General features: G+C 46.6%; 1 protein-coding gene across 1 annotated transcript; it reads right to left on the bottom strand.

Annotated features, from left to right (window-relative positions):
• Positions 1-51,083: 51,083 nt before the first annotated feature.
• On the bottom strand, positions 51,084-56,231 carry Bhlhe40 (basic helix-loop-helix family member e40). Its single transcript, XM_036182423.1, has 5 exons — positions 55,611-56,231; positions 55,371-55,440; positions 54,999-55,106; positions 53,918-54,041; positions 51,084-52,074 (listed from the first exon to the last, which is right to left on the bottom strand). The coding sequence occupies exons 1-5, from the start codon at positions 56,198-56,200 to the stop codon at positions 51,221-51,223; spliced, it is 1,746 nt and encodes a 581-aa protein (XP_036038316.1). The 5' UTR covers positions 56,201-56,231; the 3' UTR covers positions 51,084-51,220.
• Between the last annotated feature and the right edge of the window lie 15,573 nt (positions 56,232-71,804).

Genomic DNA, 71,804 nt, shown 5'->3' with positions numbered 1-71,804 from the left:
GGCTGCCTGTGGTACCTACTAGCATACTAAAGCACATCCTGGCCTCCAGGCTCCCTCAGTATCACAAATACCTGTTGTGTATTTCAAAGCCCATGCTGGCATCTTGTCTCTTCTCACTTCCTCCCCTACCCTAAACTTCTCCAGCTCACGGGCTTCCTTTCCCCAGCTATTCACTCTCCTTATAACCCTGCTACTTCAGATCTTTTCTTTCTTTTGCCCTGTTTCTCTTTGTCCACCTCTCTCTGTTCCCCCAGCCCCTGCTCCTGCTTCTTTCATGGACAGGTCCAGTCTGCTGGCCATGTTCAGCCCACTACTTCTTGCTTCTGCTCTAGACTCTTCCAGATGCCTCTGGCTGTTCTCACTCTCATATCTTAAAAAAGAGAAAGAAAGGCCCGGCGGTGGGGGCACACACCTGTAATCCCAGCACTTGGGAGGCAGAGCCAGGCGGATCTCTGTGAGTTCAAGGCCAGCCTGGGCTACCAAGTGAGTTCCAGGAAAGGCGCAAAGCTACCCAGAGAAACCCTGTCTCAAAAAAACACAAAGAGAGAGAGAGAGAGAGAGAGAGAGAGAGAGAGAGAGAGAGAGAGAGAGAAAGGAAAGGAAGGAAGGAAGGAAGGAAGGAAGGAAGGAAGGAAGGAAGGAAGGAAGGAACCCTTTCTCCTTAACCATACCATGGAGTAGTCATATTGCCAGTTTATGCACTGGCCAACACAGTATCACTACAAGGCAAGATCCTGTCTCAAAAAACAAAACCAAACAAGCAAACAAACAAAAAATATTATGCAGGTTTGTTGGCACATGCCTTTAATCCCAGCACTTAGGTGGTAGAGAACACTCTCTGTGATTTTTGAGACCAGACTGGTTCACATAATGAGTTTCAGGTCAAAGCAGTCTCCACAGTGAAATTCTATCTTAAAATGAATAAATAAATAAATTTCAAACACTGAATAAATTACCACAGTTCATGTATAATCTTGGTTTCAGGCTCCTCTCAAAAGAGAGAGAGAGAGAGAGAGAGAGAGAGAGATGCTCTGAGACAGAGATGATGACTCCATCTGTAATGTGCTTACCATGTGAACATGAAGACCTGAGTTCAAGCCCCGGAACTCAAGTTCAAAAGCCAGGTGCAGAGGAGTGCTGGGGATGGAGAGAAAGAAGGGCTTCTGGGCAACTGCTGGCCAGCCAGCTTAGCATAATGGGTGAGCCCAACATTTCATGAGAGACTAGGTCAAATAAACAAGGCAGATGGTACCTGAAGAATGATACCCAATGTTACTCTCTGGTACACACACACACACACACACACACACACACACACCCCACACCACAACTGGAAGATTTGACAACAGAAAGTCCTCAATCAAACATGGCAGCCATGGGGGAAAGTTGATAGCTGTCCCTGTGGCAGAGTAAGATGGTATCTCCTCAGCCGAACCTACCAGCCTCTCTGGTTGGTTCCAGCCTCCTTGATACCTGGAAACATCTGGGTTTGTGGCCCCTTCCCTGGAACCACCTGGTCTTTCTTCCATTCTGTAAGCAGAAAGGCCCAGGGTAGATATTCATTTTTCCGCTGATGTAAATTTTATTACCACCCCAATTTAGACAGCAGAAGCAGTTACAGTTTGGTTTTTAATACATTTTCCACCTCACTGAAAAGAAAAAAAAAAAAAGCTTACATGGCATATTGAAAAATCCCCCACCAACCAACCCCTAGGATGTTTTGTTTTGTTTTTAGGGTGCTGGAGAGCGAACCCAGGACCTTACGCATTCGAGGCAGGTGTTCAGGATCTGAGCTACATGCCCAGCCTCTGCACAGACTGTGTTGTCTTTTTTTAGATCACTTTTTTTTTTTTTTTTTTTTTTTGCCTTGGACATCTGAAATTCCCACCATTCAACTGCCCAGCATGTGCTTTGAGATTTAGGGGTAAATTCTAGTTGCTTCTAGAACTGTAACTGAATAAATTTAATGTCAGTAACTTTGAGCATATGGCCCCCACCTCCTCTTATGTCTTGGTACCATTTTTCCTTCCCGAGTGTCTCTGCTACACTCCCTACCTAATTGCGGAAGCCTTCTCATTGCTGGCCTGGAACAGAAACAAGCATTAATTTTAGCATCTAGACCAAAGTCTAGATGCTCAGTTCTCAAAATGTGGGTTCCAGACCAGTAGCTGTTTGGAAACTTGTAAGAGACGCAGCCCCAACCCCACCCCAGGCCCACAAAACCCAAATCCGCTTTTTCACAAGATAACAAACAAATTCAAAATAAAATAAGTAATGCTGTTAGTGTAAAGAATTGTGAATAAAAGAGGGCAGTCTGACTGATGGGGAGGAAGCAACCTGATGCTGCAGATGTTCTAAAAGTTTTGGGACTTAGGATCCGTTTCCAGTCTAAAAGCTTGAGTACCGGAATAAATGCCCATTGAGTGGGTTACATCTTATCAGTATTAGCCATAGTAGAAATGAAAACTGTTAAAGTTTTTAAAATATCTATAACTTGGGGCTGGAGAGATGGCTCATTGGTTACAAGCACTTACAGCTCTTGCAGAGGACCTAGGTTGGGTTCCCAGCACACACAGGGTGGTTCACAAGTTTAGTACCATCCAGGATATCTGACACCCTCTTCTGGCCTCCACAGGCACCTACATTCACATGGTGTGTGGAAACTACACACACACACACACACACACACACACACACACAGAGAGAGAGAGAGAGAGAGAGAGAGAGCCATATACTCATAAAGAAAAATAAGTAAACAAAGTTTTTCAAATAATAAAAAAAATCTCTAATTCATTTAGTAGTAATCATCTAGGTGTTGCAGTATCCATGGCTATAATTCCAGGAGGCTGGACATCGAGATGGCTTTGCAGGTAAAGAGCCTTGTGACTTGAGATCAATTCCTGAGACCTACCTGGTGAAGGAGAGACAGGACTCTGGCAGATTGTCCTCTTGACCTACACACACACACACACACACACACACACACACTTTTTTTTAATTATTCCAGGAGGCTGAGACTACACACACACACACACACACACACACACACACACACACACACACACACACACACACACACTATTTTTTTTTTTTTTTAATTATTCCAGGAGGCTGAGACAAGAAAACACTAAGTGGGAGGTCAGCCTGAAACTACAAAGAGAGATCCTGTCTTAAAACAGCAAAAACAAGTTGTGTGGTGAAACTATAAATGCAAATTCCAGCCCTGACTTATTCCTACGGTGGCTGAGAGACTATGGTCACATCTTTGCCCTCTCTGAGCCTCAGTTTCCTGATCTGTTTTTTATGTAGCATTCCAGCCCCCGCCCACTCTCCTAGCCCTAAGGACCCAAAGAATTGTAGAGCGATTCTCCTCTTTCCCAGAAGAGGGCGATGGAGACCGACCATGGCCGGACCACTTCTAAACCAGAAGGGAGGTTCACAGACTCCGGATCCAGACACAAGTTTCCCTCGTGATTTGGGGCGGCTTCCTTGGCACCGACTGACACTGGTATCCCAGGCCACCTGGGCGGTCCCCAGTGAGAGAATGAGCTCGGGCGCCTTCCATATTGACCCAATCACGGCCAGACTGGGATGTTTAAATTCCTTCTAGCCCAATCTGGGAAGATTCTCAGTGATTTGGTTTGAGGAAAGACACATTGTCCCCACCTGCACTGGATCCTTGGGTGAGAAACCACCCAGAAGCTATTTGCTCCAAAGAGAAAACTGGGCGCGGTGGCCGGAAAGGAACAAGACATAGTGCTGCGCCAGGTCCTTGGGGATTGCCTGCCTACTGGCGGGGCTGCGCTTGCATCAGCGCTTGCCTGGGCTGGGGCAGGGGCCTGGCCACCAGCAACGTCAGCCTCTTTCCCAGAAGAATTCCACTTCCTGCGGCCAGGGCCCCAGCAGTGTGGGGGTGGGGGAGGTTGGTTTCTTAGGATGACACCACTCGTTTGCCGCATCTCCTCATTCACACACTTGGTTGTCATGGAGACGAAGAGCATCCTGACAGCCCTGGAGAGGCCAACTCGCCCACAAGAAATGACCCGGGCACTGACGACTCAGGAAACCACTGAGTGTATGGGGTGCTGGGTCAAGGAAACAGCAGCCACGGGTCCCCGGGGTGGGATGGGAGGGCTGAGGGACCAATTTCTGTATTGCGATTTCAAAACCGGAAGAGCCTTAGCACTTTACAGTCCAGAGAAAAGCTTAAAAGCCTGTGGCTCGCAAAAGTTTCCTCCTCTTCTTCCTCCTCTCCTTCCTCCCCTCCACCCGCCTCCTCCTCCTGTTTCTGCCCTTCATCATCCTCCCTTCCCACCCTCTCCACGGATTCTTTTCTTAGGACACTTCAGATTCCCCGACCTCATCAGCTCTCCTTGAAGCAGTGTTTGTCTTCATTCGCTTAGGTAAACATTCGCGGAGCGCTCAGGGCGTGCCAAGCAAAGAGCTGAGAAGCCGCTTGCAAAGTTACTCGGGTAAGACGTTGATCTTCATCTCCACTCAAGCGCGGCTGTCCCTTTCTCCAGAGACCTATCCAGTTCGTGGGCGATCTGCTCGGAAGTCAAAACAGACCTTCGTCCTAAACTCATCTGTCAGCACAGCAGTTAACGCGCCAAGCACTGTTTTTCCTCTCATGCTCCATTGTGACTGCACTAAGACTAGGCATCGAATCTCTAATTATGGGCTAATAATTTGAGATTAGGACAAAAATAACCCTTAATAAAAACATTTTAAGACAAAAAATATGTAACAGCTTATAAACACAGCTAACATTGGCTGAATGGCTACCACATGCTAGGCACAGTTCTGAGGCCCCTTCAGAGATGTCCACGTTAAGGACTGTGAGCTTATGAAGTCACTATTACTCCTCCATTTGCAGATGGGGAAACTGAGGCACAAGGAGGTGAAATAATTTGTTCATGTCCAATAGATAGGGATGAAGGCTTAATACATAATAGAATAACATCTTGGTCTATAGTGGTTATTTAGTACACTTGGTTTGGCTTTGTGGGGAAAGAGAGTATATTATCTACATCACCACAGGACAATTCCTTTCAATTGAGCCATTTCCACCAAAAAGTGTACTATGGTTTCTTAATTTGATATTTAATTTTTTATTGATTTTCTGTGTGTGTGTGTGTGTGTGTGTGTGTGTGTGTGTGTGTGCATAGATGTTCATGTGCTGTGGTGCACTTGTAGAGGTCTGAGGATAGCTTGCAGGAACCAATTCTCTCCTTCCACCGTGAATTCTAGGGACCAAATCCAAGTTATCTGCTGAGCCACTTCACTGCCCTGCAAAGTGCTTTCTTTAGACAGTTCTATTCATTTGTTTCTCTACCAGTAGAGAGCTAAAGTAGGTAGTACCAACAACGTCAGAACATCCTTGTCAGAGTCTTCAGAATTTAGGAAGTGCTTTCCTGCCTGGAACCTAACTTCCTTGCTGCACCCTTGAAAAGTAGTCAAAACTGCTCCTCCTGGTCCCGATTTACATGTGAACTCCGAGAAATGTATACAAAGGAGACTTTCTGTCTACTGCTGACAACGATGTCTTTACTAAAAGACTCAACACTGCTGTGATGGCACACATCTGTAAGCCCAGCGCTCTGAAGGTAGAGGTAACCTGGGCTACCCTAGCAAGTGGGTCTCCAAAAAGAAATAAACACTCAAATGAAACTACCAACAATAGCCAAGTGGAAATAGCCCAAATGTCCACCAACAGATGCATAGATAAGTAAAATGAAATATGTTCGTTCATGTAATGGAATATTAGTCAGCCTGGAAAAGGATTACGTGCAGAGCTGTGTTCCCACATAAGTGAATCTTGAAGACAGAGTTCCAAGTGAAGTAAAGCAGACCGAAAATTGTAGAGTGGTGGTGTGCAACTTCATTTACATGAGACGCCTGGAACATGCATACATATAGACCAGTGGTTCTCAACCTTCCCAATGCTGCGACCCTTTAATACAGTTCCTCATGTTCTGGTGACTCCCAACCATGAAGTTATCTTCATTGCTACTTCATAACTGTCATTTTGCTACTGTTCTGATTCGTAGTGTAAATATTGTGGGAGATAGAGGTTTGCCAAAGGAGTCTCGACCCACAGGTCAGAAACCACTGATAGAGACAAAGATTTGGAGTGGAGGTTCCTAGTGGGTGGGGAAGTCTCTGTCTGATGTAGTTGGAGTCCTGTGTGTGGAGGTGAGCAAGCACTAGAAACAGCCAGTGATGAGGGTGGCACGGTGCTGCGAGTGTACTGCCATGATACCAACATGCACACTTCACACTAAAACGTGAGTCTGGGGATGTAACTCAGTCTGTAGAGTGCTCACCTGGTATTCATGAAGCTCTGGGTTGAATCCCCACTGCCAGAAACTGAGCATGGTGTGTGCATCTGTAACCCCAGCTCAGGAGGTGGAGGCAGACGTTCAGTTCATCCTTGGATACATAGGGTGTTCCAGGCCAGTTTGAATTACGTGCGACCCCATTAGTGGGGGGGGGGGGGACAAAAAAAAAACCTCGGGCTGGAGAGATGGCTTAGCGGCTGAAAGTACCAGCTGCTCTTCCAGAGGACCTAGGTTCAAATCCCTGCACCCACATGGCAGCTCAAAACTGTCTGTAACTCCAGTTCCAGGGGTTCCCACACCCTCATACAGACATAGATTCAGGCAAATACCAATGCACATAAAGTAAAAACTAATAAATTATTTTAAAAACTCAAAGAGTAAATATTACATATATGCATAATATGTAAATTGAAAAAAATAAGAGAAAATGAGCCACATTCGTAATCTTCATATTTTAAAAATATTTTTTAAACTGAGAGTCAAAACCCTAGCCTGCCACTTGCTAGGAAAACAGTCTATCATTGAGCTACAAGCCAGCCCAGCAGTCTCCATTTTTACTCAGTTCTTTCTTATACAACATGGTTTCTTGCTCCCTTCACCAAGGGCCTATCTGCCAAGGTTGTCTGGATCCCTGCCTGCACCTGAAAGGTAACATCATGCCCTTAAAAATAGCACAATCATGTGTTTTCACCAAACACAGGAGGCTGGCATTCCCCTCAGGTATTCCAAATGAGCAAGATTTGGCTGGTAGGAGAGAGAACTGGGAGGTGAGTCACTGGTGGGCAGGTGAGGTCATCATGGGGTGACCGTCTGCATGGTGCAACTCTCCCAGCCTGTCCTTTTAGGGGTTGCCAGGTCTCCAGCCGGCTAAGCGGGTAGTCTGGCTTCTCAGCCATGAAGTGAGGTGTGGTGGGGCACATTCCTCTTGATGACTCAGTGACCTGACTCCCCCAACAGATGGGATCTCTAACTGAAGACAACACCAAGGTCAAGGCCTGAGATGCCACAACATGTCTGCCGTTAATGAAGAACAGGAAGATGCTCATCCTTTGAGAAGGGAGGAGAGGACTTCTTTGCTCGTTGTTGGAATGCTAAGTATTTAAGAAACGAAGGAATGATTCGTCTTATCTTGATGGTCCTGGCAGAGCTCAGGAGACTGGCTCCTGGAAAGGGGGGCAAATACTTATTCAATGATCATGATTTTGAAGACATGCAGGCACAAATACAACTCCAAACTATGAAGAGAAACATATATTGTTTCTTACATTTTATAGTATTATCTAGTGTTCTCCAAAAGACGTCAGAACTGGAGCAATCCTTATTTTCATTTTTATGAGACTGACTCCGATTTTATGGGCACAACCATGGAACTGACCCCAAAGTAGCCCCATTTATGCAGTTAGCCAGGTCATTCATAAATAGCAATGTATGCATGCACAGTGTAGTAGTTGTAGGCGTCACAAACCTAGAATCCTAGCACACGGGAGGCTGAGGCAGGAAGATTTAGAGTTTGAGTCTAGCCTAAGCTATGTAGGGAAACCTCCTCTTCCAAAGAAGGAAGAGTTCATTTGGTAATCAGAAGGTGATGGAATCAAAAGTTCAAGGTCATCCTTGGCTATATAAGTTTGGGACTAGCCAGGGTTACTTGAGACCCAGTTTAAAAAACAAACAACAAAAAAAGCAGTAATGTAGAAAAAAGACCATTCTTAGCCATCCATGTTACTACATGAATCTAGCAATTGCTAGGGCCCCTCCGTTGATCTGAATATACAAGATGAGAGAGAGAAAGAGAAAGTATTTGTTTTATTTGTTTTTGTCTTTTTCTTCTTTGGTATTTACATTTGTTGAGTCAGTCTGATGTGGTTTAAGGTACGCAATGAGCCTGGGTGCCAGATACGCCTTGACTTAATCAGTGAGCCTGGACCAGCTAGCAGGGGAAATCCAGCAGATGGCTTTGGGCACAGCTGTATCTAACCGATGAGATAATGGTGTTGGAACCTGTTGGTCTTTATCTGTCTTGCCCTCCTTTCAGGGATCCTAAAATGGCAAAGACTCTTCCCACTAGCTCTAGGCTTACATTCAACCAGCTCAATAACTTCATGACAAAGAAATCTTCCCTCTCTACAAAACTATCAAGGATCAACCCTTAGCCTGAGTCATATGCTCACCCCTAGGCCTGGGGATGGCATTAAAACTGTCTGAACCTCACACGTTGAGAGGTTCCCAAAATAAAAGGGAATGGTTGCTAGGCAGACAAAAACAATAGGTGTCCCTCCCCGAGCATAAATGTATGCCTGTGGGAGAGGCGGTCTGTAGTATATGGCCACTTTTCCTGCTTTGTCACTGGTTGGTGACTCAAGCTGGTGTGGTGGAATGTAGACTCTGGACTTCTGACTGACTTCAGTCAGAAGTCTAGCCTCAGGCAACTCAGCTAAAAGCAACTGTGCCCACACAGACATGGGATAGAATTCTAGGCCTATGCTAACCCACCTTATCGAGATCTGCAAAGTGGTTTTGGCCTTTTCAGGTGCTGGCATTTCAAACCTGAGCCTAGTGCATGCTGGGGTGGGAGTGGAGGGTCGTCTACCACTGTGCCACAGACCAGTCCTGCCAAGCATTTATTAGGACTTACAAATGAGAAAACTGAAGAGCAGGTGGAATTAGTGACCTACACAAAGTCGGGAAACTAGTTAGGACCACTCCAGCCCAGGGCACTGTCACCCCAATGGGCTCACTGGACCTCACTCTTCTTACTGGCCCAATGGGCATGAGGTGAAGGGGGAGCTGGGGGACAAGGGGAAGCTACAGTGAATAAGTGGTGAGGACTCAGGGGAGGGCTTCTGCCTAGCGTTCAAGAGTTCGATGCTCAGAACTGTGAAACATAAAGCCCACCGACAAACAGATAGTAAAATAGCCTACAGAGGGACTGGGGAGATGTCAGCAGGTGAAGTCAGGTGTCGTTAAGCCTGAGTTCAATTCCCAGCACCCACCTGGTGGAAAAAGAGTTCCGACCGGGTCCTGCAAGTTGACCTCTGACTTCCATGCACATACCATGGCATGTATACACACACACACATACACCCAGGAAAATGTGCTCAAACACATACAAGACAAGTGTTCTACCTCTGAGCCACATCCAGCCCAACAGCTTTCATCATTTTTAAAGGTCACCTTTATAAAGACGGCTGCCACCCCCAGTAGAACCTCTAGCTCTGGTCTCTAATGGAGTACACTGCCTTGACCAAGACCACCAGGAAGGGGAGACAGGCTGGTAGCACTCCCCACCCCAATACCTGATGTCCTTGTGAGCTCTGAGCTCCCTTCCACCCGCCCTGGCTCCCTTGGGGTCTAAACCCCCCCATTGGGGGGGGGGCTTTCACACCTGTTATAGTTGGGATCCAGGCTTCCCTGACCCCTGCTTTACCCTCCCTCCACCTCCCACTTGCCCAGGGAGCCAGAAAAGGAGAGGAAGTGAGAAGCAGGCGGTGCCTGGGCTTTGGCGATAAACACCTTTCATCTGGGCTGTGTTGTAAGTAGAAATGAAGACGATTTGAGAGAGGAGTGTGGGGCTTTATCCAGTTTCTCTCTGAGGGTGGAGGGTGGCTCTCCAGGGCAGACCTAAAAGTGCTCTTGCTGAGAGGGTTGGACTTGGACAGCAGTAAGTCTCTAGCTCCTCAATAACGATTTTTCTAGAGTGCTCTGGCCTTGGGAACAGGAAGCTCATCTAAGTGACAAAGCTGTGGCTGCTCCTTGTGTGCTGCGGAGCCTGACTCTAGGCCCTCAGGCTGCTCCGTATGGGCGTATATACACTACTCCTGAGGCAGCAACATTCAGGACTGCAAGCTGCCTCATCTTCCCTTCCCAACCTAGGACCTCAGTGCTGAGGAAGTGTTATGGGATGTGGACCTGAGGTAAGCTGTGCAGCCTAGTCTGGCCTTGCATTAATGAGCTCGCTACCTCGATCTCCTCAGTGCTGGAATTCTGAGCATGCCCTATCACACATGCTCAAGTAAAATAGTTTTGATTGGTTAGAAGCTGGAGAAATGACTGTTTAGAAGCATGGAGTGCACTTTCAGTGGATTTGAGTTCCATTCCCGGAGCCCTGATCAGGCGGCTCACAACCTCCTGTAACTTCTACTTCAGCAGCATCTAATGTTCTGTCCTACAGGGACACCAGAGCTAACGTGACATATCCCTACCACCCACCGCCACACATAGATACACACCCAAACACATAATTTTAAATGATAAATGTTTTTAATTGATTTCACCTAGGCTAGGGATGCAGCTCAGTGCTAGCGTGTTTGTTTCTCATGTGAAGAACCTTTGTTTGATCCCCAGCACAGAAAAACTAATAAATCACTTGTTCTTTTTTTCTGTTTGTATTGATGTCAAAACCTGGGGCCTCTCACATGTTAAACATGGGTCCTTCTGGCCTTTAGCATTTATTTTTACTTTTTAAATGTAAAATAGTGGAACTTATCCTTGTGGTTTGCATTATGATTTTAGTGAACAGCTCTGATGTAGAGCAGGAGTTCTCAACCAGGTGATGGCAACTTTTGATCCTAGGGGTATTTGACAATGTTTAGAGACTTTGTGGGGAGGGGTTGGTTTTTCAAGACAGGGTTTCTCTATGTAACCCGGCTGTGCCTGGAACTCACTCTGTAGACTAGGCTGGCCTTGAACTCACAGAGATCCCCCTGCCTCTGCCTCTGGAGTGCTGGGATTAAAGGCGTGCACCACCAGTGCATGGCAATTTAGAGATATTTTTACGGTGGTTGTCCGTAACTAATGGTGATTCTCCTGGCATCTAGTGGGTGGCAACAAGGAATGCTGAACTTCCTATCAGAACAGCCCTTTGAACCAAGAAATTCTCCATCAACATTGCCAATGCTGAGAAATCCTGATCAAGAACAAAGGACACCACCACCACCACCACCCCCGCCCGCCCGGCGCGCGCCCTTTGAAGCAATTTTATTTTATCACCTTGTCGCTCCTCTTTGTCGCTCTAGTAGAACAGGGTGTGAGATCAGAGAGGGCCGGTGGCAGCTAGAACAGGGCTTGCCACCAGGCAGGCAGGCAGAATGAGTGTCTGTCTTTCCAGCCACTAGACCCAGCCAAATGATTTGAATTCACCCATGCAAATTAACATCGGCCCACCAGCCAAGCGTCTCGTCTCAGAACATTGTGAGGCCGCTCCGCCCAGCGAGCTGGGACAGCGAGACACACACACACACACACACACACACACACACACACACACACACACACACACACACACACACACACACACACACGTAGAGGGTGACTGATGGTCCTGGCCACTGCACATTAATCAGTAGTCAGTTTATCAACGGACCGGCAGGCATCTGGGGAACCCAGAGCATTATTGTCACCGAAGGCTTACTAGGGGGAGCAGGGATCTGCGCACCACACCTCGGGCCCTGCCAGCTCTTTCTTCTGGGCCTGGGATGGCCTGCGGGGCTTGCAGCCACTCGCTTTGCTTTACTACGACATTATCCTGCTCCCTGTGGGGGCTGCACAGCTGGGACCAGGCCCTGTGTGGTCCTGCGTGCTGTCCCAGCTGTTGTCGCTGTGAATGAGAAGCCTGGACTGAAACTTCCGAGCATCGTGCCCTTTGCAAGAGGCCTGTGGGTGAAAGGGGTGAAGCAAAAAGAAAAACGCAGGTCCACCCAGGCTGTGCAAAGGACCGCAAGGAGCGGATTGATTTCTCCTGTGCAGAGCTTCTGTAGTCTCCAGCTGAAGTTCTTGGAAGCCGCTGTTCAGCATTCCCTTCCCTCTGGCTCCCCCTGGTTGGGGCCCTCTTTGTGTGAGTGCAAAGACCTAGGTTTGTGTGAGCAAGGGTGGGTGTGGGGAAACCCTTCTTAGCCTCAGTTTCCTCTTCCATGGAAGGGGTGTGTGCGTGTGATCAAATAAACCTTTAAGGCTGCAAAAAGCTTTCCTCCCCTGGCGCTGGTGGCGCACGCCTTTAATCCCAGCACTCGGTAGATAGAGCCAGATGGATCTCTGTGAGTTCGAGGCCAGCCTGGTCTAAAGCCTGGTCTAAAAAACTACACAGAGAAACCCTGCCTTGAAAAACCAAAAAAAAAAAGCTTCCCTCTGGGTTTAAAAATAAAGCTCCCTATTATGGCCCTGGGTCTTGTGTCACTACACACACACACACACACACACACACACAGGAGTTTCAGCCCAAGAGGCCCCCACTCAGCCCGGTGCTGTACCCTGCTCTCTGTTGCCTGCCCTTTGAATGCACTACACCTTTCTCTCACAGTTTTGCAAAGCAATCGTAAGCAGCAGGAGTAGTATATGGTGTGTATGGTCAGTGACCATGGGGAAGTTACTTGAGCTGGTTGCTTACTCTCCCAACACATCAGTCTCTCCTTCCGGAAGACTAGAATAACCAAGGCCCTTGACTCACAGGGCCATTGTTCAGAGTAAATGAATCAGGGCCTGCTGAGCTTCCCCAAACCCAGAGAACACCAAGGGACAAAATTCCTTGGCCCCACTATCATTTTCACAACCTGTTGTCAGTCATGTCTTAGACATCAGCTCGGTGGTTACCCTCTTCCAGGAAGCCTTCCCACATTCCTTCCTGTGTCTGGCAGAGACAGCTGCCCATCCTGTGGCACCTGACTTACCCTGGGCTCCCCTCTGTCACCGCCCTTGTGGCCTGTGTAGTAACTGCCATTTTATTTGTCTAAGGTCTTCTCAATAGATTATCAATGGCCAAGTGTGGTGGTGCATGCCTTTAAGTTCAAGTCCAGCCTGGTCTACATAGTAAGTTCCAGAATGGCCAAGGCTATGTACAGTGACCCTATCTCAAAAAACAAAAACAACAGCAACAATGTCACTTCCTCCCTCCAGTCTAGAGGTGGGAAACAAACATCTCCTGCCCCAAGTCATGCTTCACCTAACTAGAAGAATATAGAATATATATATGCTGGGAACCGGAATTGGCATCCTCTGAACCACTAAGCCATCTTTCTTTCCAGTCCAGAATATAGGATTTTAATTCAGAAATTAAACTTTGAAAAGTAGATGATGCTAAAAAAGAAAAGCCTATATAAAATTTAAAATTGTATTTGTTTATGCTGCTGAGCTCCAAGGCTTTGTGCATACTAGGGAAGTCACTGAGATTTACCCCCAACTCAATCCACAGGTTTTTTGTATGTGTGTGTTTGTTTGTTTTTTAAGATTTATTTATTTAGTATACAGAAGAGGGCGCCAGATCTCATTATAGATGGTTGTGAGCCACCATGTGGTTGCTGGGAATTGAACTCAAGAACTCTGAAAGGTCAGTGCTCTTAACCTCTGAGACATCTCTCCAGCCCCAATCCACAGTTTTTTTAAGGATAATTTTTCAGAATCTAAAAAGTATACTTTCTTTTTTAAAAAGATGAATTGTAGCTTGGTTGGTAGAGTACTTGTCTAGCAAGTACAAACTCATGGGTCTGGTCCTCAGCACTGCATAAACCAGACGGGGCAGTCAGTGCCTGCCTGAATCACAATGCTGGGTAGGTAGAGGGGAGATGATTAAAAGGATATCCTCAGCTAACAAGGTGAATTCGAAGCTGACCTGGGCTGCATGAGAATCCCCTGAATGTTCCTGGTTTTACATCCAAATCTGGACTTCTGGCTAGTGTTTGAAAACAACCACTGTCTCCCCTGAACCTTCAGCTGTGTCCTGGGGAGAGAGAGCTGGCTCTCCATTTCCAGTGAGTCTCACTTGGCCAGCTGCATCGCTCAGTTGGACCCCGAAGAGGTGATTTTCACATCATGCCAGCCAGAGCACCTTTGAGCGTGAAAGGGGGCCACCACAAGGAAACCTGAAAGCCCAGGGAAGTCATTCTCCATTGCAGAGGAGGGGCCTTGGTTATCTTTGAGAGTTACATCACATACTTACTGTCACATAAGTGTTCCATAAGTGGCAATCGCTGCTAGCTCTTTCTTTTGTGTGTGTGTGTGTGTGTGTGTGTGTGTGTGTGTGTGTGTGTGGTGTGTGTGTGTGACATATGCATAGGGATAGGACCTTACCACTGAGCAACATTCCCAGCCCTTGGTTTTTGGAGACACAGTGGCACAATGTAGTTCAGGGGGCTCCCCTCTGGGTGCTGAGATTACAGGCATATGCCACCACATGTAGCACAATTAGCATTACTCTTTTCTGTCTTCTATTTTCTTCCTTTCTTTCTCTTTGAGGCCAATTAGGTTCACCTCCAACTCACCATGTAACTAGGGATGACCTTAAACTTCTGACCCTCCTGCCTCCCATAACTCTGCTGTTAGATTTTCTCACAGTCCCCCGCCCCTCTGTCTTTCCCTTTCTTTTCTCATTCCTTGCCCACCACCTATCATGAATTCTTCCCAATCACCACTCAACACTTCTGGGGGAGCAGAACGTTTTCAGCAACCCCTTCTGGGACTTGGCTTCCAAAACCTCCAACAAAACAGGCCCTGAGATTTCTCTGCCCTTTTCGCTGAAAACATCTGTGTGGACAGAGGCACAAAGGCTTCCAGCTGTGAGATTCGAATCCTGTGGGTGAGCACAGCCCCCTTCCACGCTCCCGCCTGTGCCTCTGTGCTCTCTGTGAACAATTAGCTGGACAGTGTCCCGCTGGCTTTCAGCAGGTAGGCCTGCCACAAAAGAAGCTGTCTACACACACAAGCCTCCCTGCACAAGGGACAGGAGGGCCAGACTGAATGGCACAGTCTTTGGTGTTTGCAAGTGAAGGGTTTATGTTTCACAAAAGTAATCCCTGCAATGCATCCTGTCTAAGCTCATGAAATAAGGAACTGGGAGGGGAGAAGACTCTTCAGATATTATTTTTAAGACAAGGAAAAGGGTAACTTTTGTCAAACCAGTAAATAGCAAAGAAAACGAAGGAACGGAAAGGAGCGGTCCTTCACACCAGCAGAGTGAAGGAGGGTCAAGCAACTGGCAATCCTTTTCGAATTTCTTTCCTTTTGGTTGTGTTTTATTTTGAGATAGGGGCTCATCTAGCTGAGGCCTACCTCAAACTCAGTATGTAGCCAAGAATAACCTTGAACCTCTGATTCTCCTAGCTCCTGACTCCTCTTTTGGAAGACTCACACTGTGGGGAGAAACTGGAGGCAGGGGTGCAGGATAAAAAATATCAAGGGAGAAAGTGGCAGAGATTTAAAAATGATTTTTTTTTTTTTTTACATTCATTGTGTGTATGGGGGAGGGGGGCAACACACCATGATATGCATGTGGAGGTCAGAGAGCATCCTGTCCTTCCACTATATGGATCCTGGGGATCAAACTCAGGTCCTTAGGCTTGATAGCAAGTGCCTTTACCCCTGAGCCATCTCTCCAGCTCTGGTGTGTATGTGTGTGTGTAAGTGTGTGTGTGTAAAACCAGGGATGACTTTGAACTCCTGACCTTCCAGCCTCCAACTCCTCTCTCTCTCTCTCTCTCTCTCTCTCTCTCTCTCTCTCTCTCTCTCCATGACTTATCACAAATTCTTACCAATCACCCAATCACCATTAAACACTTCTGGGGTTGAGATATGTGTATACATATAGAATATATTATATGAAAATCTGCAGCAGCTGGAGGCAGTTCCTGGGCAGCTCTTCCAGTGAGTACCCACGAATTCATGGGAGGTAGGAGGGAGGGAGGAGTTGGTGAAGGAGAACCACAGAGCTGTGGATGCCCAGTCTCTAATTCCAGACTGCACTCCACCCCCACCCCCCCTTTCACCTTGGTTTCCAAAAGGGTGTTCCTGGCCATGGATGGAAAGTGTCAGACAAAGGCTCTCGGCTATTGATGGTGACTCATGTCCCCACCCAGCCTCCGCCAGCTATGAGGTGTGTGCTGTGGGGTGCAATCGAGACAGCAATGACTTGGAAAGCAACTCAGATTCACACCAATCCACCTGTGACCACAGGTGTAGTTCCAATAGCCCTGTTGTTTCAGTGGTTTTGTCTATCTGGCAAATTCATGGTGAGCTGTCCACTGTATGGTGGTCAGGCTTCAGTGTCAACCACCCAAGGGAGAGGACCAGCTTGCCATGAAGATCTGCCTCCATGTCTGTGGCCACCTCCGCCATCATCCCTTAGTTATAAGCCCTGAGAGGACAGGAGCCGGACCATAGAGCCCACTGCACACACAGCACTTGATATCTGGTCCTATTTGACAATAGGCACTCAATAACCAAGTAAGTGGATTAGTAAGCATTCCCAGGTCCCTGCTGCTTGAAGAAAAACTAGCCCACTCGAGCATATGGCTCTGGCGGGCCTTGCTCTTCTCTCCGATTCCCTCTGCCCTGCTGAAAACTGTTAGATTACATTCCTGAAGCTAGCCCGCAAGGTCTATTTCCTTATTTGGCTACTCCTCCTCCTAAGGCTGAACCCCAAGGTCCAGCCATCAAAGTATTGAAGTCCAACAATCAAAAGCCCCCTTTGTCTCACCTAATTAACATTCCTAATTAAAATTAAACATCTCTTCCTAACACAAGGTTTCCCCTTGTGCCTTTATAGACCACCATTTTCATATGTGCCATGTCTGTCTCCTCTCTATCCAGAGGCAGTCCTTTCTTTGTTCGCCCCCCTCCAGGACAAATATTCCTGCCACCTCTCCCTTGTCCCCCTTTCCCCCTCTCCCTGTTCCCTTCTCCCTCACCCTCTATCTCCAGTCTTTGTCCCTTACCCTGCCCTCTGTCCCTTTGGAGGAAATCAATCTCCTTTGTGCAGAGAACTTGGTCTTGGGGTGTCTTGAGCTGACTCTGAGGTTCCCTGCATTGCCATCACTGCTTGAGTTTCACAGCCTTCCTCATCAGTACAATGGGCCATTATAAGTCTAGATAGCTGTCGCTTCAGAGATGGTAAGGTAGGATGTTTTAGGATGCTGATGTAGTTGAGAAGAGCTGGTGTTTGGGGGGTGGGATGTCTGTGTGTGTGCATGCACAAGTGCACATATATCACATTGTCTATGTGAAGGTCAGAGCACAACCGCAGATGTCAGTGTAAGGATGGAGAATTTTACTTTGTGTGAGGCAGGGACTCTTGTTATCTGCTGCTGGCCCACCAGTTTCTGGGGGTTCCTCTATCTCCTTCCATATTTGCTGCAGGAACACTGGGGTTACAGATGAACACTACCTGCATCTAACTTCACATGGGCTCTAGAGATCTGACTCGGGTCCTCCGGCTTGTGTGGCAAGTGTTTTACCACTGAGCCATCCTCCTACCCTATGCCGTGAGTGAGGTTTGACTGATCTTTACTATCCTCCACTGGGAAGTGGAGGTGACTGTCTGCAGCACACTGAAGAAGAAACCTAAGCATGTGGAGAATCTGCCCAAGAGCAGAACCAGATCTCCTGCCACTGTCTGTCCCTCAGACCACCACAGCTGCAAGAAGGAGGTGCAGTGACCACCTCCGCCCTGCTAGAAGAAGAGAAACGCATGCCACCAGCGCAAGAAAGGGCAGAAGGAACTAGCTGAGGTGAGGACAGGCCAGGGCTCCTGTCCTGTGGAATGGACCCTCTAGGACAAGGTCAAGTCCAGGGCAGTGTGAGGGTGGAGGCTGTGGAGGATAGTGCTACCAGAGTGGGCAAGGGGTATAAAGCAGGTCCTAAGAATGCGGAAGGAAGTACGTTTATCTGCATTAACAAGAACAGAAAGGGAAGTTGTTTGCATCTGGCCAACACCTTAGCTGCACCCTCCGTCTATAAGAAGGTGGGGGAACTGTCTCTGCAACCTTCGCTTTCAAAAGCCTTCTCAGAGAAAGCACATGCTTCTGGTTCTTAGAAGCTGCCCTCCATACCTGCATAAACATCTTGCAGCTGTCAGGATCAGACTCTTACTGGTCTGTCTGGCGTTCTAAGGATGGCTGCCTGTACTTTCAGCCCACCCATTTTACAGATACGGAAGCTGGGACTGGGTTCTGATGTCTGTGTACCTAGCTCTATCGTTAGCTGGCTTCCAAGGCCAGACCTTTGTTTTCCATCTGTAGATTTCAGCCTTATCTATTACTCTCAATCCTTTCCTTTCTCTCCTTCCTTATGGACCCAAGGGTGTGCGGTCTGTAGGCCAAAGTCACCCTATCAGATGGAACATATTATTAGTCAATAAGCCATTACAAGGAGTCGTGTGGGTGGCTAGATGGCAGCATCCATACCTAGCGTGTGTATGGCTCTGGGTTTCATCCCTAGCAGCACCAAATTACAAAACAGAACAAAACAAAGCTGGCCTTGAAGTTAGCCTCTGGAAGCATGTGACCAGGGATTACAAACACCCACCCCAGACAAGCAGAAGTGTGGCTTCCCACACAAGGCTGACTCCCTTCCGGAGCAATGATACTACAGGCTGGGGGAAGCGGCTTGCTTTCTTTGGCATTCCAGCTCAGGATGTGTAGGTCTTAGCCCAGGTGGGATGGATGCTCCCCAAGCAGTAACGGAGTCCACCGGGGCTGAGCACCTGAGGTGGGTCAGGATCCCACCAACAGCAGTCATCTCCTTCCACATAAGAACTGCCACACAAAGCAGTGGTTCTCAACCTGTGGGTCCTGTCCCCTTTTGTGGAGTCTCATATCAGATTTTTACACTATGATTCATAGCAGTAACAAAAATTATGAGAGTTATGAGGTAGCAGCTAAGTAATTTATGGCTGGGGGGGGTTGTCACCAAAACATGAGGAAATGTATTAAAGAGTCACAGTGTTAGGGAGGTTGAGAACCACTGTCATAAAGGCACACACACTTTTTCAAGCTGATTTTTGGACGTTGGTTGGATCTTGGGGGAATGGAAAAGGGGAGTCTTCTGAGGTAGACAGGTGTTGTGGGATGCTGTCTGTCATCCGTTTGCTCTGGAGACATGTATCCCTCTTGGCTGTGGCTGGAAATCTTCTGCCTGACAAGATGCTGGTGACATAGAAAAAAGTTGATATATTTGGGCTCCAGCTCTGTGGTGGTCCTGTACATGGGAGTTAGAACAGGGAACTGGGAAGAGAAAAACTTATGGTACATGAGAATTTATTACTTTGGAATTAGGGACAAGGCAAAGATCATGGCCCTGTCTGTAAGCACATGAGAAACACAGGCAGTAACTTTGAAGTGAGACAATGAGCTCTTATCTTAGTTGGAAATCCTTTTTTTTTTTTTTATTAAGTAACTCTGAAAGTGCAATTAAATCTGGTGAGGTAAATCAGGCTGTCCTCCGTACCTGACAATAGAAAGGAGAAGTGACATCCTAAAACTCCCAGGATTGAGTCAGTGGCTCTGGTGTCCAGAAGGAAAGAAACAGATTGCTTCCCTGCTGCGTTCTGGGTTCCCTGCCATGTCTGTAGCCAAGCCTAGGTCTGTTGGAGGTCTTAGCTTGGTGTACCCATTCATCTCAGCACCTGGAGGCAGTCAGCTGACTGGTTGTCTTTCTAGGCGGCATTTTAAACAAGGCTGTTGATGGCCTGGCTAGCCCGTGGCCTTTTTCTCACTTAAAACAGGGACCCAACAGCTTTTGGGAGTCAGCAAGTACCAGCACTTGGCAATTTTGTTTTCAGGCTTTTATCTCTTCCCTGGCACACCTTAAATGCCACAGATGACTCTTTTGCCTATGGAGTCAGGAGCCTTGCTCTCCAGATGCTTAAGTTTTAGTCAGGGAGGTCTGGGGAATAAGAGACAGATTTTACTCCATGTCCTGGATTTTTTTTTCCCTGATGATTGGTGGCTTAAGGACAGTTTTTGGAAGATCTGCCAGTAGGCAGACTATAAACTGATCCTTTTGGAAGACTTTTCTGAGGCTATAAGCTGAATTTTTGGCTTAGGAGCCATCCTGACTATTATAAACTTATTTGTTTGGATCTCAGCCGCTTTCAGACCTGTCTGTGCTTCTTAAGGCAGTTGAAAATGAGTGGGTGGAGTTAAGGTGAGTTAGGGCGAGAGTCTTAGAAGCTGCCCAAGCCCGCCCACTTGAACTTGCCTTCTGCTGACAGAAGTCAGACAGAAAAGGTTGCACATGGCAGGCCCAGAAATGGGGAGGGAGAAGGATTTAAAGCTTTAGCAGAAAGCTTGGAGATAAAGTAACTCTTATTTGCCCATTTGCTGGCAGAAGTTCCCGTGACTCTGTTATGCGGCCAGGTTTACCTGTGCCTGTCCCTATCTGCCAATGTAGGTGGTAAATGTGTGCCTGCATTTATCCGCCAATGTAGGTGGTAAATGTATATGCCCCTTTGTCCCATGGCTGTAGCCAAGATAAAAATAAAAAATTAAAATAACAAACTGGGATCAGACTCCAATCTTGGGCATCCCTGAGAGTGGAGAGAGATCTGAGAATCAGCTCAAGTCACCATTCCTCTTCGTCAAGGGAACGTGAGGGGTGCAGCTGCGCTGCAGTTGGTCCACCCGCTAGACCCGAGACATTTATCTCCTCGTCAGCAGCGAAAATGTGCCTGTCATTGCCAGTACAGCCTGAGGATAACCCCTTGCCAGTACAGCCCAAGGACAACCCCTGGGGTGTCGGTCGCAAAGAATATAGCTCAGACTACAGCCGCGAGAATAGCAGACTCACTGTGAAGAATCATGGCAGTAGCAGGGTAGGTGTATAGGGGTCCAGTGGAGGTGAGGGAGGCACGAGCACTTGGGGTCTCACGGTCTCACTGGATGGAGGGGTCATATGCCACAAGAGGCAGCAGTCAGCAGGTCCTCAGTTGGTGTTTCCAAGTCTGAACGGCACCAAATGTTGGTTAAATCAGTGCTACTCGTGGCTGGCCACCACCCATGGCAGCCATGCCAACAAAGGAGGGTGCTGGAGGAAAGTCACAAGTCACGAGCCATAGTTACCTTTTAGAGCTTTATTGAGAGAGACAGGGAGGGGAGGGGAGATATATATATATATATATATATATATATATATATATATATATATATATATATATATATATATATATAGAGAGAGAGAGAGAGAGAGAGAGAGAAAGGACCAGAGAAACAGAGAGACCACACCGCGGAGGGAAGAGAGCAGAAAGAGAAAAGGGAGACATACAGAGGGCCTGCCTGCTTTTTAGGCTGGGCCACTGTCCCAGGCTGATGACATAATTAAGGACAGAATCTTTACACTAAGTGAGTGCATCCTCTGTAGTTTTCTTAAACAACACTTTTTAAAAAATGTGTATGGGTGTTTTGCACACAGGAATATGTACATGACATGTGTGCCTATGCTGGATGCCAACAGAGGCCAGAAGAGGGCATCTGACTCTCTGGAACTGTAGTTACAGATGGTCGTGAGCTGTAATCTAGCCCATGACCTCTGAAGAACAGCCAACGCTCTTTACCTCTGAGCCTTCTCTCCAGCCCCTGTAATTTTCTTTTAAAATTAAGATTAGCTGGGCGATGATGGCACATGCCTTTAATCCCAGCACTCAGGAGGCAGAGGCAGGCTAGTAGCCTGGTCTACAAAGTGAGTTCCAGGAAAGGCACAAAGCTACACAGAGAAACCCTGTCTCAAAAAAAAAAAAAAAAGAAAAAAAGAAAGAAAGAAAAGAAAAGAAAAAGAAAAAGAAAAAAAAATAAGACTATTTACTTTTCTATAAAGGATCCAGATTATTTCTGTCTCAGAGAATATTCACAGATAACATGGCGTGTTACCTACAATTTGATTTCAACAAGTCCGATTTGTTCATTTGAATTATAGTTTTTCGGTTTTGTTTTATGTATCTGGGTGTTTTTACCTGCATGTATGTCTGTGCACTGTGTGACTGCAGTGGCCATGGCAATCAGAAGAGGACACTGGATCCCCTGGGACTGGAGGTAGAGATGGTTTTTAGCTGTCATGTGGGTGCTAGGACTTGAACCCCAGACCTCTGGAAGAATAGCAGTGCTCTTAACCACTGAGCCACCCCTGTTTGTTTGCTTTTTTTTTTTTTTTTTTGGTTTTTTGAGACAGGGTTTCTCCGTGTAGTTTTGCACCTTTCCTGCAACTCACTTGATAGACCAGGCTGGCCCCAAACTCACAGAGATCCACCTGCCTCTGCCTCCCAAGTGCTGGTATTAAAGGCGTGCGCCACCACCGCCCGGCTGTTTGCTTTTTAGTAAAGAGGATCATAAAGAGAAAGCAAAATCATCCACAAATGCATAACCTTGCAAGCTAGCTTTGGGGTCTGAATTTCAGTATGCCATTCTTTCTTGTCATGAATATTTGAAAGTGGTGATGGTAATTTTTTAGAAAGTTCTGTTCGAGACATGGTCCTGTGTGTCCCAGGCTATCCTTGAACATTAGGAAGGATGAACTTGAACATTGTATCCCAGGCTATCTTTGAACATTAGGGAGGATGATCCTCCACATCAGCCCCCTGAGCGCTAGGATTATTACCATAGTCCCCAATGTCCAGTTTACCAGGACCTCAAGCTGCGCAAGCACCCTACCCTGGGCAAGCTTCATCCCCAATACCTTCCCCCATGTTTTAAATTTAAAATTTAGGTAATTACTGTTATCTCCCAGAGAGATTCAGTCAGGACTCTCCCAGATATCAAAGGCCAATGACTGTTGTTAAGTCCTTGATATAAAATAATAGTTTTTGTTGTTGCTATTATGGGTTTTTGTTTGTTTGTTTGTTTGGTTGGTTTTGTTTTTCGAGACAGGGTTTCTCTGTGTAGCCCTGGCTGTCCTGGAACTAGCTTTGTAGACCAGGCTAGCCTCAAACTCACAGAGATCTGCCTGCCTCTGCCTCCTGAGTGCTGGGATTAAAGGAGTGCGCCACTACCTCTGTGCATAGTATTTTCTTAGATCCTATATGTGGTCCTTTGAATGTAATTGGCCCCCATAATCTCATAGGGAGTGGCACTACTAGAAGGTGTGGCCTTGTTGAAGTAGGTGTGGCCTCATTGGAGGAAGTGTGTCACTGTGGGGGTGGGCTTTGAGGTCTCTTGTGTTGGGCCCTGATGCCCTGTTCCTTGAGTAGCTGTTGCCTTGCTAGCTGACCTTAACCAGATGTCCTCCCTTCCTCCTGAACAGCTTACCTGAGGTTCCTTGTTTGTGTATCCTGCATATTTGGTGTAAACAGCTTGGATGCAAGAATAAAAAACATCGGTATCGAACTTCTGCCCTCCGGGGTTCTCCCACTCTACTGTAAGCCTGCATTTAAGACCTCTTCCTTCTTTCAATAAATGGTATTCTTCTGAGACGAATGACTGCCTGTCTTATCTCTGTTTTTAATCCCCATCCCTTTGATCAATCAGTCATGGTGAACCGGTGGTAGCAGGGGCCCTACACTCTTGCTCAAGATACTGCTCAATGTCATAGTCCTTCTGCTACCTTCTTATCAAGATGTAGCCAGCACTGTGTCTGCCTGCACACTGCCATGCTCCTGCATGATGACAATGAACTGAACCTCTGAAATTGTAAGGGAGTCACCTAATGAAATGTTTTCCTTCATAAGAGTTGCTGTCATCCTGGTATCTCTTCATAGCAATAGACACCCTAACAAAGATACTATACACATACTCCTGTAAACTTTCAATAGTCTATAACATAATACCTCACCAAGGTGAACACTAGAACATTATGTTTAGGGGATAATGACACTTTCAGCACAGGCTCTTTTGGGTATGGGGTTAGGGAGCAAGCCCAAGACCTCATGCACACTGGGCAAGTATTCTGCATTTCAAAACAAGGAATTTTTGATCCATGTTGAATCTGTAGATGCTGGATCCACAGATAGGGAAGGTCAACTGTAATTTCAGATGTTGGAAAGGCACCATTGTGGGGATAGCAGTGTCTCAGATCAACTAGAAGCTGAAAGCACTTTAGGGCTGCCTACTGAAGGCTTTCATTATCGCCTCCTCCTTCTGCCCACAAGGAGGAGGCAAGCCCTGGATCCCAGACAACAGCTGCTGGTGGAGTGGTGACTGTGTATTAGTGCTCTCAAAGCTGCACTGTGGTTTCACGATAGAACCTGGAGCCATTTATGGTTAACATTCACCCAGTCTGCAGATTTGGAGAATCTCTTATAAATGTTCCCATCAAAGGCTCCCCACATCCTAGGACACCCAGTCCATTGGGGGAAGCCAAGATCTCCAGCTCCCACTTGATGACCAAGTTTCCATCTGGGAGGGACCCTGCATGCCCTTCTTCTTTGATTACTTTTCTATTGCTGTGTTAAAACAGTATGACCACAAATAATTTGGAGGTGGGCATTTTGTCAAACAACTCTCAGGTCACACTCTATCACAGAGGGAAGTCAGAGCAGGGAGCTGGAGGCAGGAACTGAAGCAGAAGCTGTGGAGGAATGCTGCTTACTGGCTTGCTCAGTTTGCTTCATTTCTTTTTGTTGTTGTTTTTGGTTTTAGGGTTTCTTTTGTTTTGTTTTGTTGTATGGGTATGAATGTTTTGCCTGCATTTATGGATTTATGTATACCATAGGTGTGCCTGGTGCCGGAGGAAGTCAGAAGATGGCTTCAGATCCCCTAACATGGGAGTTACAGATGGTTGTGAGTCACGAAGTGGGTCCTGGGAATTGAACTCAGGTCTTCTGCAAAAGCAACAAGTATTCCTAACCACTGAACCATCTCTCCAGCCCTATATTTATTTATTTTTATTTTATGTGTATGAGTTCTTTACCTGCAAGTATATATGTGTACCACATACATGCCTGGTGTCTGTGAGGGTGGAACGGGGTCAGATCCACTGGAAGTGGAGTTAGAGATGGTTGTGAGCCACCATGTGGATACTGGGAATTGAACCCAGCTCCCCTGCAAGAACAACAAGAGCTCTTAAAAGCTGAGCCATCTCCCCAGTTCACTCAGCCAGCTTTCTTAGACAACTCAGGACCACGTGCCCCGTGAGGATACAGCCTCCAAGGGCTGAGCCCTCCCACATCAATCATTAATGAAGAAAATGTCCTGCAGACTTGCCTACAGGCCATCTGATTGAAGGTCCTCTTCCCAGATAGCTCTAGCTTGTGCCAAGTTGACAAAACAACAACAACATTCAGACACTGCTCCAGCTCAGGCCCAGCACCTTAAAGAACTGGACCAAGCTGGGCGGTGGTGGCGCACGCCTTTAATCCCAGCACTCAGGAGGCAGAGCCAGGAGGATCTCTGTGAGTTTGGGGCCAGCCTGGGCTACCAAGTGAGTTCCAGGAAAGGCGCAAAGCTACAGAGAAACCCTGTCTCAAAAAACCAAAACTAAAAAAAAAAAAAAAAAAGAAGAACTGGACCTGACTTTCCAGACTCCTCTGCCTTTAGGAGAGCATGGTCTTTGTTGTGCTGAGTTATAGCCATTTGTTTAATTAATAATTATTGCTGGTTTTGATGGTACACACTTTTAATCCTAGCTCGGAGGAAGCAGAGCAGGTAAATTTCCATGAGTTCAAGGCCAGCTACATCTACATAATGAAACCATCCATGTCTCCAAACAAAATAATAATTTATTGAGCATCAACTATATGCTCTGGGGCAACATACAGAAGACAGATAAATAAAGCCAAATCTGGTGGTACATGCTGGAAATTTCCAGCACTTGGGAAGGGAAATTGAGGCACTTTGGGAAGGATTCAAAGGCTTCAAGGAGAACTGGACATGAGCAATGTTAGTTGGACAGACAGACAGACAAAGGGCCTACCCACAGTTGGAAGCCATCTCTGCAGACACCATGCACACCAGACTTAGTGAGGAAGGGAGCCAAGCAGTGTAGACGGCATGTGTGAGAAGTGTGGAGGGAAGGAGATGGAGGAGATGGGAGAGGGGTGCAGGAAACATCAGGAGGGAGCTTGATGGCCAAGTTCAAGATGATAGCACGAACCTGAAGGTGGTGTCTCTGTGTGTGTACGCCCATTTTTTTTAAATAAACTTATTTTTTATTTATATTACACCCTGGCTACAGTTTTCCTTCACCTCCCAGTCCCTCCTCCCACCCCACTCCCTCTGTTCCCACCCCCCAATCTATTCCTCCTTCGTTTCTGTTCAGGAAAGGGCAGGTCTCCCATGAGTATCAACAAAACATGGCCTATCAAGTTGCAGTAAGACTAAGCACTTCCCTATATATGGGGCTGGGCAAGGTGACCCAGTATGAGGAGTAGGGTCCCAAAAGCCAATAAAAGGGTCAGAGACAGGCCCTGTTCCCACTGTTAGGAGTCCTGCAAGAGGACCCAGCTACAACTGTAACATGCATGCAGAGTGCCTAGGTCACTCCCATGTAGGCTCCCTTGTTATCGGTTCAGTCTCTGTGAGCCCCTATGAGCCCGGGTTAGCTGAATCTTTGGGTTTTCTTGTGGTTCCTGATTCCCTGAGCTCCACCTAATGTTTGGCTGTGGGTTTCCATTAGATGCTAGATGAAGTCTCTCTGATGACAATTGGGCTAGGCACAATCTGGTCACAGGAGACAGCCAGTCCAGGCTACATATCTACTATGACTACAAGCCTTATCTGGGGTTACCCTTCCATCTGCATATGCATAAAACAAACATACATGTAGAAAGTATGCTCCTGGATGAGAGCAGGGCAGCATGGGCACTTCAGTGTCTGAGCTAGCCCCCGTGGCAAATTTTTCAGGATTAAAAAGTGGCCCTTTGGGAAAATTCATGGGTTTGAATTTAAGGTTTCATGTACATTAGGCAAGCATTCTACCAACTGACATCAACACCTCCCCACACACACTTTGACTTTTTTAACATTTATTTTATTTTATTTATTTATTTTTAAATATTTATTTATTTATTTATTTATTATGTATATAGTGTTCTGCCTGCATGTTTTGCCTACAGGCCAGAAGAGGGCACCAGATCTTATTACAGATGGTGATGGTTGTGAGCCACCATGTGGTTGCTGGGAATTGAACTCAGGACCTCTGGAAGAGCAGCCAGTGCACTTAACTGCTGAGCCATCTCTCCAGCCTTATTTTATTTTTTAAATGGTCTATTTATTTTTATATTTTGTATATGAGTGTTTGCCTACTTGTATGTATGTGTACCAGATGTGTAGCTGGTACCCTCAGAAGCCAGAAGAGAGCTGTGTGTGTGTGTGTGTGTGTGTGTGTGTGTGTGTGTGTGTGTGCAGGCATGCGCACTGGCTTGCACACATATGCAAAGGTCAGAGGACAACTTTCAGAACTTGGTTCTCTTCTTCCACTATGCTGGTCCAATGAATTGAACCCAAATCATTAGACTTGGTAGCAAGTGCTTTTACTTGCTGGGCCATCTCCCCAACCTCACCTTGACTTTTTAATTCTCAAAACTTCTTATCCTTTGTCCTTGAACAGACACTCATGGTCTTCCAGTTAGCTAGGTAAAATAGTACTTTCCAACCTTGGCCAGGCAGATAGGGTCGTGTACACAGCTATCAACTCAGGGGCTGTGGCCTAGACTAACTTGCATACCTATCAGAGACAATTCAACTTCTGCACTTCTCATCAGAGTTGAAAAGGGTCACTTGGGGCTCAGTTTACAGAGGTGGCCACTGAGGCTCAGAACGGACCTAGAAATTGCTTCCAGGGCAAGGTAAAGCAGCAGCAAGACTAGAAACCAGGTCCCCTGGCAGGTTCAGGAGTAGATGCTATCAAGAGTGGAACTGAGAAGGGGCAGGGTAAGGAAACAGCTCTCTAGGGTTAGTCTCTTACTGCGATGGTTATCGGTGGCTGGACGCCAAGAGGGTTAGGTCAGGACACTGGAGTCTCTGCTTTAGGGGAAGAGAAAATGTGGCCAACAGTCTTTGCTCCAGGCATGGGTGCGCTGTGGAACTAGAATCTGCCTACACCTCTGTTTGCTGTAGATTTTTCTTTTCCTGTGTAGCCCAAGATGGCCCCATGGTGCTCCTGCTTCGGCCTCCTGAATGCTGGGATTACAGGTGTGTGTCACCACGTCTTGGTTTCATCTTGGCTGAGAGCCAGCCATCACCAGCAAGTTATAGGGCCAGTGGTACAATGAAAGAGAGAAGACCCAGTTGGGCTTCCCAGGGGCCTCCACCCTGCACCTTCTAAGGGCCTCACTCCAGTTCTCTGTCATCGCCGGCTGGGGGTTTTCCTGGCTCTGGGTGTGCATCACAGAGCCTCTGCTCTGACACTGCCCCAAGTCCTAGAGGCACTGCCCCAGCTGGAAAATCCCTCAGAGCCCAAGCCGCCTGTGACCATGGAGGCAGGAAACGGTGACACTGGAGGCCTGCAGGGTGTGGGGTTTATTCTTGGTTTGTGGTTTGGGAAGGGCGGGGCTGGTGGGGGTGGGGCGGGATGAGAGGACAGAAATCCACAAAGGGGGAACCTTACTGAGAACTTCTCTCATACCTTTGCTTCCAGCATCCCCACCCTTTCATCTCCTTCCCTGGAAGTAGTAGGGGAATGGGGTTACATCTCAGAAACACAGTGCAGAACCACTCTGTCAAGGACCCCAATCTCTCATACGATCTTAAGGAATAGTTGCCCTGAACTAATAAGCCTTTCCAGATGCAAGGGTTATTTGCAGATAAGAGCTTATTTTGAGGTGCCAGGCTTTGGCCATTCTAGGCAAATGCTCTACCACTGAGCTACACTTCTAGCTTTTATATATATTTTAAAAATATATTTTATATACATATTAATATATTGCTAATGTATATAATATATATGAAGAATACACACACACGTATTAAGACAGGGTAGCACAGGCTGGCCTTAAACTCTTGACATAACTGAAAATAACCTTGAACTTCCGATTCTCCTTGCCTGCACCTCCTAAGTGTTGGAGTTACAAGTGTGTCATGCTGAACATACAGTAAGTCCTCAATAACAGCCCCTTTATTTCCATCCTGCTTCAGCAGATATGAACCCCATTTCAAAGAAGGGGGAACTGAGGCTTAAAAAGTAGACACCATTTTTCCATCATCATGCATTTATGCTCTTTTCTACTCATTAGCAAATATTTATTGTGTCCTTGCCATGTGGCTACTTGTTTAAGACAAGCAGGCCGGTCTTCAATGTTGTCCATGCTTTGTGAGGTTTATGTATGCACTGTAGCAAAGACAGACAGTGAACTGACACTCAGGTCAATAAGGAAATCACAGATGGGACAGGAAATACACAGAGAAGAGATACAGTATGTGTGAGCACGGTGACTTTCTGGAAATGAGATAGGAAAGGCATTTTTAGGAGGGGACATTGGAGCTAGGACTTGAGGGTACAAAGGAGCTGTTGCAAAGGCGGATGTCAGCAGGAAGCAAAAGCGAAGACCCTGGGAGAGAAGTGGGTGCCAGATAGCCAAAGAGGCCTGTGAGAAGGAGGTAAGTCAGGAAGAGCACGAGAGGCAGGTGGGGCAGGAAAAAGGCATTGCAGAAGACAGGAGACACATAGTGATCTGGTCACCATGGCTATTGGGTGTCTGCCTCTCGTTAGCAGGTCTAGGCTTAGGGTAGTGTGACTCCCTGCATTCCTGTCTGTGGTGACCCCCTTGACATACATTGCATCATAGGGCAAGTTGGGCTACTCTTGCCTCCAGCCAGGAGCTTGTCTGGGCGTGTGGATTCTTCACACAGCAACAGGGGCGAACCTCAGGTGATCACACCATCTGCCCTCAAGGAACAGTGTCAAACCCCAGGCTCTTCCCTGCCAGCCACCCCAGCGGCCTCTGGGATTTTGACCTTTCTCCACCCACTGCACTTCAGCCACAGAGGCAAGGTCAGCTTGACCTGACTTCAAATTCTACCACTGTCACTCCTAAGCAGTGGGTCAGGGGACAGGCCAGTTAATCACCTTTCTGGTCCTCACTTCCTTCCCCTGTGAAATAGAACCAGGTAGATCTCTTCCTCCAGGGCTACTGATAATGATGGATGGAGCAGCAATAGCCAATCGTGCTGGAGGGGACTTTGAGCCAAACGCAGGCTCATCCCTTTACAAACTTTAACTCACTTTCGCGTATAGGCTACTTGTTAGAAGTTCATGGACACGTGACCTGGGCATGCACAGCAAGCTGGCCCCCATCTAGAAAATCCCACACTTGTGTTTTGTCCTTCCCTGTCTCTGTCTGTCTTTTTTGTTATTGTTGAGTCAGGGTCTGTCAGTGGCCTAGAACTCACCTATTAGGTTGGGCTGGCTGGACCCACAGCTCCCCACCTCCATCCAAGGATTCTCCAGTCTGTCGCTCCTCATCTCTAGACTTTCAATATGGATTCTGAGGATCAACCTCAGGTCCTCATGTTTTCCAGGTAAGTACTTTACCAAAACGAGCCGTCTCCCTTCTGCCACCTCACCCCCAGCCTGCTTTTTGTTAACTTTGTTCATTTTTATTTATCATTTTTGCATTGCTTCTGTGGGTTTTTTGTTTGTTTGTATGTCTTCCTTTTCCTGTTTTTGAGATGCAGTCTCACTCTGTAGCACAGGTTACCCTGACATTTACCATATAGCCCAGGCTGGCCTCAAAGTTTGCAGTAATCTTTCTTTCTTTCTTTTTTCTTTTTGTTTTTGTTTTTTGTTTTGTTTTTTTTTTGTTTTTCAAGACAGGGTTTCTCTGTGAAGTTTTGTGCCTGTCCTGGATCTCACTCTGTAGACCAGGCTGGCCTGGAACTCACAGAGATCCACCTTCCTCTGCCTCCTGAGTGCTGGGATTAAAGGCGTGTGCCACCACTGCCCAGCGTAGTAATCTTTCTTTAGTCTCCTTAGTACTAGGATGACATTACACGTATGAGCTAGCACTTCCTGCTAGAATACACTCTAAGGGCCGTGGACTCACTAATTCATTTGGTTATAGAAATCTGCTGAAGAGAAGGGTCTAGAGTCTCAGAGAGGTCAAGTACGTTGCCTAGGGTCATAGAACTGCCTGGGAGAAGGGCTGAGATTAGGAGCCTAGTAGGCTAGCGCAGGGTCAAGATCCAAGCTGTACAAGCACTGCCTTTCACAAAAAGCTATTTCCAGCTAGATGTGTTGGCACACACCTATAATCCCTGCATCTGAGAAAAGACAGAAGGATCAGGAGTTCAGGATCCTCTGTGGCATCGTGACCAGGCTTTGCTATAGCAAGCCTAGGCTGCACTGTATCAGACTGCCTCCCAACATGGTAGCTTTCTTGTGGTTTTGTGTCAGTGACCATGGTTTTCAAGCTTGTCCTTTTTTGTCTTGTGTCCTTGAGCCTGCCTGTGCGCTGGAGGTGTGACCCAGGCCACCATCTGGGAATAAATGAACTAGAGCTAGTGCATTGAACATAGACAACAGCATTATTATGTATGTATACCTCACAGGCACCCCAAATCTGCCAAGACTTCCCAGGGTCTGCAGTACCAGCCTAGTCTGTGTGGCCTCCAGCTGGAGATGAAATCTCTGAGGGCTCAGGATGTAGAAAACAGGGGGAGCTTGTGTCTTCCAGTAAGCAGGCCAGGGTTTGAAGGAAGGGGTGTCGGGGAGGAGTTCACAGTGATGATTATCAATGAGTGGAAACTTCCCTCTTCCTGCATGCTGCGATGTGCAGCTCGATGGAGGTCTCCCTCCCCAGAGTCTGCCACTGCAGAGGGTCTTACCTCCCCAGCTCTGCCTGGCCTCCAGAAGAGACTCCTGCCCAAATCGGTACTTTCCTGCATGCTCCTGATGCCTGAAGGCACCTGCCATTTGTAATGCAACCTATGATGTGTTAGACCCCCTTCCTAGGATTTGGGGTTACATCTTAGAACAAAATGGTCAAAAGAAAGGCTGTCTTCAGAGAGCTTGTATTCAAGTCTAACAAACCTGCCCTGAGAACGGTTACTATCTTTAACTGTGGCGCCGAGGACCCAGAGTGAAGCTTCCTCTTCTTTAGGGTACCAAAGATGATTAGGGGCCAGTGAGATGGCTTAGTGGGCTAAGATGCTTACAGCCAAGAATTTGACCTGAATTCGACCCCTGAGACCCACAAGGTAGAAGGGAAAAACTGAGGCCTGCAGGTTGTCTATACACACACACACAAATATATATGGTATGTGCCTGTAATTCCAGCGCATGGCAGATGTGTATATACATTTAAATATACATATAATTTAAAAAATGTTAAAGAAACTAGCCAGTCAAATTAGGGTTCCTCCAAGAAATGGGCTTTTTTTTTTTTTTTAATCTCTCTCCTCCCTCCCTCCCTCCTTTCTCCACTTTCTTTCTCAGTGCTGGGGATGGAACCCAGGACCGTATACAAGTTAGGCAAGCACGGTTTTACTGAGGCTCCTTCCTCCCTTTATTAAAGTAAAGAGAGGATAATCATTTCCATCCTCTTCACTGTGATTGAGTGGCCAGCGTGGGCCCTTCACATTGCTGGGCACTGGCTATTTTTGCATGATTATAGATAGAATTTAGTTCTGTCCAGGACACACTTGGGTAATTGTAAATTGTTTGGAGAAGCAATGTGTGATGACTTACGCCTGCAAAGCCCACCATTCCAGAGGCTGAGGCAAAAGGTTTGCCGTGAGTCCAAGGCCAGCCTGGGCTATCTAGTGAGTTCTAGACCAACCTATACTTCAGTCTCAAATCAAAAAAACAAAAAAGGAAAAATATTCCAATAAGATTTCCCTTCTACTGAGTTTTGGTTTCTGAAAGATACAACATTTGAAATATTTACCAGTTATTTATATTTTTATGTGAATGACTTTATTAGGAGATACTGGTCACAAGAAATGAGGAACAGGAAGACACTAAGTATAGAATTTAGAGATAAGCTGAAAAAGCGGAGGGGTGGTGGTGGTCAAAAAACCATTATTTCATCTGAATTCATCGTGTTTTGGAAAATGTTCCAGATGAGGAAGGTGAAGTGTAAGGGCATCTGGCTACACAGCCAAGGACTTGTCGAGACTAACCTCTCCCCTGAATCTCTTTCCAACACACCTAGGGGCAGGGCTCACGATTGGCCGTGGCCGCCCTGGGAGGGCAAAGAGCTTCTGTGACCCCAGACACTATTCCTGGCTTCCCTGTTCCTAACACCTTGACCTTGTCCCTCCTGCTTGGGGCTTGTCTGAGGACAGCGTCAGCTTCCTGGGGTGTGAGTCAGTACAGCTGTTCTGTGGCCTCAGCCGAAAGTACAGGTCAGGAAGACATTCGAGAACAATCCACAGAGAATAAATACATCATGAAGCAAGAGCTGTGTGGCTGGGTCTCCACCTGAGCCCCGGAAAGTTTTAAATGAATATTTGTTCAACAGGAACAACGACAAATCAAGCACATGAATGCAGGGTGCTGAGCATCAGCAGACATTCAGGAGCGCCTGCCTCAGATGCTTCGTCTATAAACAGCAGACATAATCCCCAACTCTAATGCTGCTTTGATCTCACTGACATCATCATGGAAGTTCCATGAGGGCAGGGCTTTCTGTCCGCTCAGTTCATCCCCAGCATCCAAGCAAAACTTTGCCTTTAGGCGCGTACTGAAGGGTGGGTGGATGCTCAGATAAAGGGCAAATACCTAGGTTTCATTGGCTGTGTCCCTACGCAAGACTGAACAGAGTACTCAATTTGAAATTAGGCAGGAGTGATGGTATGTGCCTGTAATTCCAGCGCATGGCAGAAAGATTGGGAGTTCAAAGTCATCTTCTACATACTGAGTTTGAGTTTGAGGACAGCACAGGCTACATAAGAAGACCCTGTGTCAAAAACCAAATGAGGATGTAGCTCAGCTGCTAGAGTGCTTGTCTAGCATGACTGGAGCCTCGGTTTTGATCCCTGGTACTGCATAAACCTGGTGTAGTTGTGCACACCTGTAATCCCAATGCTTTGGAGATAGAAATGGGGGCAGGTCAGATCACCTCCATATGTCTTTGAAGCTGACTGCTCTTTGGTCTGTTTTGTGTTTGGTCTGATTTCAAAGCAAGCAGGTGACCTGTCCCTGCAGTATGTTGAAGTGGTGCTCTCAAGATCTTTATGCCCATAGTGGGTGGCACTCAGCGAAGGCAGTCTACAGATGAAGGGCTTGCCCTTCAGGGCCCACCATCCCCAGTGGGACAACACAAGTCCTTAGGGTTGGTATTTCTTATTTATTGTGTGCTAGAGAGGCTCTAAAACTCTGCTTCTGTCTTAGAAATTTGTTTATGATAGCTGAACGAGGTGACAAATGTCTGTAATCCTTCTACTTTAGAGGCTGAGGCATGAGGATCACAATGCTTTCAAGGCCAGTGTGGGTTATGACAAGAGATCAAGGATCATGGTTAGCCTGGGGTATACAGCAAAAACTTTTCCCATAGTGGGTTGGAGTAGAGAAAAGAGAAACCTGACCATCCTCACAAAAAAGAAAAAAGGACTCATGTGCAATTATGTTATTGTTAGGAATAAACCCAGAACCCATGGGAGGTAAGTACTCTACCAATGAGCTACACCTTTTTTTTTTTTTATTATTATTCAAAACTCTTACCTAGACAACAATTATGCCATTCTGCTTTCCCAGAGAAGTTTCTGAAGCCTAGGTTTCTCAAGTTCTGTGGCTCTACTTCCACATACATGTCTATGTATGCATCATGCTAACATGTTTGAACTCTTTCATCCCTTAGAAGCTAGATAGTGTAGCCCAGGGGTTAGAAGTACACACAGTTGCCAGATAGTTGAAGGTTGCTGCTCATTGACTGTGTGAACTCAAGGAAATCAATTCCTCCTCTGGACCCTAACCCTGTCTTTTCAAAAAATTGGAAGAGTGTCAGCCACATAAATAAGGTCAGTTAACTGTTGGGTAAGTATTCTACCACTGAACTAGAGCCCCAATCCCTAGCTCTCTTTTCACTTTTTATTTAAAGACACACACACACACACACACACACACACACACACACAGAGAGAGAGAGAGAGAGAGAGAGAGAGAGAGAGAGAGAGAGAGAGAGAGAGAGTCTCAATTGCCCAACAAGGCCTGGAATTGTCAATCCTCCTGCCCCAGTCTCCCAAGTAGCTGTGATTAGGGGCAGAAGTCCCATTCTTGGCTGGGAGCCAGCGATTGATTTTATTTTGTTTTGGAGACAGGCTCTGGCTGTGTAACATTGACTGATCTTACACAATGCCTGGATGTATCTCAGTTTGTAACACGCTTTCACAGCGTGCACAAAACCCTGGATTGGATCCATAGCATCAAATCAATTGGGCTGGCACAGTGGTTTAAGCCTGTAAACCCTGAGGCAGGAGAATCAGAAGTTCAAGGTCATGTCTCTGCTATGTTGCAAGTTCAGGACCATCCAGGGCTACATGAGAACTTGTCTAGAAATCAACATAAAACAGGGGATAGAAGAGGGTTGTACAGTAAGGTATTCAATAAATAGCAGAGTGATTTTATTTTTAACCATCTCTTGAGCACAAAACGTATTCCTAATCCTGTATGTAAGGATTACTAGGCTCCCGGGGATTGAAGATGGCAACAGCCTTACTGCTCTCGCTTCTGGTCCCAACCAGCCTTTGGCAGTTCCCCTTTTTCATCTGAATGGAAATGCTTGCCAAAATCTTATGAAAGAAGAATTATCCCTTCCTGGATCAGGGCTTGAACTCTCCAGGGTTCCTTCTGTCCTGTGTGTATGTCATGTTTTGTTCTTGGGCCTCAGTTTCTCTTCCTCTAAGGTGAGTGAGGGGGAGGTTGACTCCTGACTCAAATAGTTTGCAGAGTGAAACAAGAAAGGCCGGGTGTCGTGGAGATTCAGTACTTCAGCTACTACCAATGATGAGTCCCTCAACTCTAGGGAGAGATTCCAAAGGGGACAGGGACAGGCTTGTGCCAGGACAATACACACCAAAGCCAATTGCAGGGTCTCAGTCACCTCATTAACAATGGCTGAAGCTGACAAAGTCAACTCCTGGGCATCAGAACACCTGGACAGAAACTGCTCCCCACCTACCCTAAGCAATACAGAGACACCCCAAGACTAGAATCTTGAGTGGCTCGGGGAAGTGTAGCAGAACATAGATGTCGTTCCACCACATCCACTCCACTCCCACCCCAATCCCACCCCCAGATCCAGTCACCCAGGGAAAGATCCTTATTGGCCTGATCTGATCTTGTGTCTACTGTCTTATCCAATCAAGGAGAGCTGAGGAATACAAACATGGTCACTCGGGCTCAGCCCAGGAGGTATTGGGATTCCTGTGAGGGGCTCCGCCCTGTGAGGTAAGATGCTGCTTCAGCCCTGAGGCCTGACTTGCTATTTATCTTATATACGGTTAGAAAGAGTGTCACCACCCAATGAGATGGCAAGCACAAGAACAAAGTTGTTGCTCTGCATGGCCTCTTCTCTTCCTCACATCCTGTGCATTGCACACAAGCTAGCAACACCACTAGTGTCGTGGTCATAGAATGTCCTGGATGAAGAAGGAAAAACACTGAAGCCCAGAGACGATGGACCAGTGAGCACACAGCTCAGACTGAAGATTCCAGTCCCCACCCTCAAAGGGAAGCCCCTGAGAGCTCAGTCACTTCCTTCCCACCCCCAGCTTATCTCGAACAATCTATGCATCTTGAAGGTTTTTATTTTGAATGTTGTTTCTATAGTGGCAGGAGGTGCCCACACTGATTCAGTTCTGTCTCATTCATGTAAAGGAATTTTGACTGCATTCTAGGCGGGTAGCTTTGCTTTCAAACCTGCTTCATGAGGCCTCCCAGCTCTTGCCAGGACACTTGCCTCTGCCCCTCAGCCCCTTGGCCCCTCAGCCTACTAGCTGGGCTTGTCTGCCAAGGACTACAGTCCAGCATCTTTGAATACCAGGGATGATTGCTCTGGTGTTCTGTGTCTTAGGAGACCGAGATCAAGGTCTGTGTCTGGCTGCTTCCTCCTGAGGGTGCCCCTTCCTCCTGAGGGTGCTCCTTTGTCCTGAGACTCATTGTCGTTGAGGCTGGCCTGGGCTATGTAGTGAGACCCTGTCTCAAGAATTCAAACCAACCAACCAACCAACCAACCAACCAGCTAACTAACTAAACAAACAAACAACAACAACAAACCCACCAATCAGTATTAAAGTCTAGCCTTTAATACTGACTTCATGATAACGTGATTACTTCCGAAGGACCATATTCACTGAACTGTCTTGGTAGCCCATGTCTATATCTTAGCCCTCCAGAGGTGAGGTAGGAGAATTATGAGTTTAAGACTATCTTAGGTTACGTATCAAGAACTTGTCTCTAAAAACCAAGGGCTGTAGAAATAGCTCAGTGGCAGAGTGCTTGCCCAGCCTATGAGGGCCCTGGGTTTCATCTCCAACACTGAAAAGATAGGAGGGGAAACTGAGACCTAGTTGAGTTGATAAAGTACTTGCCTAGAATATACAAAGTACCGGGTTCAATCCATACAAAGTCTAAACCATATCTGACGACACACAGTGGTAGCAAAAGACTTCGAAACAGGTCACATTCTAAGCACCAGGAATCCACCATTTTTGACAGCATTTTGGTGGGAGTGAGGGTGGGCGGTTGGAGCCATAGCAAACTTTTCTCACACTCTTTGCCACCTACCTCAACCAGACAACTGCTTACCTACCCATCCCTGCGCAGGTAAACCTTTTCCCAAATGCTGCAGCCCGTCCTCAGCCCCGTGGCCTGCTTCCCTGTGCTCTGTCTTCACTTTATCCTAGATCGTTGGCTTCTCTTTGTGCAGTTTTCCTGTTCACATATGTCCTCCCTGTACTGTCAGCTTCATGAGGACAGGAGCATGTGTCACTGTGCACTACTAAGCCCCCTGGTGGGTGAAGATTACCTTCACTACTCATCAAGACTAAGCCAGGCCTTGGAGGGCGCCAGACAGCCCCCCCCCCCCTGCCTTTCCTCTAGACAAAAACAGTTTCTACCCTAGACTACCAAAGGCCAACTGCCACTCTCAAACACCGTGCCAGCAGCCTGCCTATCCTGCTGAATCAGGAAAGCCCACCTTGGGTATGTGGAGTGGCCTCAGGAGTCCTGGGAAGCCAGAGGTACCAGACGGGAAGGCAAGCTGACCTGATTTGAAACTCTACCCTGGGCAGTTGCAGGGGATGATGGGGCACAGCTGAGGGAAGATGTTCAGGGGAGATAAATGAGGATTGCTTTAACACCCAGGGGGCCAGAGGGAGCATCGTTTTTCAGGAAAGTAAGCTGACTGGTCAGACACCGCTGGCTGCCACCTCTTCTTCAGGTGATCCGCTGCACCATGGTGGCCTGTGGAGGGAGACAAGGGTGCACTTGATTGTGCTACCTCTGCCCCTAGCTTGTGACCATTTGGTCACAGTTGGAGTACCAATTGAAACTTACCCCTTGTAACTTTTCATTCTTTTTATGGATGGGAGAAGCAGTATACTTCAGACGGCCGTTTCCAGTGACTTGTCTATGGCTAAGCTGTACCATCTGACCTGTCGTCCCCCATGCTGGCCAGCTCCCCCTGGGAATACCTCGTGCTGAATCCCAAAGGGAAAAATTAAGCCCTTCTGGAAGCCAGTCCAGGACAGGGCCATGCTGGAAAAAGTGACTTAGGAACCAGGCACCACAGTTTTTTCCTCCGTGAAGGGCTGACTCACTGTAGCAGGCCCCAGCTGGCTGGGACTCTGGGCCAGTGGCTTGGAACATGCCTGCACAGTGAGCGCCTTGTCTACAAGACTGGTCCTTGCAAAGCCATGGGTCAGGGGAGCCAAGGCCACCGCCCTGGAAAACACTCTAGTACACAGCCAGCCTTGGAAGCCCCAGGGGAAGCCAGTACTAGACTCTCCGCCCCACCCTCATCTTCTTTTCCCTCCCATGGAGGCCTTAGTATAACCCTGGCTAGTCAGGTCTAGAGAATCCCCAGGACCCCCAAGAAGTCCTAATGAACTGAGGTATGTGTTAGTATAATATCCTTGGAGGAAATTCTAAATGAACATTCCTCTAAACTTAACATAGGCAAGCTCCATGAGGCCTGATTTAAAGATTTATTTATTTATGATGTATACAGAAGAGGGTGCCAGATCTTATTACAGATGGTTGTGAGCCACCATGTGGTTGCTGGGAATTGAACTCAGGACCTCTGGAATAGCAGCCAGTGCTCTTAACCTCTGAGCCATCTCTCCAGCCCGAGGTATTGATTTAAAAAAAAAAAGAAAGAAAGAAATTTTGTGCGTTTGTTTGTTTATTTATTTATTAAATAATATGTTGACATATGTGCATGCATATTACAGTGTGCATAGAGGTCAGAGGACAACTTGCAAGAGTTGGATTTCTCCTTCCACCATGTGGGCTCTAGCGATCGAACTCAGGTCATCAGGCTTGGCAGCAAGTGCTTTTTTTTTTTTTGAGCTGAGGGCCTTGTGCTTGCTAGGCAAGTGCTCTACCACTGAGCTAAATCCCCAACCCCAAAGGGCAAGTGCTTTTACCCACTGAACCATCTCATTGGCCTATGATTTTTCTTACAAGATAATCTCAATGCCTCTCTTTTAGAGAGAAATTGTTCTCAGGATGGGGGACATAGGAAGCTGGAGCGTCTTTCCTACTGCCCAGTGGGTCTATCAGTCCTGTGCATGAAGTAGGGACTCTGTTTTTGACTTCCTTCCCTCCTAACATCTTTGTCCGTTTTGGCGTCCCGCATTCTTCTGGTATCCAGTGTTCTGTCAGCAAGGACATTGGAGTCATGCCTTGGGTGAAGCCCTGCCTGTGCCATCTGCTTGGTGAGTCACTTGATCTCACGGATTCTGGATTTCTATAAGTGTAAAATGGAGTTCCAAAAAGTGCATCTGCCTTGTGTGGCAGTGGCAGTGTGGGGCTGTAGAGACCTCTGGCAGGTTCTCCCCATATCTCTCTCCACCCTCCTCCAGCGTTTCTCAGGAAAGACTGCTTGCTTTATCAGTCATTTGCACTTTAGTGTAAGTCCCTGTGAATGCACTAATGCCTGCTATAGACTAATTCACACTAGATGCAGCGTGTCCACTCAAGGAATCCTTTTTGATGTCACAGCAGTCTTTAGAAGATCACTAAGACCCCCCTTTGGTGATTGAAGAAACAGACTCAAAGAGGTGACAAGGTTTCTCAAGGTCACACAGGAGAATGTGAGATGTCTCTTACTCTTTGGGGCTGCAGAATGTGTGAACATTTGGCTCATCTCTTCAGTAAGTATGAAGGCCCTGTTAACAGCACAGGCCTTCCCAGCCCCTTTGTGTGGAGTTCTTCCCAAAGTGCAAAGCTTCCTACCACACCTTCTGCTTCTTTGCAACACACTAGGAGCAGACTTTTCAGGTTAACTTGAAATTGGTTCATTTTATTGTAACATATATTACAGAAATTATATTGCATGAATAAACAAACAAACAAAGAAATAAATAAGTGGAGGGCTAGGGAGATGGCTCAGTGGGCAGAGTGCTTTCCATTGCAAACATGAAGACCGGAATCTGAATTTCCAGGACCCGTGTGAAGCTGGATGAGATACTGAACATCTGTAATCCTGCCGCTTCTAATGTAAGATGGGAGAGAGAGACATGAGAATTCCTAGAAGCATGAGGGTCAATTAGTCATACGCACCAGCAAGCTACAGAGACCCTGTCTCAAATGAAGCAGAAGGCAAGAATAATAACTGAGGCTGTCCTCTGATCTCCACATACTAGTACATGTATACCTGTACTAACACATATGAATGTGCACACAGAGACAGATGACAGATAGACAGATAGATGGTAGGTAGGTATGTAGATGATTGATAGATAGATAGATAGATAGATAGATAGATAGATAGATAGATGATACAAGGGGGTACAAAAGAAATATTTTTACAGTGTTTCATGGTCTCACATAGGATCTTACTAAGTAGACTCAGGCTTCCCTCAGACTCAGATTCCTCCTGCCTCAGCCTCCTAAGTGCTGGAATGTTGGTGCTGTGTGTAGGTGTGTGTGACCAGATGCTCATCCTTCCTTCCAAGAAATCTCACTAGGGAGTTTACCCCATAAATATTGTTATACACCTACAAAGTGGCGTCTGTATGCAGTTACTCATTGCAGCTCCTTTGGTAATGGCAAAACATCAAAAACAACCCTTTGCCAAGCATCATGATGGTACATGCATCCCAGTACTCAGGAAAAGTAGGCAGGAGGATCACAAGTTCAGAGCCTGATGATAGTGAGACCCTATACCCCCACAAAAAACAGAAAAGTCAGGCATGGTGATACATACCTGTAACCCTAGTTAGTACTTGAGAGGTAGAGATGGGAGGGTTAGACAAGGGCTACATGAGATTCTGTCTCAAAAACAGCAGCAGCAGCAGCAGCAGCAACAACAACAACAACAACACACACACACACACACACACACAAACAGGAGGAAGGGGAGGGAGAGAGAGAACCTACAAATACCTAACAGGAACTAATCAAATGATAGTACATCTGTGTAATGAATTGCAATCACCATACAGTTGTAAGGGAGAGTTGAACATTTGTGTATTTATGTGGATCAGTTCCCACGTGGACATTAAGTTAAATTAGAAGTGAGGAATAGCGTGAACAGCATGCTATTTTTGTTTGGAAAGAAAAGGAGACTAATAATCGTCTGCATTTATATTTGTACGATTTCATATAATTAAACTCTAAAGAACTTAAAACATTCCTACCCATCTACTTGTGGGTGAGTTTGCTGGGGTAGAAGACAGGACTGTAGAAACAGGTGGACTCTTTTTTCATGTTTTTAAAATTTGAAACCAGGGGGCTGGAGAGATGAATCTGAACTTAAGAGAACTGACTGCTCTTGCACAAAACTCAGGTTCGGTTCCCAGCACCCACACGGTGGGTCACAACTTTCTGTAACTCCAGTTCTAGGAAATATGACGCCCTCTTCTGGGATCGACAGGCACTGCATGCAAGTGGCACACATACATACAGACAGGCAAACACTCCTCCCATAAAATTAAAAACTTTTCAAACCATTCATACTCTATTCAGCAAATGAATACAATAAATTGCTTTCCAGGACTGTTAAATTTTGAAGGTATAATTGTATGTAGGGGTTTGTCTCTCACCTTGTCCCACACTTGATTTTATGTAGCTCTGGGTGGTCAAATCCAGGTCCCTGTATGTGCTAAGTAAGCAAGCATTCTACCAACTTAACAACACCTCATACCCCAGGAGAGATTTCTATTAATTTTCTAGAGATTTATTTGTTTTTGTTTTATGTGACAGTTTGCCTACATGTACATATGTGCACCTTGTGTGTGCCTGGTACCCAGGGAGGCCAGAAGAGGGTATCCCCTGGAGCAGAAGTTACAGGCAGTTTGTTTGTTTGTTTGGGTTTTTTGTTTTGTTTTGGTTTTTTTTTTTTTTTTTTTTTTTTTTTTTGGTTTTTTGAGACAGGGTTTCTCTGTGTAGTTTTGGAGCCTTTCCTGGAACTCACTCTGTAGCCCAGGCTGGCCTCGAACTCACAGAGATCCACCTGGCTCTGCCTCCTGAGTGCTGGGGATTAAAGGTGTGTGTCACCACCGCCCGGCAGGGGTTCACCTCTCTTATTGTTGTGCCACTACTTTCCTTTTTTTTAATTACTAAATTTATTTTTTATGTATATATGGGAGATCAGAGGACAACTAGAACGGGTGGTTTCTCCCTTCCTATTATTTTGATCCAGGAATCAAACTCAGGTCATCGGGCTTGGTAGCAAGAACTCTTACCTTCCCACTTCACTGCTTTTAGTGACTTAGCATTATTCCACTGCATGCCTACACCACAGTTCACTTACACCTTCGTCTGCATGTAGACACTGGGTTGTTCACGCCGACCCTTGCAGACATGCTGCTGTGAGCATTTGTATCTATATATTATTTGGACCCCTGCCTTCATTTCTTCGGGACCACAAGAAGAACTGTGTATATTAAGATAATTCTGTACCTTTTTGAGCAAGCCATTTTCCCCATCACCCATGCCACTTTACATTCTCTGTTGCGACCTCCCATCATCTCTCCATCTCCTCGACAACACTTGTTATTTTCTGAGTTTTAAAAAAATGATTGTTGTCATAGCTCTCCTCGTGGGTGTGAAGTGATGCACTGTGGTGGTTTTGAGTTGCAGTTCCCGGATGACTAATGAGGTTGAGCAGCCTTTCATGAGCTCTGGCCACTTGGGTGTCTCCTTTAGAGGAATTCTACTCATGTCCTTTGCACCTTTTCAACGGGGTGGCTTCCATTTTGTTATTTCTGTCCACTGACTAGAAAAGAAACAAAATATGAGGTATACTTAAAAACCTCTTCCTCTCTCTCTCTCTCTCTCTCTCTCTCTCTCTCTCTCTCTCTCTCGACAGGTCTCATGTAGCCCAGGGTGGGCTCAAACTCGCTGTGTATCAGAGGGTGATCTCAAACCTCTAAGCCTCCGGCCTCTACCTCTGGTGGAGGGATCATAGGGAACCGCCACCATTCCTGGGCTTGGTGTGTATGGATAGACCCCAGGGTCTATGCACACCGGGTAATTCTCTCCCAATTAAGCTACAGCTCAGCCTGCTTGTTCCTTGGCTCGTTTTTCTTTCTTCCTCCCTCTCTCCCTCTCCCCCTCTTTCTCTTTTCTTTTATCTTTCTCATTGACGAGTTCTCCTAAGACAGCGGTTCTCAACCTTCCTAACGCTGCGACCCTTTAATACAGTTCCTCATGTTGTGGTGACCCCCAACAATGCTGCGACCCTTTAATACAGTTCCTCATGTTGTGGTGACCCCCCAACAATAAAATTATTTTCATTGCTGCTTCATAACTGTAAATTTACTACTGTTATGAATTGTAATGTAAATATCTGTGTCTTTTGATGGTCTTAGGTGACCCCTGTGAAAGGGTCATTCGACCCTCAGGTTGAGAAACACTGTCCTAAAATCCTTGCATAATTGCCAGCCCCACCCTCACCCCTTCAAGATTGATTTCCTTTTTTTAAATTTCCTTTTTATTTTTCTTTATTTTTTTATTTTTATTTTTTTTGAAATAGAGTCTAACTCTGTAGCCCAGGCTGGCCTTAAACTCTCAGCAAATCTCCTGCCTCACCTTCAGAAGTGCTGAGCTTATTACAGGCACAAGCCACCACATTGGACTTTTTTTTTTAAAAATCTGTTTAAACAAACAAATAAGCAGGGCTGGAGAGATGGCTCAGAGGTTAAGAGCACTGACTGCTCTTCCAGAGGTCCTGAGTTCAATTCCCAGCAACCACATGGTGGCTCCCAACCATCTGTAATGAGACCTGGTGCCCTCTTCTGTGTACATAAAAAATAAACAATCTTTAAAAAACAAACAAACAAGTAAGCATGTGTTTCCTTCCTCTTGTCCCCTGAAAACTGTGTGTGGTGGGGAGGCAGGAGGGGGACTATGGGGGCGGCAGCAGCTGGTGTCACACGCCCTGGGTGCCAGCCTGAGGTTGACCCTGTCTTCAGAGTCCTGGTACCTGTTCCCATGTCCCACCTCCATTACTTTACTGAGGCTCACTCAGGAAGGGAGGGCCTGTCCATAACAGAAGACGCCGCTTGTCTGGGCCCACAGCCAGTCCCATCACAAGATAGGATGGCCCCACAGGGACACCGGGACTTCCACTGCCAAGGGGAGGGGCTCTGCAGGCTCCTGTTCAGAGGCTGTAGGCAGCCAGGCAGATGGCTGGGGAGAAACAGGGAGTGGTGCTGGGTGGGTGGAGGGATGGCCTGTGTCATTGAGAATTGGAATCCTAGGTGACAGAGGGAAGGGGGCCTAGTCTGGGACCTTCAAACTCCTTAACCATAGTTTTCAGCAGCAGAATTCTTGTTCTGGGAAATGACTACTATGGACTGGACCAGAGAGAGCTGGCTCCCCAGAAGCAGCAAGAAGCCTAAACCTTTCTCCCTCTCGCCTTGCAGGTTCCTCTGGGAAAACTGGGAGACACATAGTCTGTATGAAATCACAAAGGAACTCAACACCTTCTGTCTCCTTTGGGGGCCCTTCAGGGTCTCCAGGATCTGGGAGATACCCAGTGGTCCTCCAGACTCTAACCTGATAAGGTGGTCTTTCACGTTTGCTGTTCCTCATCAGCCGATCCCAGAACCACAGCCAAGGGTGAGAGATGGACGAGTCAGCATGGACTCTACCCGAGAGAGACAGGCACCTCTGTGGTCTTTTCTGGACTAGTGAGGTTTCCTTCCAGAGAGTTCCACACTCAGACAACCACCTGGCCACTGACGGTAGCCTGCTGACTCTCCTGAGGGATGTCTCCAACCTTTATCAGATTCAGGATCCCAGCCAGGTCTTTGTTGTTGTTGTTGTTGTTGTTGTTGTTTGTAGCTTGCTTACTGCTTAAGACAGAGTCATGTGTAGCCCAGGCTGGCTTTGAACTCTCTGTGTTGCCAAGGATAACCTAATTTGATCCTTCTGCCTCCAAGAAGAGGGCTGGGATTACAACTATATATCCTCACACAGATTTATGTGGTTCCTGAATGGAATCCAGGACCTTGTATAAGCCAAGCAAGTAGTCTATGAGCTGAGCTGTACCTCCAGCTCCATGTTTTACTGTTGTTGATTGTTTTTGTTTTTGTTTTAGACAGGATCACCAGAACTTGCTAAGTCCTGATGTTGACCTTGAACTCCCAATCCTCCTGGTTCTACCTGCTGAGTGCTGGGATTACTTGTGTGCACAACCCTGTGAATCTGTTCTTCAGTTCTTCAGGCAACAGTCTGTTCTTGGGCGTGGGATGGAGTGGTGAGTAGGAGGACATTTAATGTAAGGCATTGGATGAAGTGTTGGGCAAAAGACTTTCTCTGAGCTTTGGTAGTTCGATCTCCCAATAGGCATCCACGGGACTTCTGTGAAGCTGAAAAGAAAGACTGCATATCAAAGATCAGCACTGTTGCAGCTCTAGAAGTCAATTTGGCTAGTCAGCGGTGGCACACACCTTTAATCCCAGCACTCTCGAGGCAGAGGCAGGTGGATCTTTGAGTTCAAGGCCAACCTGGTCTGCATAAAGAGTTCCAGGACAGCCAGGGATACTCAGAGAAACCTTATCTCAAAACACCAAACAAACAAAGAAACAAACAAAAAAGTAAACCTGAATTTGAGAGTGTGGCTTGTCCCTAGCACAATGGATCACTTCAGGTAACACGTTTTCCCTCTGAGCTCCACCTTTGACATTTAGTAAAAAAGGCATGTTAAAAACAAAAACCAATTAAACAACAACAACAACAAAACATTGGACTACAGAGATGGCTCAGTGTTTAAGAGTACTGGCAACTCTTTGAGAGGACCAGGGTTCGGTTCTCAGCACCTAAATGGCAGCTCATAACCACCTATAACTCCCGTCCTATGGGATCTGATGTGCTCTTCTGGCCTCCAAAGGCACTAGGCATGCATGTGATACATATTCATACACACAGGCAAAACATTCATATCTATAAAGTAAAAATAAATGTGAAAAAAAAAAACATTTTAAAAGAGGGCTCAGCGGGCTAAGGCATTTGCTGCCAAGCCTGATGACCCAAGTTCAATCTCCAGGACTCACAAGATGGAAGGAAAGAACCAGTTCCCACAATGTGTCCTCTGCTTACCCCCCCCCCCACCTCCCGACACACACAGCATATACTTTGCCCCTATAAATAAATAAGTAAATAAATAAATGCAATTTTAAAATTGCTTTAATTGCTTTAGCTGGGCATAGTGGCCACAGTCTAATTCCAGCACTTAGAGGTGGAGGCAGGAAGATCATGAGTTTGAGGCCAGCCAGGGCTACATAGTGGGACCTTATTTTAAAAGTGGGGGTAGTAGTATATTATTGCCAACTCTCCACAGCTGCTACAAGAAGTAGAATTCAGCCAGCACATAGCTCTAATCCTGTTATAGAGGAGCTGACAAATTCTTGGCTACAAGGAGGATAGAGAGAGCTAGAGCCAGCCTGGGCTACATGAGACCCTGTCTCAAAAAACAAAACCAAAGAGAGAGTCACATAAAATGCTTAATAAAGTCCTAGAATAAGGAAAGTATTCAAAATAATGTTGTGACAGTGATTATCACCACTTTTACTAATTTTTTAATTGTTACTGTAACAAGAAGGTCAAGGTAGTTTTGTAGTTAAAGACTCCACAGCCTAAATGCTTAAGTTTAATTTGCAGTTTACTACTGGAGCTGTGTGACTCTGGGCAAGGGCTTGACTTCTCTGCCTCTTCATTTCATTCTCAGAATCATGGGAATTGTACCTACTACGCGCAAACGTTGTGATCATCGTGTCCTTGTACGGGGAGTGCTCTGACAAGTGCCCGCCTGGCAAATATTAAGTGCTACAGCCGTGACTCAGGAGTAGGCTCTGTGAAAGCTGTTTTCTTGATTCTCCGTGACAGTTCCACAAAGCCCACAGAACCACGACCCCACTCTGAAGCTAGATGACCATCGGCAAGCCACCTCCCTTCTCTGAGCCTGCTTTTATGTATTATTATGGCTTCTAGGTTGTGAGGGCTGCATTAGTGAGGGCTGAGCCGCCGTGGGAAGCTTGTCGATCGGTGTTAATTAGGCCCGGGATCCAAAGCTCTGCCTAAAACCAGCTCCTGCCCCACCCAGCGCTCCCTCCCCTCCCCGCCCTCGGATTCCGTCCCGCTGCGCACCAGGGGGCCGCGGCCTTGCCCGCAGTCAGGCCCTATTTCTGGGGACCCAGCGATCCCGAAGCCTTGCCAAGCTTCCCCGGGGATCGGGTTTCTGCTGACGCGGTGCCAGGCACGTCTGCTTCCAGGAACCGGCAGCCGCATTTAGCCGCGGGCCGCACATGAAAGGCTCTAGTCGGAAACGTGACGTCGTGTCAACAGGCGCGGCAGGTCAGCGCTGGGTGAGACCATCCCGGCAGCCCCGACGAGCACGCCCTGTCTGAAGGCGGCCAGATCCCAGGCCTCTGAGCTCCTTGGCCCCAGAGTCCATGCTTCACCCCTCACGACACACACACACACACACACACACACACACACACACACACACACCTCCCTTTTAAACAGAGGCCTTCTTTGTCCCCAACTGGGCTGAAGGCTGGGATGTGAGCCACTTCACACACCTTCCTGAACACCCTTGGATCGGCTCCTGAAACCCTGCTTAGAAAAAAGTTCAGGACACTCTGGAGGCTGAAAAACAGCCGGGCAGCTGCGCCTCGGGGGATGGGGGTGGGGGTGGGGGCTTCACGTGGCAGGCTCTAGAAGAGACATTCTGGGTTGTCGGCCTGTGCAACCCTCAAATCTATTCTTAGTGCAGGGTGCTCGAACCACTTCCTGCTGTCCACAGCTACTCCTTGAGTCATAGCTTGGGAGAGAGTTGGGGGGTGGGTTTAGCAGGCAGGGGCTGGGGCTGCGAGGGCAGACTGTACCCTTAAGGACTTAGGGACCATCTGAGCCACAGGTTAGTGTGAGAATCCTTAAGTGTCTAGTCAAGGCAGGCCTGAGAGGAGCTTCATAGAACACCAGGCTCTTGAGGCCTTGTCCCGCAGGTCCAGGCTCCTGCCCCAGCACTGTGTGGCTTAGGGACAGTTGTGCCCTTTCCTTCGGCACTGACTACTACACTGAACACTCACTTTCATTTTCAGACCCCCAGGAGTCAGAGAAGGTGACACTTGAAAGGCCCTGTGTGCCCGCAGGTGGTGCTGAAAATCCCCTGGGGTTGGCTTCCCTGTAGGGGAGTACTCCAGACAGCTAGACGATTCTGCATGATTCAGATGCTCTGGGGCCTGGATTATGTCCATCAGGAAACCTCAGGACAAATCAAGATGATGGGAAGGAAGCAAAAATACTCAGCTGGATCATTTCCCAGCTAATTATTATTTTTAAATAAGAGCACGGATACTCATTCCCGCACACACCCAGAGAGGAAGTTGGAAGACTACAGAAAATAATTATGGACTGTTGCCTTCAGCAGCATTGAAGGATATGGGGAATCCATTAGAACCTGCTAGATTTCAAAGCGTTAGCCTGCCTTGGCAAAGAGGTGCTATCTCCAACCAATTATTATTGCTTAATAATCCATTAAATCTTTTCTCAATGTGCCTAGCCCTACAGCATCCTCCCCGGACACTCCATGAGCCCACACTCAGATTTTCCCATCAAGTTCCGAAGCTGCATGAGGGTTAAGTGGTTGTCACTTACCTCTGGAAACAGGGATAGAGTGAGTGCAGACCCCTGACAAGAGTTCATTAAAAAATAATGAAGACTGAGGATGTGGCTCAGTTGGTAGAGTGCTTGCCTAAGATGTATGAGGCTCCAAGTTCAAACCCCAGCGCTACATAAAATGAAGTGTGGTGGGGGCATGCCTCTCCTGCTCCAGGAAGCCTAGCCTGGCCGTGACCCTAGCATTTAGAAGGCCAGAAAGAGATCCAGTCAAGGCCAGCCTTGGCTACATAGCAAATCGGGTGCCAGCATGGGCTACTACATGTGACCCTGCCTCAAAATGAATGAATGAATGAATGAATGAATGAATGAATGAATGAATGGATGGATGGATGGGTGGATGGATAAATAAATAATATTCATAATGCCAGGCACACAAAAAGCTGAATGCAATCACACCAGATTACGTAGATGCTGTCTTTGGGCAAGAGAGTGGAGGGAGAACCATGACACGAAGTTATTTTTAAAACAAAGGAGACCATTTCTCTTCCACAGGAAAAAGATTATTTTATTAAGTATTTTTAAAACAACTACTTAACATTTACTTAGATAAAAATATTTACAATTTCACACCTTCAGGAAGGTTCCAAAATATAAACACTGTAACCTCTCCTCTCTCTAGAGAAAAAGAACTATTCTTCTCTTCAAAAACAGGAATACATTCATTTTTCTCACTGTGTAGATCAAGTAATTATACAAATAGACATCTGAAACATTTTCCTTTGTCATATATTTATATAATATATATTTATAACAGCTTTACAAATAAAGGCAACGATTTTTTATGCCCAAATAAAAATGGGAAAAGAAGCTAGAACACAAGCATAGTGCATTTCGAAAAGCTGGTGCAGGGCTGGCTGAGCAAGTCAAGAAAACAAGGACTCTGGATCAAAAATAAAACTTCCTTAGAGGAGACAGAATCCTTTTTAGCAATAAGGACACTCCATATGCTGCCGGGCAAGAGGGATTAGCCTAGAGAAAGGATCTTGGGGTGCCAAAGCTCTGCTAGGCCTTGGAGAAGCTAAGCTTGGTTCAAAGCTTTAGGAGGGCTTGAAATCCGAGTCTAGCTGAGTAGTAAGTGGAGCAATTGATTATTTAGCTTTGTACACTTTGGGATGCTTAGGGCATCTGCGGCCTCTGCGACCTGGACAGCTCGCCATAGAAGCAAAGCCTAGAAAACAGGTGCCCCTGGGCCTGGGACCGGTCTGGTCCACCTCGGTTCCCTAGCAGCTCGGCTTGTCCAGGGGCCCTTTTCAGTTCCTCAGCAAGCTAATCACCATAAAAGCCTGAGTTAGGGAACTGCATTCATTGTCTTTATTCATCAGCGGCCAGGGTGGGAGAGGAGACCTGCAGAAATTTGCCCAAACCACGACTGACCGACCGTGACATGCCAGTGTCTGCGGCTACCTCACCACCTTAGCTGAGAGCTCAGTCTGACCGCTGTCAGTCTGCCATGAGTCACCTCGACACTAAGGGAGAAGGGTGGGGTCCTAACAGCTGGCTGGGCGCTGTGCTCTGGAAAGCCCTCTTTTGAAAGCACCTTCTCTCAAAGCCACAGAGAGACCCAGCTCCCCAACTGAAGAGTGACTCAGAGATCAAGCCTTTCGAAGCCTATGAAGATCCAACTGATTTGTATCAAAGGGGGCTCTTCTCTGGGGAGGGAAAAGCCCAGAGAACTGCCACAGCCCTGTCATCTGATGTGAGGTCATCCTTTTCGTGTCTTCCCTGTGTCAGAAGGAACTTAATGTCCTATACATACAAACACACATACAAGCACGTGCCTTCTCTCCCTCTCCCTCTCTCTCTCTCTCTCTCTCTCTCTCTCTCTCTCTCACACACACACACACACACACACACACACACACACACACAATCTCCTATGTGGGTCTGCACGGAGGGCCGACCTTTGTGGTTTTGGAATCAGAGGAAGGAAAGCGAAGCAGCAGCAAATCTCTTTCAAGAGTTTAGTCTTTGGTTTCTAAGTTTAAAGGGGGGATCTGCTTCAGAGCCTGGAGCAAGGCCGAAGAGTCAAGGGACGAATGTGCCAAGGGAGAAGGGAGTCTCTGGGGCAGCAGCAAGGGAGTCGGGATCTTGTCTGGGTTCATGAAGCTGGAGAGGGCTGCTGCAGAGGTGTTGAGGCCTGGGTATAATAATGGTACAGAGGTGGGGTACCAGCATTTCTCCAGCATAGGCAGGTAGGCAGTTGCCGAAGGTGGGATGAGATAGAAGGGCAGGCAAAAGGGAGGCTGATGTGGGTGGGGGCCCAGAAACGGGGATCCCATCAGGTCACTGCCAGTGAAGTGGCCCTCCTCATCTGAGAGCTGCATTCGGCTCTTTTTGGTGGGGGGCTCTTCAGATTCTTGCTTAATGGTGCTGACTCGTTCTCCCAGGGTGAACCTGCGACCATGATCGCTTTTGAAGTAGGACTGCTCACTGCGCAAATCACCCTTCTCCAATTCACCTCCATAACCGCTGTCTGTGTCCGTATCACTTCCGCTCTGCTCCCCACCCGAGGGGGCAAAAGTCCGCTGGATGACTGGCACACAGTTTTTCCCAGGCCCTTCTGATCCCTTGGCCAGGAAGCTGGGTTTCTCTTTGAAGTCCATGGCTTTGGGAGCCGAGTCTGACGGTTTCCGGGAAGTACCACCCTGCAGCAGCTCGGAGACCACGCGGTGGAGATGAGTGACAATCTGGGAAGACTTCAGGTCCCGAGTGTTCTCATGCTTGGCCAGGTACTGAAGCACCTCTCGGGCACACGTCTGGAAACCTGAGCAGAACATTTCTTGTCCTGCTTCGATATTTCTTCCTGACAGCTCACCTGGAGAAAAAGACCCAGAAAGAAGGATTTTTAGAAGGTTGTGTGGTACATCAGGGGTTTTCTTTTTGTTAAAAAAAAATTTAAAAAAATGTCAGTCAATTTGCATTTCCAACTCCAAAAGTAATAGGTCTATAGAATTATACTGAAAAGTACAAAGAATAAAATCAACATATTCCTACCACTTAGAGACAGATTTTTTTTCCCCTCTTATGCTTGGGCTTTGACACTAAATACAATGATGTATCACTAGGCTACGTACATTCCACTGTCCCCAATTAGGACTTTGAACGCCTCTATAGTATCCCCAAGAAATAGACCAAATTACTTCTAATCTTGTTGACTTGTAGGTTAGTATCTGTAGTTTTTCTTACGACACAGAAATATGAACATGTTAGTGTATTTATAAGTTCAAGAATCAAACTTTTTTTTTCCTTTTTTTTTCTCTTTTGTTTAAAATGAGGCAGTCTCCTCATTCTATCCTAGATCCATGCAGCACCCAGGCTGGCCTTGAACTCCTATCGAGCCTATCTCGACTTTCAGAGTGCTGAGATTACAAGTCTAAGGTGCCACACCCATCTCCAATCAATTAGTATAGCAGCAGTCTCATGAACACAGAAAGCCAGACCGTCATAAGCAGTATAGAAACAATACCACCTAAAGAAACACACACACACCGTTTTTTTTTTTAAGACAGGGTCTCCCTATTTAGTCTTAAATGGCTTGGAATTCACTATGCAAAACAGGCTGGCCTTGAACTTATGGGGCTGTCTCTGCCCCTCAAGTGCTAGAACCACAGGCATGCATCACTGTGTCTGTAAAAGTTGTAGCTCACACCTGTAATCCCACCACTTGGGAGGCTGAGTCTGGAGGATAGCTTCTGAGTTTTAGGAAAGCCAGGACTACAGATTGAGACTTCGTCTCAAAACAAGAACACAGCTGAACAACAACAACAAAAAACCCCACAAAATTAAAACCAACAACTTCCGTACACACCAAAACCTAACCTATTAAACAAACAGTTGCATTTCCCCTGTGAACTTTAACTGGGCTCTTTATTTGTAAGTCTTTTCCATATATTGTATCCATGACTGCCCTAGAGATCAGTTCTGATCAACTTTCTATTTTCAGAAAGAAAACTGGCAGACACCCGGGCTTGGTTATTTGTGATTCTCATATTGGCCTTGGCCAGGACAGAGAGAATGCCTGAGGGGTAAGTGTAAGGATTCCCCCTGGCCTGGACTGTATGATCTGGAAGGGAGAGAAGGTTAGATGGTGCCTCGGTGTCTCTGAAACTCCATAGAAATGAATGATGAAACCAGTGGTTTCGTTAGGTTGTGCAATTCGTCAAGATACCTAGTGGCTATTGAGGGAACCACAATGAAATGCAGGGGAAAAAAACCAAAAACCTGCTGTCATCCTGCCAAGACTGCACCCCACATCCAAAGTCAAGGAAACAAAGGAACAGGAAAACACTGGGGGCAGCCCTGTGTTCTGTTCACCCATGATCAAGGGCTCAGAAGACCAACCGTAAAACACCCACAACGTAAATTATAGGTGCCTTGGCATTTTAAAGGGGAATAGGGAAGTCTCCCAGAACCTAGACACTCTTGGGCCAAAATGTCACAGGAACGTTTCATCACTGAGCTAATATGTATTCATTCCAGGTGGCACACAGCGGCACTCCGAATGGAAAGTATGACCTTTTAGGAAAGAATAAAAAAAGCATCTCCTCCAAAGAATATGCAAAAGTGAATGGAGACAAGAGGGTCAGAAGCCACAGTGTGCCCAGGGCTCTACTTGTGCTGAGCTCTTAGAAAGATGCTAATCAGACCCCAGCACTCACCAGCTTGCAATCCGCTCTGCAGGGCAATGATTTTTTGTTGCTGCTGATCAATCAGATTTGTCAATGCTTTTACATGCTTCAAGGTAAGCTCCAGGACCACTGCTTTCTCCAAGTGACCCAAAGTCTGGGGGGGGGGGGGGAGGAAACAAATAGCTCCTGTCATCTGTGAGGTCAGAGAAGTCCCTGCAGACACTTATTTGTGATGTCTGGGTGTAAACAACAATAAACCCAGGAAGAGCCTTTCCTGCTTTACTAAATTTAAAGTTTGCAGATGTTTTAATAAATACAACATATAGATGATCAAAGGCTTAAAACAAAACCAAACACATGTCATCTATCTTTGGAGGCATTTTGGTAGCTGTTACAGTCTCAGGAGTGAGCTGACAGATATATTTCTCCAGCAGCTGCCCTGACCTTACCTCAGGGGACTCCAGAGATAACATTTCTCTGCTGTGGTGTCAACCCAGGGAGGGACATCTACTATGTCTGGCAACCAGGAGGCTTTCCGTGTGTGTGTGTGTGTGTGTGTGTGTGTGTGTGTGTGTGTGTGTGTTTCCCCTGACACCCTTTCAGAACTTCCAGCTCATGCAGGCTTTTCATCTTTCTTTCCAAATACTTTTCCCAAAGGAAAAGCTAGAAAGCTTTTGGCTACCACTAACTGATATGATGGAAAGAAAAAAAAGCACCCATTAAAGGTTGTCCTCTTATGGATGGAAGGTGGCAAAGGAAAAGGCTTAGTGTGTGTGTGAGTGTGTGTGTGTGTGTGTGTGTGTGTGTGTGTGTGTGTGGTTTGCACCTTTAAGTCAGGAAAACTACCAGGCGGTGAAAAATCACCAAAAGAAAGCTGTGCTAGTGTTGGAGCCAACTTAAAGGGGCCCCAGAGGGTTTTGGTTCTGCCTCTGCCTGGAAGTACTGGGACTGCAGATGGGCTCCCTCCAACCCAGAGCAATCCGGAGCTTTGATCCGCCCGTCTAGCCTGCAGTTCCTCGTGACGCCTGCAGGCGGCGAGTGACCCCCCCCCCCCCCCCCCCGCCCTCTGGGCAGAAGAGCTGGGTTGGAGCGCTGCCAGCTTCTCACTTACTGTAAGTTTGAGGTGTTCGGGTAGGAGATCCTTCAACTGGGCAATGCACTCGTTAATCCGGTCACGTCTCTTTTTCTCAATCAGCCGATGCGGCAATTTGTAAGTTTCCTGCAAGGAGTACATGGAAGCGATGGGTGCCCGGGAAAGGGAACACGAAGCCTCCCTCCCTGGCAGCAGGGAAAAAAATCCTGCAAGGGCGCAGAGACGCACCCAGAATCACCTTTTCTGCCCCCTCTTTCCCAAGTCACTCAATTGTGACAATGGGCTCACCACATCTTGAATCCCCCAGCCAACCTCCAAACAAGCAAACTTTTCTTGGAAACTCAGCGCACGTGAGGGGCTAGGGACCGGGGTCCCCAGGGATGCACCTACCTTGCTGTCCTCGCTCCGTTTTATCCCCCGTCTGGACTTGTACACTTGGTACATGTGGGCAAAATCCATCCTGTAGGGAGAGGGGCCAGAAAGAGCCGTGACTCCCGAGTGCGTACTGGCTGCAGGCACCCTATTGATGCAACCCCCCCCCCCTGTGTTCCCAGAGGTGCCCCAAGTTGAGAGAGGCGCAAAACACAAGGCTAGGAGCGGAGACTTGAAGAGGTCACAGTGCACACTTACCCTGACAGGTCTCCGTGTTCCAGTCCTGGCGCTTTGGGCAGGCAGGTAGGAGGTGGTTGCGCGCTGGGGATCCGCTCCATGATGCGGCGAGCCGGGGCCACTGCGCGCTCCTGTCTGCACTTAGAGCTTCGGCGGGAGGGCTGCCCTGGAAGGGAGGATCCGAGGGTCTCAGGGGGTATGTTCCTCTGAGCTAGCCTGAGCTCCCTTGCAATGCGCTGGGCTGCCAGGAGCCGCGGCTTTGAGGCGTCGCTTAGTTGGGGGCGTGCATGGCCGGGTGTCTCCGAGGCTTCTGGCTCCCGCTCTGCGCACAGACTGGCGGTGTATGCTCGCTGCGCTGTCTGCGCCGTGCGAGCCAAGTGAATGAGAAGTGGGGCGGGCGGGGAGGCGGGAGGGAAGGGGGGTTGCTTAGGGCGGAGCAGGGGGGGGGGTTGTTGGAGAGGACGAGCCGAGGAGTAAGGAGAGGCTGCGGGCTGGGTTAAATGGGAGCGAGTGGGTGGGTAGAAGCTACGTGTTCTACCCTGTGACTCCAAGCACGTCTGGCCGCTGCCGGGGAGGGAAAGAGCGACCTGCCCGCCCTCCCCCGGCTTCATCACATGAGTCTCACGTGTTGGACAACGCTCTGGCGGCTGCGAGGTGCCCCCCCCCCCCCCGCGCCCCGAACCTCGGGCCCCAGGTGTCTGCGGCTGCGGCCTCCTTTCCCCGAAAGAGGGGGTGGCAGCGTAGCCCAAGTCCTGCCCAGCTGGGTGGGGGGCACGGAAGCTGGAAGGAACCGGGGAGTGGGGGGGGGGGTTGGTAACGTGGGCGAACCTGCCCCAGGGAAATGAAGTAAGTTCCCGTCTCCTGGGAGGGAACGGGGGAGGACGGATCCGCCCGCGTCTGACTCAAGCCGGGAGAGGAATATCCCCTCGGTCGCTCCAGCCCTACCCTCTTCCTCCTCCCCCGCCTGGCCCGCTCCTAGGAACCGGTGCGCAGCGGAGGGAGTCGTCGTCCCCCGCCTTGGCCTTCCCCAGAGGCTGGGGTTTCTTTCCGTCCCCGCTTCCCAGCCCCCCAGCGCTCAGCCCAGTGTCCAGGAATTGCCCGCCTTGGGGAGGGACCGAGGGCGGGGCGGATGTCACCCCATGGGAAGCGGGCAGGCGGCCAGGCGCTAGGGCAGCCGAGGCCGCCGCCGAGCACGCCGCGCGCACCTGACCGTGGACCGTGTGAGCTGCGCCGGCCCCTCACTCTCCCGGGAGCTCAGCTCCGGGGCGCAGCCTGCGGGTGGCCCGGCACCCGACTGGCGCGCACCCATCTCCTCCCGCCTTTCAGAGTGCCTCACTGCCCCCACCCACCCTGGCTAGTCAAGCACAGAAAGATACCGGGCACAGTGCCCGGCGTTCCCTCCCTCCTCTGCCCCCTCCGGAGCAGAGGCGTCCGGGTCGCCTCCCCTCCGGCTGCAGCGTTACACAACCGCGGCGACGGCGCCTGCCCTGCAGCAGCGCGGGGCGTGACGCTTCACGTGGCCCGGACGCGGGCCGTAGCTCGGCTCACTTGCAAGCCTCTCTGCGCCGGCATCCTAGCTGTGACCCCCGCCGCACAGGGGCTGCCAGCCTGCATGGGATCCCGCTGCTAACCAGGAACTTGGGTGGCGCTGTTTGCGGTCTATTCCAGGGCAGGAAGAAAAAGAAGAGGGGGGGAAAAGGGCAAAAAATTCTCTTGGCCTATCACAGTGAAATCCACACGTTGATGAAATACGCATTCACTGAGGCCCATCGTTACGCGCCGTGCTCGCGGCTAGAGACAGTGGAGAATCAAACACGGTCTTTGACCTTGAATTTACAGGGACCTTGGGAAGGAGCCAACGAGGCCAATCTGAAGACTGCCTTCAGCACAAAGTCTATCGGGGCCACTGGCAGAGAATAAAAGATGAGGTTTTAATTTAATACCCAAACGTTTAGGTAGTAGAGGTTAACTCACAGGTCCATGAGTGAGGCACAAAGGGTAGCTCCAGTCCCAGTTCTCTGCAATCTCGCTGAGTTCCCCCGACCCCCACCTGCCTTGGAAAAGTCTGGTCTCTTTGACCTTCTAACAGCAGAGAGCTGGGAAAGCATCTGAAACGCAGAACCTGCAGCGCTGTGAGCTCCGCTGCAAGGGGCCAGTGGAAATTGATGACTAAAATAAGGCCTGGCTGGGGATTTCACTGACCTCTGCACTCCCCTGCCCTGCAAATTCGGAGAGTTGAGAGATGACTGTTAACCTTCCCCCACCGTGCTTGGGTCAGTCACCCCGCTGCGGGGTGACCTGGATGGGGAGTTGGGGGGGGATGGGCTCACTGCTGGGATGGGCTACAGTTTGGGGGGCCAGTCTTAAATGGCAGTATTCTGAGGACCTGGAGAACTGGGATTCACATGTTGACCAAACTGGGAGTGAGTGCATGTCCTTCAGGTCGCTCAAGCTCCCACTTCCTGTTTATGTTTCACAAGCGTCAAACCCATTAGCAAGTGTGAGAAATGATTGCTTTTCTAACTGTTCACTGGCTGACCTCACTTTGAGGCTTAGAGATCCATCCCTCCTCCCTGGACGGATGTTATTTGGCCGGTTATCATCAATCTCTCTAGCGTGCCCCCACCTTCCTGCCAAGAGGTGGGCAGCAGGACCAGAGGCTAAGGCTTGGGTATGTGCTGGGGGCGGATTAGGGGGTTAGGAGGGGGGCTGCGACCTTCCGGTGACTCTAATAAGGGGGAAGTGTTGTCACGGTTGCCTCAAAACCATAGTTCCACCAGGAAATAAGCTCTGTCAGAGGAAGGAGCATGTGTCCTCCCTTGTCGCCGTCCCCCCCCCCCCTCCCAGGACTGAATCCCTGCAATTCGGCTTGCTTGGTTTATGGCTGAGGGAAATATCACCCTTAAAATTATGTGAGTGATCAGTACATTTCCTTTTTTACTAGCTCTGTAGTAGGAAATAACAAAATGTGTGCATTGCCCACTTAAAAAATTTTAAAATTATTTGCAGTCTCCCTATATACCTCCGTCTCCCTACATACCAGGCCTTGACCTGGAAAGCCTCCTGCCTCAGTTTCCTGAGTTCTGAGGATTATAGACATAGACTAACTCCTTCTTTTTACTTTTTCCAAATATACTCTCAGATTTCAATCTTATCCCCATCCTGCTGTGTCTGGATTTCTTCTTTTTAAAATCTGAGAAAGGAAGGAAGGGAGGGAGGAGAGAGAGACAGAAAGACAGATTCAGAGAGAATGTGTTATTAAGGGGCTGGTGGTGTAGCTCAGTTGGTAGACTGCTTGCTGCCATGTACTACAACCTGGGTTCTGTCTCCAGCAGAGCATAAAACTGGGCATGGTGTCTGTCACCACTTGCTTCTAATCCCAACACTTGTGAGGTAAAATCAGGGGGACCATAAAACGTGAATTTATGTATTATATTTTTTTATAAGGATTTAGCTTGAGCTAATGAGACCCTGTCTCAAAAAACAATATAAAAGAGAAATCTATTGTTTCTCTCTTGTATAGTGTAGCCATTTGAAAAATGATTCCTCCCAGTATGAACCTTTTCATCCTGAAGAGTGTCACTGCATCAGGCTGTCATGTGTTCTAAAGAATAGAGAGAGTTCATTAAGAAAGGAAAAAGGCACTCCTAAGGGTGGGATAGCACTAGTGAGTCGAGACGACCAGAGGATGCTTGACATCTTTTATACACCCTTTATGAGTGCTTGTTTAGTTACTATGAGCTAGTCTTCGGCCACAGGCTAAGAACTTGGTGTATGTTACTGCCACCTTACAAGGCTAGTTCGTGTTAGCACTTAGCACGTGTATTTATTGAGAGAACTCCAAGGCACGGGACCAGGTCATAAGGCTATCTAACATATGCTTTGGGAAATTGAAGCTTAGGGATATTGAATAACTACCCTCAGTTGTATGGTCTGGGATTATATGGGGATTAGAACCCAAATTTGTTAGACTTCAAAAGCTCTACACTCTCTATTGAATTTTGAAGTTATACAATGACAAATTGGCTTTATTAGTAAATCTGAAATAACATTGTTGAGTTTCTAAACATTCAGGATGATTAGAAAATCACATTACACTGAGATATGAGGATTTCACTCTGCAATTTAAAAGTAGGCATGCTAATCTGGTGTGGTGGTGGTGGTGGTGGTGGTGGTGGTGGTGGTGGTTGTGGTGGTGGTGTACACCTTTAATCCCAGACCTAAGGAGGCAGAGAGGCAGGAGGATCTCTGTGGCTGGTCTACATAGCAAGTTCCAGGAGTGCATAGAAAGACCTTGTCTTAAAGAAGAAAACAAAGTAAGCATTATGACACTTTTAATTACATTTTAATCATCAAGCTTGAGAAAGGTGACATAAGTCAAAATAACTAATACTGGGTTTTTTATCTGTTATGTTTGGGTGGGTTTGTTGTTGTTTTGTCTTTTTATAAAGGGTTTATTCACACAGCTGCCTTGTGGGGCTCTACCATTTACATACTGCTCAACTCCAGGGGGAGCCATTCACATTGTAGTCTGTGGAAGAGACCCTCCAGAGTTGTTCAGTCCCTTCTAACTTGTTTCTTATAATTGTGTAAAGGTGATCATTTTGTACAGGGGGATGAGATATTCTATTTCTTTCTTGCTCAGATAACACAAATAACACTTGGCCTGTTTATGGAGCCTGGTTTCTTCTCTTTCCTTTTTCTCTCCCTCTTTTTCTTTTTTCAGCTCACAGTAACAAGTACATTTTATAACAGCATGTAGTTCAGTTGTTAGACTGCTTGACTAGCATGGGCTTGATCCCCAGAACCATATACACTTAGTGTAGTGGCATATACATGTGGTCCCAGCTCTGGGGAAGTGGAGACATGACAACCAGAAAGTCAAGTTTATCTTCTGTACATAGCCAGCCTGAGATGCGTGAGACCCTATCTCAAATGGAATACGTATATTCCATTCCAAAATATACATATTCCATATATATATATATATTATCGTGACCTAAGACACATATGCATCCATATGTCTTAAATACAGTTAAGCCAAAGTTGAGTTGGTATATAGCAACAGCTACTGTTGAGTGACGGACTTTTCCTCTGGAGGCATGTGTCTACTCACCCCAGAAAGGGAGCTAATGACAGACCAGAGTAAAAGCTGCACCAATGGTGACTCAAAGTGGCTGCATCCCAGGAAAGCCCACCCCACACTGGGTGACACTGACTCCCAGAAAACGTGCAACCCTGGAACTCTGTGCAGTTTGCAGGCAGCTCAGCAGTCAAATATTTCTTTCAGCTGTTTGGCTGGTCAGAATCTCCACCCCCAGCAATTGTTTACTCCTTTCTATACTGTTGAGTAAAAGCACTCAAGCATCCCTCAAGTTTCTGTACTCTGGGACATGTGACCTTTTGTTTACCTACTGGGGTTCACCAGCCTTCCCTTCCTTCTTACAGCAAAACAAATTCAATCTGAGGGAATGTTGCAACTTGCAGGAGCCAGCCATACCTACCATTATGTTCTCACCCATAACCATGAATATCCAATGTTTTGTTTTGCTCTTTTGAGACAGGGTCCCTTGGCTGGTCTAGAACTTCCAGTGTAGGCCAGGGTGGCCTTGAGCTCATAGAGATCTGCCTGCCTCTGCTTCCTGAGAGTGCTGGGATTAAAACTATGCACCATTAAGTCCAGTAACAGATAGTTGCTCCCCTGCCCACTCCCCTTTTCAGCCAAGATCTCACCATGTACCTGGAGGGTGATCTGGAACTCAGTATGAAGTCAATCTGTTCTCTAGTGCCATCTCCCTGCCTCTTTCTCCTCAGTCCTGAGTTTATAGACATGCACCTCCATGCTTAGTTTGTTGCTTACTTTACCACAAGTGCATAGGAAGAAGAATCCAGGCCAATTCATCTGCAGACAAAAGTCTCACAAACACATATCATATGGTCTGGCATTTCCTAATCTATTGACTTCATTTTTTTTTTTTTAAGGAGAATATTCCGGTCTTGTCTTACCATGCCGATTTTGCAGCATACCAATAGATCCTGATTTGGAAATTGAAAATTTGCTCTGTTCTAGGGAGAATATTGTCAGTTTGCTTTGCCCCTCCTCTCCAAATAAAAAAGAGATGAGTAATTTCTGCATTCTCGAAAGTCTTTCAGGCTGCTTATAAAAATATAAATAAGGGGCTGGGGTTGTAGCTCAAGTGAGTAGAGTGCTTGCACAAAGTAGGGTATATACCATATAAAGTAGGGTATAGTGACTCCATCATCCTTAGATACAGGGCAGAGTTTACTGCAGAAGATGTCTAAAAAAAAGTCATGGATGGATTCAACAGTGTGGAGGTCTCTATCCGGGAAAACTCATCTACTAATTATGTTTATGTTCACCGTCCTTAGTCTCTCCTGTTAAAACAAACAAACATTTAATTGATTTTATTGAGATGCAAACAGATAATAAACAGATTTTAAAGGTTTGATTAATGAATGGGGGTAAGTGTGTAAGTCTGCATTGTCACCGGCTGCTATGCCTTTCATTTTATAGTCCCCCTTCCCCCCCTCCAAATCCATATGCTTGGTTGGCTGCCATTACATAATTGAGAGGTAGCAGAAGCTTTAAGAGTCAGGACCTAGTAGAATGGAGTTAGGTTATTGGAATCATGTACTTGAAGCAGATACAGGGACCCAACCCCTGGCTCTCTTTGGCTTCTAGGGATAAGCAGCTTTGCTCCACACTCTGTGCCATGGTGTTCAAACTCACCATAAACTCCAAAGCAACACCTCTGAAAACATGAGCCAAAATATGGCTTTTGTCTTTAAAAGCATATTTTCATTAATTCTGGCAATGTATTTTGATCCTATTCACACTCCCAACTCCTCCCAGATTCACCCCCACCTCTCCACCCATCTGTAGCAGGCTTTCTCAGACCACCAACCAGCTCCCAAATCAAGACACAGAGACTTAATATTAATTATGAATGCTCAGCCTTATCTTATGCTTGTCCCACTCGCTCTTATAACTTAAAATTAACCTGTTTCTCTTCCTCTATGTTTTGCCTTGAGGCTTCTTACCTTCCTTTCTTTCTGTATGTCCTGCTTTCCTGCTTTCTCTGTATCTGTCTGACTGGTCCCGGCGTCTGTCTCTCTCTCTCTTTCTCCCTTGTTCTCTTTCTCAAGTGTAGACTCCCCCTACCACTTATTCTCTAAGCCCACCAGCCCCACCTATCCCTCTGCTGCCCAGCTATTGGCCATTCAGCTTTTTATTAGACCAATCAGGTGCCTTAGGCAGGCAAGGTGAAATAGCAACACATCTTTACATAATTAAACAAATGCAGCATAAACAAATGTAACTCGTCTTTGCCTCATTAAAGTAATATTCCACAACACCCACCTAGCTTCATGTTCTCACTCATTTGTTTTTAAACACATTGAGTACAATTTGTGTTCCTCTTGGGGGGGGGCCTGCTTTAGAGAGTGGTCAACCTACCATTAAGTTCATACCCTTAAAAAAAACGGACTCTCCTCTCTAGTAGCTGTCAAATGCCAATAGCTGCTCAGCTAAGAGTGAGAATCTGTGCCAACCTCCTACTCCATGATAGGATTTTGTCTGGTAAGAGCTTGTCCAGGTCTTGTTTGTGCTGTCACAATCCCTGTTGAGTTCATACGAGCATCTGCTTGTGTCCAGAAAACACTCTTTCCTCATAGTCACCTGCAACCTCTGGATTTTACAATCTTTCTGGCCCTCTTTAGGGATGAGTACTTGATAATCTCTTATTCTCTACATATTGGCCAGTTGTGGTTCTCTGTTTGCAAGCAGAACCTATTTGTTGGGGGTTGAGAGAAGAATTAACCTCTGGGTACAGTCATACATCATTAGGAGTCATTTGGACACTATGTCCACCTAGCAGAGCAATAATAGTAGTTCTCTAGGGCCTATGACCTGTGTAGATGTAGGTTCTTGGCCCCAGTAACAGTGCCAGCTGTGGATTCCATCTTGTGGAAGGGGCCTTAAAATTCCAGTGAGAAAGTTGTTGGTTGTTCCCTTAACATTTTTTGCCACTATTACACCAGTGTGTATGTATGACTTGCCAGCACAATTGTAATTGTAATTCACAAATGTTTGTAGCATGGACTTGATGATTAGTGATTACTTTTCTCCTCCAGGAGCATATGCAGCACCTTCCAGCAGCACTATGAAAGCTAGACAGTAGGGACGAAGTTTCCAACGAGTATTATCTTGATTTTTCCATGTTCTGTATGTGATGCAAGTATTCAATGTCTTCATTTATAGAGTCCTACTATTGGTGAAATTATTAAGGCCACTCCACGTAGTTAAAAGGGAGGTTTATTTTGTGGGGTAACTTATAAATGAAGGGATAGGTTGTAGGATCTGGCAAAGATATGGCGCAGTCCGGCAGTGTTCTCTGGAGAACTCTGCTCAGTCTGCCTCCAGCGTCCAGGGTCCCAGAACCAAGAGAGACCTCCTCTTGATCCTGGGTCTTCCACTTTCTCCTCCACCCTGCCTTGTGGGGGTGACCATTACCAAAGCCTCAATGGGGGTTGGAACTTCCAGGCCTACGCTGGGATAGCTACCCACTACATCTCCCCCTTTTGTCTAAATAAGAAGATTCTAACCTAATACAAGACTATATATACAAGAAATGGTTATCAAATATTGTCCAGGAGTAATGAGGGATAATGACCTAGATAAGTTGGAATTACAGTCAGTGCAAATATCAAGCAAAAAACACATAGTAAAATCCAGGAAAGTCTAGAGCATGGGTAGGTGGCATGTTACAAAGATCATTCCAAAAGGAGTCCTATCCTAAAGAACCTGAGTCTAATACTTAATACATTCTATCTAAGGTATTATATATTTATATATACTAAGTTGTAACTAGGCAGGAAAACTCTTACTACATCCTACCATCAAATTCTGGAGGGCAGCCAAGAGCAGTGGCAATAGCCCGAAATGTTTTGGGGGTCTATGAGACTCCACAGGCCAACAACTCAAAGAGGGGAAACCTGATCCTGGCACTGGAGATTTTATTTGCTAGCATGTAATGTCTACTTGGCACATTGTGCCCCCCACCATTATAGGGCAAAATATATGCATATATTTTAGGAAATCTTTCCTTCTTTTAAGATTTTTTTATTTTTCAAAGCAGGCTCTGACTATGTCACTGTTACTCAGAGAGAGCTGCCTGCCTTTGCTGCCTGAGTACTGGCATTAAAGGTGTGCGCCACCAGACCTGCCTTTAAAGTTTTTTTGTTTTTTTAACTTAAATGTGTTTAGTGTGTGTGTTCATCACATGTGTGTAGGTATGTGGGCATGCATGTGCCACAGCAAACATGTGGACATCAGAGGACAATTTTTAGGATCCACTGTGTGGACCTAGCGATTGAACTCCGATCATCAGATTGATAGCAAGTGTCACTCTCCACTGAACCGTCTTGTTGGCCTAAGATTTTTTTTTTTTTAAATCTCAGACATTTTGTCATAGTGAGGAGAAGCTGACTGACACACCACTCACACAAGGTTCAGGACATTTTTTTTTCTTTTTTTTGGGGGGGGGGGTGGGGGTAAACATCCCAGAATGTTTCTTCATGTTCCTTTCCTTTCCATCCCCATAATCATCTTCTGAATTCTATCACTATAGATTAATTTTGCCTATTGTTGCAATGTGTCTTTGTCAGAACAAGATCCAAGAATGAAGCTGTGTGAGCGAAATTCTGAGTGCTTGTGAAGAAACTCCAAGAAAACAGGACAAGAGACTTGTGACCTCAGTGTCTCCAAAAACACAGAATTGTTTTTGTAGTGTTTTCAGGCTTTTCCCTGGTGCAGCAGATAAGAGTGAGTTCACTTTAGCTTATTCATCGAAGCTGGCTGTTGTCATTTGTTTCTATGCCTCTATGGAAATACACGTTTTTGCCATGTGTGGCTTGTCCTTGTGATTGTACACTTTACTCATGTGATTCTTTTTAACCCTCAGAGCATAAATTGTCTGATGCTCTGAATAAAGTTAACTATTGCATGAGACTTTAGTCTGCCTTAGTTTTAGGCTCTGTTCTCCCAGGTTCCATGGCCTTTAGAGCAGTAAACAGTCTTAGTTACTTTTCTCCTGCTGTGATAAGACACCATGACCAAGACAACTTATAAAAGAAAGCATTTATTTGGAGCTTATAGTTTCAGAAGGTTAGAGGCACAACCATTAATGCAGGGATCCTGAGAGCATGCAGACAGGCATGGTGCTGCAGCAGTCACTGTGAGCTCACATCTGGACAGAGAAGGGTGTCAGTGTTCTGAAACTTCAAAGCCTTGCCCCAGTGACACACCTACTCCAACAAGGCCACACCTCCTAATCCTTCCCAAAAGGATCTACCAACTGGGAACTAAACATTTAAACATAGGAGCCCATGGGGACCATTCTCATTCAAACTATCATAGACTATATAGTAATGAATGTACCTTATGTTAAAATTTATGTTGTTTAACATGTTTTTGAGATTCTGAAACACTATATATCACCAGAAGGTTTTTAAATTACTGATTATATTTTCTTGTACGCATTTAACACAACTTGTCTGTCTGGCCTCTTACTGCAGATGGACTTTTCTGGTTTGTTTTCTGTGTAGGACTGTTGTTACAAATGCAGCTAATATTAACATTCTCCTACACATCTTTTTGTGAATGAAGGATCCTTTTTTTTTCTTAGAAAAGTATCAGGAGTACAATTCTTTGGGGGCATGGGATCCATGTGCATTTACATTTACTACAAGCTGCCCAAGGGCTCTCCAAAGAGGAGTGGCCATTTTAGAAAACTACTGGAAATATTAGCTGCTAGGTATCCCACCTCCCTACAACGTTTAGTCTACACAGGTTATTTTCACATTTCATGTTAGCAACTCCAAGGTGAGTGAAATGATATTGCATTGAGGCTTTAATTCGCATTTTCCCGGAAACTAAAGAAGTCAAACATCTTTTCAAGTGCTTATCGACTACAGATATGTCTTCTTTTGTGAAATATTTGTCCAAACCATTTGCTCAGTTTAAATGTTGGATTATTTCCTTTAAAAAATATTATATATAAGAATACAATTCAAGGGGCTGGAGAGATGGCTCAGAGGTTAAGAGCACTGACTGCTCTTCCAGAGGTCCTGAGTTCAATTCCCAGCAACCACATGGTGGCTCACAACCATCTGTAATGAGATCTGGCACCCTCTTCTGTATACATAATAAATAAATAAATCTTAAAAAAAAAGAATACAATTCAATAATAAGCCTTTAGTCCCAGGCTAGGGGTGAGGAAGAGAGGCAGATCCCTATGAGTTCAAGACCAGCCTGAACTACATAGTATTTTCCAGGCCAGTCAAGATTACAGAGCAATACCTTACCTCAAAAATAAACAATTGAACAAAACCCTATGAAATCCAAGACTCGGGATGTGTGTGAAGACACTTGCCACCAAGCCTAGTGGCCTGAGTTTGATCCCAAGAACCCACATAATTGAGAGAGAGAACTGACTCCTGCAGACCATCTTCTGACCATCATGTGAAAGTGTGGCACACATGTTCATGTGTCCCCCACCCCCACATATACAAAACAAATACAGAAAAAATAGAATAAAAAAAGAATACAGTTCAATTTTGTGTGCTGACTTTCTATCCTGCAGCTTGACATTTTACTGTGGAGTTTTAGGCCTTCTTTATGTATCCTAAATACAAGGCCTTTGTCAGAAACACGATTCTATTAAATACATATATATATATTGGTTTTTCAAGACAGGGTTTCTCTGTGTAGCTTTGAGCCTTTCCTGCAACTCGCTTTGGAGACCAGGCTGGCCTCGAACTCACAGAGATCTGCCTGGCTCTGCCGCCGCCACCACCACCCGGCTAAATACATATATCTTTAGACAGATTCTCACAATGTAATCATCACTGGCCTAGAACTTGATATACAGCCCAGGTTTGGCTCAAACTCACGAGATCAGCCTGTCTCTACATCCTGAATGCTGCAATTAAAGACAGTCACAGCAACACCTGGCCTGCTCTGTGTACTTTTGAAGATTTATTTTTATTTATGCGTATATGGTATGTCTCTGTGTGTATACATACATGTGAGTACAGGTGCCCCCAAAGGCCAGTAGAGATCTTGTCAGATCTTGTTGGTGCAGGGGTTATAAACACCTGACCTGGGTGCTGGAAACCAAACTTGGGTCCTCTAGAAGAACACCTAGTGCTTTTAAGCATAGAGCCTCTCCCCAGCCTCCAAATGATATATATTTTAATGAGTGGAATTGGAAATATTTGTAAAATGCATTTATTAGTATGTATATCTGTGTAGCTGTTAATAGGAGGCATTCACTCTACCCCTCAACTCTAGCCTTGCATGCTGCATTTAAAAAATAATTTCATTTCCTGTTCTTGTTGTTTATGTGGTGGTGGTGGTGGTGGTGGTGATGGTGGTAGGGGTTGTTGTTGTTGTTGTGGTGGTGCTGGTGGTGGTGGTGGTGGTGGTGGTGTGTGTGTGTGTGTGTGTGCATACAGTAGGTTCTTATTAGCTGCTCAGTGAACTCACATGCATTAGAAGTGCTTGGTGGTCTTATAAAAACACAGATGTGTGGACTGTACCCTTAGAGTCTCTTAGAGTGGGTCATTGATAGAGCTAAAAATTTCCATTCGCAAGCAGTCCTTTGTTATGTTGGCGACATACTCCTGGAGACCCTACTTTGGAAACCACTGCTCTAGACATGACATTCTGAATTTTATTTAGTTTTGTTTTTGTTTTTTTAACTTCAACTAGTCAACAGTACACACACACACACACACACACACACACACACACACACAGATTTTAATTTTTTCTGTAGGAGTGTTTTGTCTGCATGTATATCGACACCATGTGCATGCCTGGTGCCTGTAGAGGCCAGAAAAGGGTATTGCATTCCCCAGATCTGGAGTTATAGATGGTTGTGAGCCACCACATGGGTACTGGGGATCACCACACAGGTCCTCCATAAGAGCAACAACTTTTCTTAACCATTGAACCATCTCTCCAGCCCTTTACTCCCCACCCCTGCAAGATAGGGTCTCACTATGTATCCTTGGCTGGCCTGGAACTCATTACATAGACCAGGTTGGCCACCAGCTCACAGACTTTCACCTGCCTCTGCTTCCTGAGTGCTAAGGTTAAAGGTGTGTGCTATCACATCTAGCCTCAATAGTATTTTAAAAGCTCTGTGTGAGCACACACCCAAACAGAGATGAAGATCTAGATGTATTGTAAAAGATTATTATCTATTGGCCCTCTGGGACTCATTTCAGATCTGAGTTCCCCCACACCCCTCCCTAGCACTTGCCCTGCAGACCAGGCTGGCCTTAAACTCACAGAGATCCACCTGCCTCTATTATCTTAGATAGAATATATTAAGTATTAGACTCATGTTCTTTAGGATAGGACACCTTTTGGAATATCTTTGTAACATGCCACCTACCCACGCTCTAGACTTCCCTGGATTTTAGTATGTGTTTTTGCTTGATATTGTTTGCATTGATTGTAGTTCCATCTTATCTAGGTCACTATCCCTCATTACTCCTGGACAATATTTGATAGCCATTTCTTTGTATATAGTCTTGTATTAGGTTAGAACCTTCTTATTTAGACAAAAGGGGGAGATGTAGTGGGTAGCCATTCCAGCCTTGGCCTGGAAGTTCCAACCCCCATTGAGGCTTCAGTAATGGTCACAACTAAAAGGCAGGTCTGAGAGAGGACGCTGAAGACCCGGGATCAAGAGGAGAGGCTTCTCTTGGTTCCAGGACCCTGGATGCTGGAGGTAGACCGAGCAGAGTTCTCCAGAGAACACCGCCAGACTGTGCCATCCTTTTCCCAGACCCTGCAAGCTATCCCTTCATTTATAAGCTATCCCACAAAATAAACCTCCCTTTTAACTATGTAGAGTGGCCTTAATAATTTTACCAATATTGCTGCAGCATGGATATTCATACTTCAGTACACTACTTAGTGTCTGCTTCTGTCTTTTAAATTTTAACTTCAGGTATGCACATGTGTTTAGAATTCTATCTACTTGTTCATTTATTCAGTTGTTTTTGTGGTGCTGGAACAGAACCCAGAGTTCCACATGTCCTAGGCTAGCACTAGACCCCTGAGCCACACTCCAGCTCTTCTATTCTTATTTTATTTATTTATTTATTTTCGGGACAGGGTTTCTCTGTGTTGCCCTGGCTGCCCTGGAACGCACTTTGCAGACCAGGCTGGCCTTGAACTCTGCCTCTTGAGTGCTAGGATTAAAGGCATGTGCTGCCACCACCACCACCACCACCACCACCACCACACCAGCAGCAGACTAACTCTTCTTTTCTGCTTTAGCTGTGAGGTGTATTTCCTTGCTCTTCTGCACACATACACAAATCTTTTTTAAAAAGAAAAAAGACTGGTGAGATGCTCCAGTTAGTAGAGTGTCTGTCAGGCGTGCCTCGTAGGCTGAAGGACTATCGAAAGTTGACCTTTGACCTCCTCATGTGGCACATGCCCCGCCCCACGCCACCCCTTCTCCATCAGACACAGGCACACATACATGATAGCAATGATAATAATAAAAACTTAAGAATTCTTTATGAACATTTGAATAAACACACGATTTTACATATTTATGGAACCTTGTGATAATTCAACTTAATAACATATATCGTGTCTCCTGATCTAGTTATGTAATGAAAATGTCCATCTCTTTAAACCTTTATCACTCTGTTGTGTTAGGACTCTGAATTCTTCTCTTTCAGTTCTTGGTAAAACCAATAATAACTTGTTGCGAGCTAGTCACTCTGCTTTGCTATAGAACACTAGAACTTATTCCTAATAGTATTTTTCCACCCATTATCCAACATCCCTCTGAGGCCCCTGCCCCAGGTTCTCACGCTGCCAATCCCACAGTGACCACTTCCTTGAGATTAACATTTGGTTTCCACATAGGACTGAGAACTCATCATACTGTATCTTCCTGCGTCTGTTTATTTCCCTTAGCATTAAGTTCTCCATCCACATTTCTGCAAATCATAGGATTAATTTTTATGGCTGAATTACAACACCAACTACTATAACCAAGATATGAAATTACCCAAGGTGTCCTCAAACAGATGAATGGATAAAAAAATTCACACACACACACTCACACAGGAGTATTTCTCAGCCCTGAAAAAGAATAAAAATCTCATCATTTGCTCTTAACTGGTTTGATGGGAGTTGATTCTTAGCCTTCAACATAGCCTGAAATCTGGTGGGGGGGGGGGGGGAGCGGAGATGGAGGGTGGAGGTGAGGGGTGGCGGTGATGGTGGATTATTGAGATCATCTGTACTTCACAACTAAGCTGGCAGGTTTCACAACTGTGGGAGAGCTCGCCCAGCTTTACAGCCCTGCTGATAGCCTTCTTATATTCTTTGCTCTTTGCCCCTTGTTTTCTGCTTCTCTGTGGATCTCTCTTCAGTACCAACCCCTTTATAAGCTCTCCAGAGTCTATGATGGCCCAAAACACTCCAAGGAGTTTCCTTAAGTCCTTCTTTTCTGCCTCTAACTTTGGGGGGCTAATGTCTCATAGCCTGTGATGATTCTGGGTGAAGCAGGCAGATAGGGCAGACCCACTCTGGCTGGTGCTCCTCAGTGCTCGGGCAGCTGAGTTCGAATGGTTCTAGATCACAGTTTTCTATATTCCAGTCAACAAAGGTGAACACGACCATGGGGTTCTCCCTTTGTGGGTAGAGCTTGCTCCTTTCTTGCATTTAGCTGATCTAGATACCTCTGTGCCCCTGATGCCCCTTAAACGACAGTCATTTTGAGCTTACCTGTCTTGATTTGGTTGTTAGAATGAAAGCAAGAGCCTCCTGTAATCTTACACATCTGCTCAGTCAATAGAAACTTCCCCGGTGATGGTTTCCTACCTCCTACAGGGATGAAAGGTCCGCTTGCGGCACCCATCATAAGCAGCCAGGATTCAAGCAGAAGGAAGTATCAATAACACAGAAACTGAAATCATACTTTATATTTAAAACTCGACTTCATCCATCCATCTATCTTTATTTTTGATAGTAAATTGGCTTTGAACCCAACATTGTCTTGACTCGGTCTCCCAAATGATCGGATTATATGCACCCGTGACAAGGCATCTGGTGCAGGAACTGAACTGCTAAAAGCTGAAGGTAAAGGAGAAAAT

This window comes from Onychomys torridus, chromosome 3, assembly GCF_903995425.1.
Source record: "Onychomys torridus chromosome 3, mOncTor1.1, whole genome shotgun sequence".
Lineage (NCBI taxonomy): Eukaryota > Metazoa > Chordata > Mammalia > Rodentia > Cricetidae > Onychomys > Onychomys torridus.
This window is presented reverse-complemented; position numbering and strand designations above follow the sequence as displayed.

What these genes read in the sequence shown, in the direction of transcription:
- Bhlhe40 (XM_036182423.1), bottom strand. Translation starts at nt 56,200, where the DNA reads ATGAAGCCGGGGGAGGGCGGGCAGGTCGCTCTTTCCCTCCCCGGCAGC. An exon ending in AACGGAGCGAGGACAGCAAG is followed by an intron (nt 55,107 to 55,370) that starts GTAGGTGCATCC and finishes TACTCCTTGCAG; the next exon opens with GAAACTTACAAATTGCCGCA. An exon ending in CCGAACACCTCAAACTTACA is followed by an intron (nt 54,042 to 54,998) that starts GTAAGTGAGAAG and finishes CCCCCCCCCCAG; the next exon opens with ACTTTGGGTCACTTGGAGAA.